The sequence below is a fragment of the Malaya genurostris genome, chromosome 2 (genome assembly GCF_030247185.1).
Source record: "Malaya genurostris strain Urasoe2022 chromosome 2, Malgen_1.1, whole genome shotgun sequence".
Lineage (NCBI taxonomy): Eukaryota > Metazoa > Arthropoda > Insecta > Diptera > Culicidae > Malaya > Malaya genurostris.
In genome coordinates, this window is record NC_080571.1 from 326420771 (window position 1) to 326492859 (window position 72089).

The 72089-nt window shown below is 36.7% G+C and overlaps 5 protein-coding genes across 5 annotated transcripts; 4 read left to right on the forward strand and 1 right to left on the reverse strand.

Moving 5' to 3' along the window:
- The first annotated feature begins 5948 nt into the window (after positions 1-5948).
- On the forward strand, positions 5949-27129 carry LOC131429332 (uncharacterized). The gene is made up of 6 exons (XM_058593400.1): positions 5949-7069; positions 7130-7542; positions 17198-18143; positions 18214-18625; positions 25408-26486; positions 26547-27129. The coding sequence occupies exons 1-6, from the start codon at positions 5989-5991 to the stop codon at positions 26960-26962; spliced, it is 4347 nt and encodes a 1448-aa protein (XP_058449383.1). The 5' UTR covers positions 5949-5988; the 3' UTR covers positions 26963-27129.
- Positions 16997-18841, forward strand: LOC131431433 (cytochrome P450 6a8-like). Its single transcript, XM_058597144.1, has 2 exons — positions 16997-18143; positions 18214-18841. Exons 1-2 carry the CDS (start codon positions 17048-17050, stop codon positions 18627-18629), a joined length of 1512 nt encoding a protein of 503 aa, XP_058453127.1. The 5' UTR covers positions 16997-17047; the 3' UTR covers positions 18630-18841.
- Positions 27130-34925: 7796 nt separating the features above from the next.
- LOC131431438 (probable cytochrome P450 6a14) lies at positions 34926-37506 on the forward strand. The gene is made up of 2 exons (XM_058597150.1): positions 34926-36299; positions 36363-37506. The coding sequence occupies exons 1-2, from the start codon at positions 35006-35008 to the stop codon at positions 36776-36778; spliced, it is 1710 nt and encodes a 569-aa protein (XP_058453133.1). The 5' UTR covers positions 34926-35005; the 3' UTR covers positions 36779-37506.
- A 7562-nt stretch (positions 37507-45068) lies between these two features.
- Positions 45069-46885, forward strand: LOC131431440 (probable cytochrome P450 6a14). The gene is made up of 2 exons (XM_058597152.1): positions 45069-46319; positions 46384-46885. Exons 1-2 carry the CDS (start codon positions 45239-45241, stop codon positions 46797-46799), a joined length of 1497 nt encoding a protein of 498 aa, XP_058453135.1. The 5' UTR covers positions 45069-45238; the 3' UTR covers positions 46800-46885.
- A 15172-nt stretch (positions 46886-62057) lies between these two features.
- LOC131431441 (probable cytochrome P450 6a23) lies at positions 62058-64060 on the reverse strand. Its single transcript, XM_058597153.1, has 2 exons — positions 62868-64060; positions 62058-62812 (listed from the first exon to the last, which is right to left on the reverse strand). Exons 1-2 carry the CDS (start codon positions 63946-63948, stop codon positions 62397-62399), a joined length of 1497 nt encoding a protein of 498 aa, XP_058453136.1. The 5' UTR covers positions 63949-64060; the 3' UTR covers positions 62058-62396.
- Positions 64061-72089: the final 8029 nt, after the last annotated feature.

Consider the following 72089-nt stretch of genomic DNA (forward strand, 5'->3'; position numbering starts at 1 on the left):
TTGGTTCTCGAACCAAATATTGCTAGTACCACGGGACTAGATCGGACTCCTTATGGGGCAAAACCGGGCTATAAAAAGTTGCACACAAAAACGAAGAACGAATACAATGGGGTGCTAAATCTCGAGGTACCTCAATGAGCGGAAAGAGAATGAAGCCATGTTCGAATGGATTTTGTGTTGATTTCAACCTTTCGTGTGACATAATCCTGCTCGCCGAAAACGTAGGTACTGTCTCAAAACTTGACGCTCTGCTGAACCGAATAATTTATGCTGAAACTGACTTTACAGTTGTTTTTTTTTTTTGTTTCAAATATAGAGGCTTTAACATCATAGGTCATTCGCCTCTTCGGACCAGAAAATCTTTCTGACCCTATGTGCGGGGTTGGGAATCGAACCCAGGCGGGCTGCGTGAAAGGCATCGACTATCCCATCACGCTACAACCGTCCCCTGTTTACAGTTGTTATTGAAGGCTATTTGATTGTTTTGCTATAATTAATGAGGGTTTTGCTTGCATTTACAATTAATTTTGTTTGATTAGGTGATATGAAATAATATAGAAATATAAATATTATTACTGCTTGTTTACGTATCGGCTACAGTGTTGCCATATTTACAGATTTTTTAATAACTTTCTTTGCTGAGAAAAAGATATTAATTTAATTTACATTTTTAGGGTCGGACTTAGATTTGGAATAAACGTGAAAAATGTTTTGATTTGTATCCTCTTTTGTCTTCAAACGAAAAGGTACAAATCGCTTTATTAAAGAATGTTTAAATTGTAAATATGTCTCTGGCATAGGAGATAGTAATACATTTTTGTCAACCTTTTCCACCTCAAAGTATTCGTAGCCATATAACACTTTTATCGATGGATCAATAGTAAAATCATCAGACTTTTTTTTCATTTGGAAAATATAACTTAATAAATCTAGTTATTGTATTTCAATAACATTCCTACAGTCAGTGTTGGTGATTGCCGAAAATTTTACAGAAGCTGCTCGAATCCGGTAGAAGATGCTACAAGAACTCGAGTCTCTCAATGCATGAACCGCGAGAGAATTTTTCTACATTTCTTCGCTCCACTTCATACTCTGAGTATTCACGGCCCTTGACAAAAATTGCAGTCTGATAATGATTGGTGCTGTGTGAAATTTACTAAGAGAGAAGTCGGCAATTATCGCAGAAAATCGAATCGATGATTCGACTTGATGATTCTCGTACTAGGTTGCAATATTTCAGAACCCATTGTGAAGCATTCACGTACATTGTCATAGACACAACATATACAAAGGTTATATGCACATAGTTAGAATAAGCGGCAATAGTAAAATGATTCTATCGCAATTATCCACTGCCCATACAGAATTGGATCAGAGAGAATCCCCACAGCAGCGAGCTAACCTTTGATTCTCAGACAGGTCATCGAGAGAAATTCGCTCTCGCACTGGTGTCTATTCTATGTTAAATGAACCAATTGGGTTTTTTGTTGCTGCGATGATATCCGTCTCTCTTTGATGGCACTGATTGAATCGTGTGAAGAGTTGGTAGTGAGCGTTCTTTGATACGATAAAAGCCATCCCTGCCTACAGTTTTATTCTCATTCCTGATTTGATGACAAAACACGAAATATCTCTTTCATATTGAACGCAAAGTCGAGCCCATTGTTGACATATTACAGGATAGCAACACTTCGTCCTCCTCGTAAAAGTAAACACACTTTCGAATTAACGCTAATTTAACATATCCTTTTTGGTTACACAGCTGCCAATATCAATATTTATTACAAATGAGGTTGAAAACAGTTAAACATTTTCTGAAAATTTTCATTTTCGTTGGTGAGTTGCCAATGTTCAAGATTTATCTGTCATATGCCAGATTCTGCTCATTTCAGCACACGCTCTAACAACCCAGATCTTTTGTCAGATTTTGTAGATTTCACCTTATTTTCAAATTTCCTGCTCTATTTCGAATAAATCGTTTCAGAATGTTCCATAAGCAGGAAAACAGAAATATATGTATCCGAAAAGACCAATGTGTAATTACAAAGTTTCGCCCAAGTAAAGCTCTACGTCTTTGTAGGGTTTCAAGTTGCCATGCACGAGATCTTAATTTACTGACGAGTCAAATACGAAATCTAAAGAAATAAATGTAACTTTTTTGTTAACAGAGATAATGTCAGATTTTGTTCAACTTTTTCTTCTAGAAAGACCAGATTTTCTAACTTAGCACTTGCCATCACCGTAGATAACTGACGTCTGTCTGTCACATGAAAGCGCGTTTACAAAACCAACCCTGGGATCCACTTCTTTCCAAAGAAATGCGGAAGAACGTTTCACTAGGATTGAATCAAGCTTATAGGCGAATTGACATTGAAACAATCTGAAAATGGCTGCGGTAAAGTAGGAAATAGAAATTCGTCGCATCGTGTTTACAAATAATTCACTCATTTAGGGGTTAGCCAAATTTTGTGCTAGGGCACATAACCGTTTTTATTATTTTTACGTTTCGTCTTTGACTCATCAGTGCAGAGCAGTTCAAATTGAACTGCTTAGTGCTAAACTCGGCAGTTCAATTTGAACCGCTAAGCAGACGTAAAGTTTTTGCTACTTACAGAACACTTTTGGTTTTGCAACGGAGTGCAATGTCTTTTCTGACGTGCCGAACGAAAACGTGTTTTCGACACTGCCGAGTTTAGCACTAAGCAGTTCAATTTGAACTGCTCTGCACTGATGAGTCATGTGTCCTAGCACAAAATTTGGCTAACCCCTAAATGACCAAACCTGCATCGGCCAGAAATAGTCGAAAACACGTTTTCGTTCGGCACGTCAGAAAAGACATTGCACTCCGTTGCAAAACCAAAAGTGTTCTGTAAGTAGCAGAAACTTTACGTCTGCTTAGCGGTTCAAATTGAACTGCCGAGTTTAGCACTAAGCAGTTCAATTTGAACTGCTCTGCACTGATGAGTCAAAGACGAAACGTAAGAATAATAAATAATTCACGTTTTCCACCAATTCCTGAGTATTAAGCTTAAGCGAAAAGTATGAATGATTGAATGTAAATTTTTACAATCGCTCACTCAATTGAGTGCAAAGAATGTCTAAACATCTGAGGAAGAATTGGACTTCATATCTTCATTCAGCATTTGTCGATCTTTCATCTTCACACAATTCATCGAAGTGTATTCTCATTTTCTTCAAGTGTTCATTTCGGAAATTCATTGTAACGCACCAGTAGGCATTGAGTTGTATCGTAGATTCGTTTGCAGTTCAATTTTACAAAGTTTCCACCTGTAAGAGCATATGCAATATCATAATAAACAATTGTGTTTTGGCAGTAATTATCATGAACTAAGTTTTACGCCACATTTTTCTTTACTTATGCCTAACCCTCGTATATGTTTTTTGACAAAAAAAAAAACAGTACATTTGACGTCAAAATCAAGGAAATACAGTACATAGACTTTGAAAAAGCAGTACTTTTTACAGTACCCATTTTTCTTAAAATAGAGAATAAAAAATAAATTTGATCAGCATCTTACGAGGAAAACAGATTGAAAACATGACGTGCGAATACAACTATGTAATAGGGATGTCCGATACCGAGTCGATACTTTGAGCTATCGATACTTTCTTTCAATAATCGGGTATTTTTGGTATCGATATCGCATCAGAGCGATACTGTTAGTATCGATACTTTTAATCTCGATACTTACAGTATCGCAACGGATTGAAGTCAACTCCCATTACGAAGGAACATTCGGGTCAGAAAAACTATCTAACCCTAGGTACGGGGTTGGGAATCGAACCCAGGAGGGCTGCGTGAAAGGCATCACGCTATATCCGTTCCCAATGGAACATTTTTATTTCTTCGGTTTCGACGAAGCACCAAGCTAGCGCATGCATTGGTATGATGTGGACTAGCCGTCGTCGAAATTCGTTCTCGACAATCTCACTTCGTCCCACAAGTGCGCTAAAAGAGAGTACAATGTAAGAAAACCATCATACCCTCAGATAATTCAATCATTTCTATTTTTCACACTCATTGAACTCTGTTTCAGTGCGCCTAATAGCGATGGAATAATAGCAATAGGAATTGGCCTTTAGTGTAGTATTTGTGTATCGACATATAGGCATGTTTCTACACAGCAAAAAAGAATTGTAACAATCTCGGTGTGATTATCAATTGATGTGAAAAAAATTTAGACGTACTGAACATCAAACGCAATAATTTTCTGTTTTCAAGAAATATTGCAGAGAAATCTCACGTTATTACATCGAAACAACGTATTGAGTACATTACATCACCTTAACTGAAGACTGTATATGATTCTGATATAAAATTATGCATCTTTTCATGTAATATTACAACCTTTAGAACGACACCAAGATTGTTGTGATATTATATCGCAGCAATTTTGATGTAATATCACAAATGTCTTGGTGTCGTTCTGAAGGTTGTAATATTACACGAAAAGTGGCACAATTTCCTATCAGAATGGTCTAAATATCCAGTCAAGCTGATGTATACTACATAATACGTTGTTTTGATGTAATAACGTGTGATTTATCTGCAATATTTCTTGAAAACAAAACATTATTGCATTTGCTGTTCAGTACGTTTAATTCTTTTTCACATCGATTGATTGTTACAATTTTTTTTCTGGTGTAGAAACACCTTTTTGTACATCATAAAATAACGCCACAGTCGAAAATTTTATTTTATTTTGAAATGATTGCTGCTCAAGTATCAATTGATACTTACAGGTATCATTACTTTGCCTTCCGAGCACCATCCCTACTATGTAATGAAAACCGTGAAAAAGCCACCGCAGAGACGGGACTCGAACCCGCAAGTTAGTTCCTATCCGTGTAAATCATTTTGCCAATTAAACTATCCTGCATGTGAAATACTCGAAAGAACAGCCTGATTGAACAAAAGAGCCGTGCATAAATCAGTGTGCTCGGACGTTCATTTGTAGTCATTTCTCTATAGCAAACCCTCCACCCGTTGTTTCAGCCTGTCGTGTTTTTTCGTGTGTTCCACATGCAGAGTAGCTTAATTGACAAAACGATTTCCCCGGATAGAAGCTAGCTACAGGTTCGGAACCCGTCTCTGAGGTAACGTTTTCACGGTTTTCATCACACAGTTGTATTCGCATATCAGTTTTTATTTTGTTTTCCTCGTCAAATACTGAACAAAATGTAAAACTAGCTCAATACGGATCTAGGACTAAACAAATCGGTTAAAGCCAATAATTATCAAATGAGACGTGGATATTTTTGATGATGATTTTGATTTAGTGTATATTTTCTTTTTGGTTGAGAAATTTTCCTTTTTTATCATCAACATGTCGCCAAATTGTTATGACGCGCCCTGAACAAGAATGATTAATGAACAAATTGTTGTTTACATGTACTTACGTTCACATTCATATTTGCTACGTGTTTGCACTGTTCTTTCTGACGTTTTGTACTGTCACAAATTGAAATTTGATTCGTTAACGATTTAAAATTCTGTATAAATTTTTAGTGTGACAAATACAGTACATTTCAGTGTGAAAAGTACAAATTAAAATACAGTACACTTGAGCGTAAAAAAACAGTTCGCAGTATTTGGGTCCAAAACACAGTACAATACCGTAAAATACAGTACGGATACATCAAGAGTTACTTATGCCACAAACTTAACTTATTTGTGCTTCCAGTTAATCATATCTCAGATTTCGTCTTTTAAAAATAGCAGCGATTCGCTACTTGCATATGCTCGCGAATCAATGGAAATTAATATAAATTTATGACTCTCTTTTAAAAATGCAAAAACAAACACATACTTGTTGACCCGGATAAGCACAGAGAACGTAGGCAGTATTCATCAAGTGACCAAAAAACACCGGCATCTTGCCCCATGGCTAAAGGCAATTTTTGATTAGATTAGTCGGTCTGTTCGCTTCTTCGAAAACGCAAACAAACGGCAAGAAAGTAACGAAAATGTGGATTTATTTGGCACTGGTTGTCATTTTGTTAACCGTATACCGGATACGGGATCGATATAGTTACTGGAAGAAACGCGGTGTGCCCTTTCTCAAGGGAAGTTTTCCCCTTGGTAACCTTCAAGGAATATTTGGACAGCACTGGAGTCTTCTTACTAAGGATTGCTATGATAAGCTCAAACACTCTTCCAGAAAACTAGGCGGAATCTATTTCTTCTTTAAACCCGTTGCGTTGGCGCTGGATCTTGATTTCGTGAAGGATGTTCTTATAAAGGACTTTCAACACTTCCATGATCGCGGATTGTATAACAACGAAAAGGATGATCCTCTGATGGCACATCTGGTGACGCTGGAAGGAAATAAATGGAAAACTCTGCGGCACAAACTCACTCCGACTTTCACATCGGGAAAGATGAAAATGATGTTTCCAGTTGTCACCTCGGTGGCCGAACATTTCCAGCAATCGTTGGAAGCTGCGGTAGCTACGGGACAGGAAATCGAAGTGAAAGATTTTCTGGCTCGCTATACGACGGATGTCATTGGAACCTGCGCATTCGGATTGGAATGCAACAGTTTAGCCGATCCGAAGGCGAAATTTCGTGAGATGGGGCGTTCTATATTTCAGCCAAACCCAGTACTTTTGATGAAATTGTTATTCGGCTTAATGTTCGGTGAGTTAGCTAAAAGAATGCATATGCGGCTCATCGAGAATGACGTCAGTGATTTCTTCATGAATGCCGTGAAGGAGACTGTTCAGCACAGAGAGGAAAATAAAATAGTGCGTAATGACTTTATGGATTTGTTGATAAAGCTTAAAAATGCCGAACCAATTGAAGATGAAAATAATACTCAGCTGGGTCAACTAACGTTTAACGAAGTAGCGGCACAAGCATTTGTATTTTTCGTGGCTGGATTTGAAACTTCGTCTACCGCAATGACTTTCTGCTTGTACGAGTTAGCGCGAAATCAGGAGCTTCAAGAGAGGGCCCGGCAGAGCGTGTTGGATTCACTCGAATCGCATGGTTCCATGACGTATGAAGCCATTTACGACATGAAATACGTTGAAAACTGTATCAACGGTAAGTAATGTCATGTTTCTCAACAGCTGTTTTTTACTTTTGTTGTTGCTTCATTTGCAGAATCACTGCGCAAATATCCTCCACTCTCTAATATTTTCCGCAGTGTGAGTAACAATTATAAGGTGGAAGGAACCGACATAGTGCTGGAAAAGGGTTGTCGTCTATTAGTACCCGTATTCGCGATCCATCATGATCCTGAACTGTATCCAGACCCGGATAAGTATGACCCGGACCGATTCCATCCGGATCAGGTTTCCCGGCGACATCCGATGGCATTTCTTCCTTTCGGAGATGGACCACGTAGCTGCATTGGGCTGCGTTTTGGTATGATGCAGGCCCTGGTAGGCATGGCTTGTGTACTGCAGAGATTCCGATTTAAGATTGCTCACTCGAAGGGTGATCCGTTGGTTCTCGACCCGTCCAATTTTATAACGACTCCGAGGGGTGGAGTGTGGTTACAGTTTGAGAAGATATAACGACTGTTTACAGTACCAAAATAAATTGTAAAACGATAATTTTATATCTTGCAAAAGAAATATAAGATAAGGACGAAAAAAATGCAAATCACTCAATGGCTGAAGTTGATAATCTCAATATCAAATGCATGTCCGGTGCCTCGGTCAAATGAGGTTTACCCGTAGATATGAATAAATAATAAAAAAAAGATCTATGTTATACAATTCACTCTATTGTGTGTGTGTGCTTAACCTATTCCAAGACGCACTGTCTGACAGCGATTAACATAAACATGACGTTTCCATGTGTTTTGTTTTTATATTCAAATAACTAAGGTCCGGAACTCAGGGAGATGTTAACTCAATCGAATGCCGATGACGCATGTCGTATACAGAGCAAATTGAGTGCACAGAGATCTCCGTTTCAACTTCCAGTCCCGTCTCAATGCAATATTTGCACCAAATGGATTGAAACATTATAGAACGACTTTCTATCCAAGCATTCGACGCGTATTTAGTTTACGTTCTCAGTTTTGTATAAACAATCAACATTTTCCGACCACATTAATATTACAATTTGCTTCCAATGTCCTATTTCTTTCCAATCGTATCCATACTTTTCATCACCGGAACTATCCAATTGCACTGTTGGGACATAATATAATATTACCCACATGTACATACTTTTCTTTAAGACGATCTTACATCAAACACAAATAATAAGAATAGAAAGATTATTTATAAGCATTAAGTTACTTCTACTCATAAGACGTGTTTTGCTGTATGCGTCGAGTTATTTAAAGATGGGATGAAAAATGATGATTTGTAAATAAAACAAGGAACATTTTCATGAAAAACAAGTAGGCAAAAAGTTTGTGTAAATTGAAACCAATTTAATACCATTACTTGAAGCGTTTTTAATAATTTTCTCGTTTCAAACGAGTTATTGCATACAAACCCATTCGCATCATCACATTCGGCTACTGATGCAGGAGTCGATAGCATCCAGTCGACGCTGTTCATTTTATCAAATGTCCTTCACGGAGAGGCATAAAATAGAAATTTATGAGTACTTAGTTATCTCACATTTTGATGACCTTAGACCTAGAGACTGACTTTTTTCCTTTACCTCCAATTTCAAGAGTGTGTTTCTATAAGTGACGATATGAACAGGAGAAAACACTTTGAAACTATTCAGTAAGCTCTTCTAGTTTGCAGAATTCAATTCCAAGAGAGAGTGGTCAACTTTTTGACATAGAACATCACATCGACTTTTTAGAGATGGGAAAACTGATTTAAGGAAACTTTAATTTAAATGAAGTGTCTTACAATCCTATATGAATCCTGACTTCATCGAGAGTCATCTTCCGACTTTACAAATATATAGTGATACGTGTTGAACATTCCGATTCGTTTTTAGGTGTGACGAAATATCATCTCAGTTGCGGTCAAAAACGTGAAAACGAAGCTAACAATGATTTTCCAAAGATAACCAGGACGATTCTAACAAATGTAAGAATGGTTTAAAATGAGAGGTCTTATGGGTAACATTTAAAGTGCTCCAACATTTAAAGTGTCATATATGTTTTGTTTTCTTATAGTCTTCGATTAGAATTAGCCTATCACTACACACTTATGCAAGGATGGCTTTTACCGTATCAAAGAATGCTCACTAGCAACTCTTCACACGATTCAATCAGTCCCATCAAAGAGAGACGGATATCATCGCAGCAACAAAAAACCGGCATGGTTTATTTAACATAGAATAGACACCAGTGCGAGAGCGAATTTCTCTCGATGACCTGTCTGAGAATCAAAGGTTAGCTCGCTGCTGTGGGGATTCTCTATGAAGCAACAAACGGTCGCTTATTCTCGTTTCGCGATCCGATTCTGTATGGGCAGTGAATAATTGCGATAGAATTATTTTACTATGGCCGCTTATTCTAACTATGTGCATATTAACCTTTGTACAATAAGTTGTGTCTATGGAAATGTATGTGAATGCTTCACACAAGGGTTCTGAAATATTGCAACCTTGTATGAGAATTGTTGAATCATCGATTCGATTTTCTGCGATAATTGTCAACTTGTGATTCTCAATTTCACACAGCACCAATCATTATCAGACTGCAAGTTTTTTTTAGGGCCGTGAAATACTCAGAGTATGTAAGTGGAGCGAAGAAATGTAAAAAAAATTCTCTCGCGGTTCATGCATTGAGAGACTCGAATTCTTGTAGCATCTTCTACCGGATTGAAAATGTGGTGGAAATATCGAGCAGCTTCTGTCAAATTTTCGCAATCACCAACACTGCACTTATGTCAACTTAATTATATTTTCAATTCAATCGATGATGTACACTTTTGAAACGGTAATAACGAACGTCCATGGTATTGTTGTGACCATTCCCAAGTAGCAATTAAAACTTGTTATAATTTTCATGTTTCACAATTGCTTCAGATCGGATCTTTTTGTTAGATATGTTAGACAGTTGATTCAACACGTTTAAGTAAGGGATGTAAAATTCATTCATATTACTGCTTGTGAAAAAAACTCAAAAATCTGAATGGATTAAGTTCCATATCCGGTTTTTCAACTGACTGCACGACAAGATCATTTGAGGAGTTTCAATTCCGGTTTCCAATTAGCAAATAGTTTACTATTACTGCTATGAAACATATGATACAATAAACTTGTTGCACATCATACAAGAAAAGTGCGCTTTTCCAATTGCATAATCGTTGCGAGACGCGGTTATAAATTCAATACCAGAACAATGTTTGCTGCTTGGGTTGTTATATCATAGGGCTTTCGATGTTATTACGTAGTAAATCAAAAACAAAGAGCCGTTGAAGAAATACTCGTCCATATTACAGAGTATGTTGATAGATGAGAGTAATTTTAACTCCGTATTCCTGAACACTGCTTAATAGTGTAATGTGGACATTCTAAAGATAATGCACATCGTTAAAATCTCTAGTGTTGCGTATGATTACTCCCAAAACTGTATAAGCATTCGCAGTAACAAAAAAATTGAAAGCAGTTCCGATCACATATGTTTAAGACTCTCTCAATAACCATTTGTAGATTAAATAACCACTACAATCCATGAGGCTGGTGAGGATATGATATATTTTGAGATCAGCATACATTACTTCAAATAACAAGAATTTACTGCATAGATCATCCACGAATAGCATGACAGAAAGTGGCCTTAAGTGGCACCCTTGTATCGACTTCATAAGAACAGAAAGAGTCTTCTTAACTTGATGCAAGGTAATACTATTCCATTTTGATGTTCATATTATTTACTTTGGTAATTCCTGGTTTCAGGTACCAGAAATAGCGGTAATAAACTACAAAATGAAACTTTCGTCGTGATGCTCTTGTGTAGCGGTGCATTGTGTCGAAAAAACGATTTTTCGGTCTGCAACTGCTTCAAGAGTGTACACTAATACTTGCATTTTTTCTTTCCTTTTTCGAGGTATACCATCTCAATCCCAGAGAACCGACTTCATACCCTAGGCCGCTTCGGATCACTCGTGCCAACTAAAGTGAACAGTTACTAACCGAACCAAACGTCCAACCGAATCGGCATCTGCCCAGTCAAACATGCTTCCGAAGATCGCTCACGTTTGGCGTTTTGCACAATCGATGAACTTGTACGATTTCGGTGACAGAGATTATAAATGTCATTTTCATTGATTAAAAATAAACGAAAATGACGAGAAATAAATGTCACAGTCAACGATACAAGCGGAACAGTAGTTACAAAATTGTGATCTTTCTTCCAATTTGCCCTGCAAATCGTATACTGTGCAGTGTCAATATTCCACCGAAACTTTGAGAATCGATAATGACAGAAAGCGATTCACAATGATTTTTAACTGTTGGCGCTAGAATCTATACTAGTTTTGGTTTCCAAAATAGTTCTGGAGTGTAATTACTTCGATTCATCATATTTTAGACACTTTTTATAGCCAAACGTCACAGATTTTCACTATATCGATGAAATAATGAGAATTGAAATTATACTGATTCTCCCTGCAGACGAAAGTTTCGTGTCGTCTTGTCAAAGAGAAAAGAGTGATGATGGCTTTGATACTCTCTTTGTTTTGCAATGAGACACGAAAATGCTGCCTCATTCTTCGTTTATTTTGGGCGCGATCATCTACGAATGAGAGAGCGAAAAAACTAATATGAGGTTGTTAGATTCAGGGCCGGTGAAAGAGGTGGGTACGGTGAGTAGTACTACCCACCCGAATATTCCAAAGGTGGGTAATTACCCACCTGAAATTTCTAACGAAAAATAATAGTAATATTAGTATCATTTATAACAATAAAAATATTTTTATTGTAACTGAAAATAATAAATAAAATCAAAATTATAAAATACTAGTACTCAAGGTAGAGCAAGGATGTGAAGACATACAACAATAAGGTGAGGCGTGACAATGATCATTTGAGCAAGCAGAAATCTTTTAGTGATTTAACTTTTACCTTCAACCAAATGGGTCGAGTTTAAGCATCTCATTCATGGAAATCACTCGAGTCTCTGGTATGCCGGAAAGTACCGAAAAAGGTCTTTTACCATTTACTTTACGAACCGGTAAAAGAAAAGTCACCAGAAGTTGTCAGTTTCTACTTGCGACAGCATTCTTATACACATTGAGTTTTTCACTGTATAGATATTTTTCTCAATCTCTATACAGCTAGTTGAACGTCAGAATGGAAGATTTGTTCGAACTATTGCTTATGTCCCCAGAGTCACAGCGTGCTAGCTGTTTAGCCTAGGTTGTAAGCAATATTCAGTAGCGCTGCACTCACCGCTACCTGATGAAAACCCATCATGCTATTTTTACTTTTTCACTATTAGAGATAGTGAAGAATTAATTGTGTACGAGAATGCAGCCGCAAGTAGAAAGTAACAGCTTCTGATAACTATTCTTTTGTCGATTCGGATAGTAAGTGGCAAAAGACCTTTATCGGTATTTTCCGGCATACCAGAGACTCGAGTGATTTGCATTGATGAGATGCTTAAGATCAACTCCTCTTGCAAAAGTTAAGTTAGTAAAAGATTTCTGCTCGCTAAAATCAACCTTGTCACGTCTTACCTTTCCATTCTTTATCTTCACATAAATAAAATCACTCAAAATCTTTTGACGTAGGATTGCGACTTTGTTTTCTATACAGAGGTACAAATTCAAAATATAGAAGTAAAAGTGGTTAGGTTTGGAACATCTACAACTCAACCACGAACAATGTCTAATTCTCCTGTTTTTCAAACCATTGTCATTCCTCTAATTGATATAACGGTTTCGTATACATAAGTTCACGGTTTCCATAAGATTTCTGCTCTTCAATGAGTGCGTTCGCATTTGAGAAAATTACTCACAGTAACTTCAGTGTCGAATCGACTTGCACTCTGTGCGGTTCGTTACTGCCGTAGATAAGGTTGCTTCCACATCGTCCAAAAAGTTCAGGAACTAACTAGGAAAACGAAATTTCTTGAGCAGAGTTTCTTTATTTATTATCTAAATTTTTTATATCATACTTATAGAATGATTTATCCATGGCCTTAAAATAGGCTTCAGTTGCGGCGATGACTCTCTCAGATCATCAAGTGACAAGTAGTCGCTGTGGGCTAGATTATTGAGAATAAGAAGAACAGGAGGGGGGGGGGGGGTGAAGAAACAGATCGGTGCCCAATACGTTCAATTTGACCATTATTTTCATTGACTTGTGGCACGGTGCATTGTCTTGGTTAAAGATGATTTTTTCTGCTTCATATGAGACCGTTTTTTACGATTCCATACTTCAAACGCATTAATAACTAAAAACTTTTGTTGGTACTTCCTTTTCAAGATTGTCGACGTTAATTATACCTCGAGCATCTTAAAACTGACGTCATACGTGTTGCAGCCACCTGTTGCGTTTTCCCCGTCTAAATGTTGAAACAACTCCGGAGAAAAAAGATAGATCCATGTTTCGTCCACTGTTTCATATCAACGCAAGAAATCCTTTTTATTGCGACTAAAAAGTGCCGACCAGCTTCCGGATTGTTGATGCGTTGTTGCTTTTGATAGGTTGAGAGCGAACGAGGCATCTATTTGTAAAAGACTTTTTTCATGCCCAGATTTTTGCATACGATCATAAAAGCACTTCCAGTTCAGTCGAACTTTGATTTTGTGTTCATCCATCACGATTATCAGCACTTGCTCACATTTTTTCCGGATGACTGCTCAATTTGGTCACATTAAAATCAGAATACCACAAATCTTCGTTTTTAATCTAAGTGCGGGCAACACTTCTTAAACCATTGCTGGACTTGCCCGGTTTTTCCTTATAGGAAGCAATGTTTTATCAATGAACAGAATTCGTTATTTTTTAGTTTCAAAAAGTAACATCACTTATATATCGGTAAGTTTAGTGTTTGTGGTGCTATTGACGTGAAAACACTTGTCTTCTGAACGATGATGATAGTTTGACATTACAAACGTCATCTCAGTCGGTCCCGGGACTTTTTTAACAATGTGCTATGCACATCAGCGGCTGGATTCGTTTTATGCGCCGTTCGATTCGCCCGGGTTTGCGGTTTAATGCATACGGCGCTGGTCTTATAAACCAGTTGTCATATGTTCGAGCCCCGACCTGGAATGATTCATAGTGTCATTAGGATCGTAGTACTAGCCATGAAATGATTCTGTATGCTAAGAATCGGCTGCGAAGTCTGTTGAAACAGAAAAGCCAAATTCCACAGAAGGAATGTAATGCCAAGACCTTGCTTTCGATTCATGCGAGACATCTTTCAACATCAACCCCAACCAACTAAACGATCAGGGTAACCAAAATTCTCAAAGAAATAATTTAGAACATTTGCAAACACAAATAAGTTTATACGGAACCTAGAAGACTGCTGACTTAATATTCCAAACAAATATTGGCAGATATTTTGTAGTTTGATATTGTATTTAACCCTTAAATGCGCAATTTTGTTTTACAACAAAATATCGAAAACGCTTCAAGCTTCGAATTTACGCGTCTCATGCAAAGTTTTATCGAAACAAAATATTATTTAGAAATCTACTAAATAATACTTGAAAATAGTGGGTTGTTCTCCCTGGTACGAAAAATTACCCACCTGGGCTTAGCATGTTTCACCGGCTCTGGTTGGATTGGATTCCTTCATTGAGAATACGTGACCATTTTAAGCTCTGATCGATGACTTTACATACGTATAAGGAAGTGTATATGCAAAATAGAATAGAAGGAAGTGTATATGAAAAATAGAAATTGTTCGCTGTGACAAAACCTGTGACAAACAATAGGGCCGGAGATATGTCATTCCAAATTATGAGGCGCTCGATTCGAGACCGGAAATGTTGTTTGGTTGAACAAAAACCACCAACTTTGCACCTATGCTTCGGAGAATAATATACTCTATGACACTTTAATATTCGGTTAAAATTGACTTCAAGACTTCACTCGTTTCATTGAATATCTTGTAACATACATGCTAATGACTGTCCCTGTATGGCTGATAATCGTGAGAGTGATGATTTATTATCATGTGTGAGTTTAATTAACACATTGTTATTGTGATTTTGAACGGGATGAAATTTTCTTTATATTTTGCGGTGATATTTAATAGTATGAAAATATCGTAAAACCGATCAGAAGAGATTATGCTGTCCCAATATCACCATCAGGAAATTGAACGATATTCGTAATCATTTTTCACGTTTTTCAATGTGAACGATAATTACTGACGATTATTATCGATGATGGAGCTGAATTTTTGCCCATATCTTTAGAAAGGCAAAAGAATTTAGAAAAGCGAAACCGACTTTCGAACAGAGCCTCGGAGCCCCCTAGTGTTACAGAGCATTCGACTCTGCCCGACGAGATCGAAAAATGTGTATATCTGTATGTCCACTTTTCGGAGATAACTGAACCGATTTCAACAAGCTTAGGTTCGTTTGAAAGCTACTTTTGGGTTGTGAATCAAGTTCGAAGCTATGGCTGTCACTTCCGCTTCCGGGGATATATAAGAGTATAAGTGACGTAACCGACAAAACGCGTTGTTTATTAGTTTGGTTACGCTGATTTACACTTCTCGTGCATTTTTAATAAGGATTATATGTTTCCATTTGACCTCAATAAAAGATACGATGCATATGATTCATATGATAAATTTAGAGAATATAAATAAGATCAATTTAAGTATAGTTGACAGTTTTCGAGCTACACAGATAAAAATATTTTGTGAATTTACATTTATTTTCATGCACATATTTGGAGCAGGCAATTGAATGGAAATTTACATTACAAAACGAAGCGGTTTGTAAATATACAGTCTTGTTCAATGAAAAACTAAATGAATTTTAATGTAATTTTACATCAAACACAGTTTTAAATCAGATTTTCGTTTCAATTGATGTCTATTTCATAGTACTATCGGTTTACATATCGTGTAAGTTTCATCTTTTCTTTCTGTGTACAATGATTTGGAAGAAATGCATGCAGAAATACATTCGTTTTTTAAATCAGTATGGAGACGAATTTGTCTCTCCATCTTCCAAAACTTGTGATTTTACATCTTATAAGATGCACATAAATGAAGCGTAGTATTTTACACAAATTTTTATTCAAGAACATGTAAAATTGTGTGATTTGAAAATTACATGACTTGAATTCGAACAAAATAAGAAACAAAAGATCGATAGCGCGACTTGAACCGAGAAACATTATATCACAAGCAAATCGGTTACTCGACTGAACCACAAAGTTCATATCTATTCATTGAATAATTGATACAGTGGCACTTGGTAGCCGAGTGCAAATTACACTCGGAGCGTGTAAAATTCTGTGCGAGTGTAATGTTGCGTCATTTGAAAAATTAAGTAGTTGTGAATTGTATCGTTTGTAGAAGTCTGTCACTTGTAAAATTCATAATTTTTTTCTGCGATATGATTTTTTCGAAACGGGTGTAAACGAAGTAAGCTAGTATGGACATCAACTATCAAAACCAATTTTTTTTCAGATTTCAGACACGATCGTCATGTTTCGATCCATTGGATATCGAAATAATTCTTTGCCTCCAAAAACTATGTTTTGAGAAATATAGTATTAAGAACTCGGTTAAAAATAAGCGGTCATTAAATCAACATTACAAAAGTTTTCCGGTAAAATTTATTAATTATAAAATATATGCAAATTCATTAATTACAAAATATATAAGAGTTAAAATTATCGCATCATTAGTTGAACCCGAGTCACAATCGTAAATTATTACAACTCGCACCTCGCTAACGCCCAGCATCTTATCGCTGAAGCGAAGTAACCACCACTTTATAGCATCACGCTTGTTATAGAAACTGTCCTGTGTTTATAATCGTTCATGTCTGGAGAGAAATGTGTTGGTACAATCGACTACTGGCAATTGAATTCAGCGAAGTAAGATCGAACCGGTCTTGGCGCATCATTAGTGTGCACAAATCTACCGAAGTGTAAAGTTTAATTGCCATGGCGTTGCTGGAGCTCGTGTGGATCGTGGTCGCGATACTGCTGGTGTCGTATCTATGGATCAAAAAGAGGTTCGGATTTTGGAAAGAGCGGAACATCGAATATATCGAGCCGGAATTCCCGTACGGTAATTTCAAGACTCTCGGAAAGGTGGAACACCTTGCGCCGATCACCAGACGACATTACGACTACTTCAAGCAGAAGGGAGTACCGTATGGAGGCGTTTTCATGTTGACCTCGCCCTTGTTGTACATTATGGATCTAAAACTTATCAAAACAATACTGGTAAAGGACTTCAATTACTTTCCCAATCGCGGTGTTTACTTCAACGAAAAGGACGATCCACTATCGGCACATATATTTGCGATCGAAGGGCAAAAGTGGAAAACTTTGCGGAATAAATTATCTCCTACGTTTACGAGTGGAAAAATCAAATTGACCTTCCCGTTAGTGGTGGAAGTGTGCCAACGATTCTGCGAACACCTTAGCGAAGTCGTTCAAACATCGAACGACGTTGAAATGCACGATTTGCTCTCCCGGTACACGATTGATGTGATTGGAACGTGCGCTTTCGGGATCGAGTGCAACAGTTTCCGGGATCCGGATAACGAATTCCGAAAATATGGAAAGTTGGCATTCGACAAGTTGCCCCATTCACCGTTGGTTGTGTATTTGATGAAAGCTTTCCGAAAATATGCAAATGCCCTCGGGATGAAGCAACTCCACGAGGATGTTACTTTGTTTTTCTCCAAAGTGGTGAGGGATACAATTGATTATCGTGAAAAAAATCACGTCGTTAGAAATGATTTCATGGATCTCTTGTTGAAACTGAAGAATACTGGACGACTGGAGGAAGCTGGAGAAGAAATCGGGAAGCTTTCGTTTGCCGAAATAGCAGCTCAAGCTTTTATATTCTTCACAGCCGGGTACGACACCTCATCAACGGCCATGACATACACTCTGTACGAATTGGCACTCAATCAGAAGGCTCAAGAGAAGGCTCGCAAATGCGTATTAGATATTTTTACTACGAACAATGGCAATCTCTCGTACGAATCTGTCTCCAATATGGGTTATCTAGATCAGTGTATCAATGGTACTGTTCTATCTCCTGATGTGTCTATCTTTTCAGACATTTATTCGCTTATCTCTATTTGTTTCTCTAGAAACTCTTCGTAAACATCCCCCGGTGGCCATACTGGAACGCAACGCAGATAAGGATTATCGCATTCCCAACAGTGACCTGGTCATCCAGAAGGGTCGCAAGATTATGATTCCAACGTACGCAATGCACCACGATCCCGAGCATTTCCCTGATCCGGAAGCATACAACCCAGACCGTTTCTCACCGGAAGAGGTTGCCAAACGCGATCCCTACTGCTTCTTGCCCTTTGGCGAAGGTCCACGAATCTGCATTGGGATGCGTTTCGGACAGATACAGGCCCGCGTTGGATTGGCCACTCTTCTGAGAAGCTTCCGGTTTTCTGTTTGTGATAAAACACAAATTCCAGTTCGGTATTCGAGAACCAACTTCATTCTGGGTCCAGCCAATGGCGTCTGGTTGAAGGTAGAGAGACTGTAAATATTTTGGACTAGACAGATTATTGATTGCTTGGCTAGACGAGTTCATTTATTGTTATTCTTAAGTCAATATAGTTCACACTAAAAACATGTATTCTGTTGACCATGTCGATCCAAGTCAATCAATACTAGTATATCAAATGCATAAACCAATAATTAAACCAATGATATTATTACTGTACAATAAAGAGCATTCAGTAGACTAATTGAAAATAGCTGTTGGAATATTAGTGAAGATTATTGCTGTATTGAAACTGGGAAAATCATTCTACGAACAAAACGCATTTCGGCCGGTTGCCATTTTATACATACGGAAATTACTGAACATGACACTTCATTTAAATTTATAAACATAAAGCGTAGTTCATTTAATCATTTATTTGAGGAGTTTTAAATCAGTACCGATAAAAAAGAGGGTTGTGTGGAGGTATTGAATAAAATATCTTTTGGAAAAGTATGGTCCGGAGTCCGGACTCGAAATTTGAGCATCTTCCCAAAATCGTGGAATAGCTTTACAACTTGGGTGTGATGAACACAACTAACCAATTGCGCAGTATAGTTTAATTGTATTCTTACCACGTGTTCTCATATCACAAGCAAGCACTAAAATGCAATATACAATATATTATCTTATCAACCATCAATTTATAATATTTTCTGTCATTATCATATAATTTCAACGGACAAACAATACATACCAGGCGTGCCAGTTAATAATGCGGAATTTTATCAAGAGATGTCTTTGCAAACAGGGATTACCGTCATAATTATTGGAGACAGAATTGCAGGGATTGCTGAACGAAAACAATAACCGAATTCAAAAATAGACGGTTTAACGTTAGTTGCCTAGACATTCAGGATCGTCTTTTTCTTGAGACAGATTCAGAAGGTGAGCAAATGGGTTCCTCGTGAGTTTGAGAGGGGAAGTTTACTGAGAGCACAGAGGGGAAGTTTACTGTTAAAACGAACCGTATCAGTATCTTATAAACCGAAGCAATTTTTTCACTCGTGAATGATCAAAAAGCTTTTCATAAGTAAAATTTTATCTCTTATGTTTCATTTTCTTGGGGTTTCTCAACAATCCAAGCGTAAGTATTGATAACTGCATAACGTTACATAACACGTTTCCTTTACAAAAACCTGTTTGATATGGGATATCTCGATCTTGACTGGGTTGGAAGGAAACAAACCGAATGAATGGATACTATAAAAGTAATATACCAGAGCTTGATTGTGGTATGTAAATAATTGGAATTTTTTAACCTTAAATAATTGGAATTGTTAAAAAAAATGAAACGAAGAAAAATTGTAGCAAATACATCAAAACCATTTTAAAAGAAATCATTCTACGCTTCAAACCGAAATAAAGTGTAAGATTTTAGTAAACAAAAGCGAAAATTCAAATACTTATCATTCTTAGTTATTATGCTAATACTACAAATATGACCTACATCTAAAGTTAATTAATTTTAAACTGATTTTGCAAGTTAAATTTACTCTGAAATTGTTTGTCAATATATTGACCACAACGGTTAGGTAAAGTATTTGTTATTTCTAACAAAATATTAAAAAAAAATTAACGATAAAAAACAAATATTTTGTTTTTTTTTTTATTTTCAAGCAACAATATTCGCTCTATAAGGTCCACTAGAAGATTGATAGTACCTATTAGCTCTCTCCGGACAGTACCAGCCTGGATGCCGTGTGGAATCCGGCGGAAAATAATGAACCAAGAATAGCTCCACTGAGTTACTGCTTCCATGTCGTAAAAGGCGACAATTGCAGGAGTTTCTTTTTCCTTTCAGTTATTAGATATTCTCAATGTTTCACTTCTGATTACTCTATTTTACTGAAATTTTTCATTCAACCTATCAATTTCCGTCTAGATTCGGGGAAAAGTTTTATTTGGAATGTTTTCTTCTTCCATGTTATTGATTGTCCTTCAGGATTGTAAATTGAATGATAAAAATCAACTAATGCGCAAATCCGTTTATATTACAAAGTTAATAACAGACATAACATATATCGGTAAAATGAATACATATTAAAAATACACTTGATATTAATATTTCAATATTCAACAATAAATTAATATTGCAAATTTTTCTTCAGTTTCCTCGAATAAGAGCTGTGAATCAAGACTTCCCAGGACTTCAATATAGGATATTGTTGAAACGTTCACTCGGGAAGTCAATGCATCCGTGCATCTTGAAACCGGAACATACTGAGTCGCGCTCGAATCCTATCAATACTGAAATTTTTACTAACAAATATCCTCCTCCCGTGACACTTGTGGAGTGCGCAGTAGTATATACGACCTCTAGTAACAACAAATGTTGGACTAACATCCCTTCCCATTCCTTAGACGATCTACGTTTGTGTCTGCCCGGCGCCGGTACTGATCAATGAATTCTGGGATTACCAGAAGATGTACATTGAAGGATGATTCACCAGTCCCAGGTCGAATCATCTAGGAACTTCCTGAACAATTTCAGCTAATCCCGATCAGTAACGGAGTAGCAACCAGGGGTGGTCGCTCAAGCTCAAGCTCAAGCGACAATATTCGCTCTATACTACAGGGTGATTTTTTAAGAGCTTGAGAACTTTTTTAAACAATAAAACGCATAAAATTTGCAAAATCTCATCGGTTCTTTATTTTAAACGTTAGATTGGTACATGACATTTACTTTTTGAAGATAATTTCATTTAAATGTTGACCGCGGCTGCGTCTTAGGTGGTCCATTCGGAAAGTCCAATTTTGGGCAACTTTTTCGAGCATTTCGGCCGGAATAGCCCGAATTTCTTCGGAAATGTTGTCTTCCAAAGCTGGAATAGTTACTGGCTTATTTCTGTAGACTTTAGACTTGACGTAGCCCCACAAAAAATAGTCTAAAGGCGTCAAATCGCATGATCTTGGTGGCCAACTTACCGGTCCATTTCTTGAGATGAATTGTTCTCCGAAGTTTTCCCTCAAAATGGCCATAGAATCGCGAGCTGTGTGGCATGTAGCGCCATCTTGTTGGAACCACATGTCAACCAAGTTCAGTTCTTCCATTTTTGGCAACAAAAAGTTTGTTAGCATCGAACGATAGCGATCGCCATTCACTGTAACGTTGCGTCCAACAGCATCTTTGAAAAAATACGGTCCAATGATTCCACCAGCGTACAAACCACACCAAACAGTGCATTTTTCGGGATGCATGGGCAGTTCTTGAACGGCTTCTGGTTGCTCTTCACTCCAAATGCGGCAATTTTGCTTATTTACGTAGCCATTCAACCAGAAATGAGCCTCATCGCTGAACAAAATTTGTCGATAAAAAAGCGGATTTTCTGCCAACTTTTCTAGGGCCCATTCACTGATTTGCAAGCGTTGCTCGTTAGTAAGTCTATTCATGATGAAATGTCAGAGCATACTGAGCAAATAATAATGCATGAAAATCATAACCTCAAAAAATCTGAGCAAATACTAATGCATGAAAATCCTAACCTCAAAAAAATCACCTTTTATATATACGCTATTTTCAGGGTGACGAGTGAATTGCCGATTTAAATTTTCCCTTTTTTCATTGCCTTGGCTTCGCCCAATTTCTAACAATGTTATATCAGACAAAAAAATTCAAATTCTCATGCAACGAAATTCAATTAAAAACATTAGTTGTGCATATATCTAAAATTTAGCAAAACCTTTCGGCCAGTACAACTGGCTCTTCTACAACAATTAGTCTATAAACATTGGATACATCCGTCATGTCATTCCATTTTTGAAGTTCAGCATGTTCACGATTTCAATGCGTTGATGAGCAAATGAAATGAAGCAAAAACGCAACAAGATATCGAACTATTTTTTTTCCTAATATGATTCTAAATGCTAAGCATCTCTCGTGGAGTTATCAGAAAGTACGAGTTCTTCATGATGAACGCTGGTTTTTAACCAATTTATTTCTAAATTGCCCAACTAATTTATTTTCTATGAGAAATCCTTCTACAATTGATCAAGTTGTAGAAGATCTATTTCACATTTGCATTGAACTGATTTTGATTCAGATCATCTAAAAAAAATCCTTGGTATTACATTCCTGTAGTGGAATTTGACCTTCTGTTTCAACAGACTTCGCAGCCGATTCAGAGTGTACAGAACCAGTGCATGGCTGGTGCTACGATTCTACTGACACTACGAATCCTTCCAGGTCGGGGCTCGAACATACGACAACTGGTTTGTAAGACCAGCGCCCTATGCATTGAACCGCCATCCCGGGTTCAGATCATCTACCATTCATTCTAACATTCAGGATTAAGCAATGTGTAATTCACTTAGTTATATATTCCAAAGCTCAAACTAAATTCTATTCTACTTAATCTGCTTCAATATCTACGTTCTTGTGATCCTACTATTGAATAGTTGAGGACCTTTAAAAGAGAATTAAACATAGATTCACTGAACAAATCAATCCATCATATTCATAATCTTTCTATGATTCTATACCCTGCAAACGGTGGATAAGATCAAAGTTGACAACTTTTCCAATTTTGTGAGTCCTATTGACATCTCGCAGAAATACAGGGAGCTCCATCTTTTATGTCGGTATGTAAACATTGAATAACATGGAGAAAAAACAACCGATTTATATAAGTGATGTGTTTTCATTCAGTTTGGTTCCTTACAATTTTTTGGACTAGTTTCTGAATGCAATATCACTTAGTCCATCTTTATTAGCAATTACAAAATGACTATCTCGGATGTTATAGCGTCGATTTCCGCACGAATGCTTGCCTTGAGTTCGTCAATACCTTGAGGCTGGTTGGTGTGAACCTTGTTTTTCACGTTCACCGATATGTACGTTGAGTTAACACAATGGAACGACTGTTTTTGATGTGAAGTGTCACTATTTCATCGCATTGTTTCGGTATGTAGCGATCCATGGTAAAAATTGTACAAAAATTGACGTCTCTAAACATATCTGATATAATTGTGAAAGTTATTCAGCGTTTACATACCGACATAAAAGATGGAGTACCCTGTATGAGCATAAAACAAGTATTGTCTCAAGATGATCGTCATTAGCAAGCTTAAAAACATGAAGGCTTGAATTTTGTTAAAAAAATTTTCGATGTTATCAACCTTGATACTTTGCCAAGTGTGTTGAATATTTATTCTAAAACCTAATAAATTCAATCAGGCGCGTACCCAGATAAAAATTTCGGGAGGTGTTTTCATAATATACCGAAAATCAGACACTTTTGAAAATTGAAAAAAAAACATAAAAACTGAGTTTTTACCCAAGTCATCTCTACCGCGTCATTTCCAAGCGGGTTTACAAAGTCAATCCATGAATCGAAATAATAGCAGGTTTATAATATATTTTAGCTGTCCGGTTTAATCACGTGTCCGGTCTAGGCTCCCTTCATAATTTCATGAGTTTCGGGGGAGTGGAAGGGGGGTGGTTGAGCCCCTAAACATCTCTTCCCTGTATACGCGCCTGAATCCAACAGAATAATCCAAAATATGTTTATTTTTAAGATGAGCTTTCATTATGCTGTTCTTGATAACAGCTAAGAAAGTTCTGAAGCTTTCTGATAGATTTAAAACTGCTGTCAAACTCTAAAAAATCCAGTTTCCAATGTATTTTCAACATAGAACCTGTATGTATTAATAAGTTGATTCAACACTTTGACTGATGATTCGGTATTGTCTTTTACTTTTCTCTTGTTGAATAAAAAATCATGATGCTAACTATTGTGACTCATATTTTGGCGAGCAATATTTTTCCCGGTTTTTCACTAGAATTGCCGGCTTTTTCCCAGTTTTTCCCGGTAAAACTTCCCGATTTTTTCCGCATTTACCGCCCACTTGCCACCCTGATTATATTTCTTTTGTAACTATTTCAATTAAATAAATCGTTGTGTGAGATTCAGTAAGCCAAGGGAATGTCCTTATCGACTGTTACCAACTTACCGGAAAATTATAAACAATATGAGAACAGTTTTAAAAAATAGAATGAAAATTACATGTAATTCTAAAGCAATCACCTCTCTTCTACAACGATGCAGGAAAGCGTGATCGTTCATACGCATAAGCATATCGATAGTACGATATTTAAACATTCATGTACTAAAATTAATAATCAAATAGTCACCCACACTTACGTGTCAGCTGTCAAAATATGTTAGAAGTTCTAGCTAGAAATGGTCAATAAGATAGTAAGCCCTAACAACGCAATCGCATGAAAATGCTATTGAAAATTGTAGGAACATAGGATTATGTTCCGCATCGCAAAACAGCACCAAGGTTTGCCTGTTTTGCTGCGCATACACACCAATCTGTATTCGGATGTTTTCGTGCTCGCGCGAATACAGGAATATTTAATGAATGGTGTGAGTGCAGTGACGATTGAAGATAGCATTGCCGTTCGACATTGTTTACATGGTGGTGCCTAGGCACAAACTCTTTGACTTTGCGGTTCATTGTACACAACCACATCCAAAATCTAATCTTCCCTATTCACGCTATTCACATACTTGTGCACCACTAGATTTCCGTTCAGTTCGGTATGTTTACAAACAGTAGTAGTAATCTGTCATTGCAAGCGGCGTTACACGCAGTTTTTGATTGCCCAATGATAGGGGAGCCACACTGAGTTTGACTGACAGAATTCAATCGCCGAATCCAAAAAAGTGCTTCATAAGCAGGTATGACTCAATTCGAATATCTTATCTCTAGTGGGCAATCGCTGCCTGAGATGTATATGACTTACAATATAAAAGCAAATGTCATTTTACAGTGTTCATCTCGTCGCGATGGATCTCTTCCTGTTGTTCGCCGCTGTCGCGTTGTTGGTAGCTTACGGCTACTACCGTCTAAGAAAACTACTCACATTCTGGGCCGATCGAAATGTGCCACACAATCCTGTAAACTTCAAACGAAATCTGGATCCAACGATTCACATGGGTCGAAAACTGCAGCAGTATTATCACCAGTTTAAGGGGCAGTATCCCTTTGCCGGTCACTATTTCTTCATCAAACCGGTTGCTCTCGCCATCGACCTGGAACTGCTCAAGTGTATTTTCGTAAAGGATTTCCAATATTTTCACGATCGGGGCACGTACTACAACGAAAAGGATGATCCGCTGTCGGCTCATCTGTTCAACCTGCAGGGCACAAAGTGGCGCAATCTTCGAATGAAGATATCGCCCACATTCACTTCGGGTAAGATGAAAATGATGTACCCTGCGATGATTAAAGCCGGCAAACAGTTCAGTGATTACATGCAAGAGAAAGTTTTAGTGGAAAGTGAATTTGAACTGAAAGATTTGCTTGCTCGATTTACGACGGATGTTATCGGAATTTGTGCCTTCGGGATCGAATGCAACTCGATGAAGGATCCAAACGCACAGTTCAGACAGATGGGACGGCGGCACTTTGAAGATCCTCGGAGCCGCTTAAAGGATATCATGTGTATGGTTGCTCCGGGACTTTCACGATTCCTGGGCTTGAAGCAAATTATTCCGGAACTTTCAGACTTTTTCATGAATGTTGTTAGAGAGACTGTCGATTACCGGGTGAAGAACAATGTCAACCGAAATGATTTCATGGACATGTTGATCGCTATGATGAAGAGCGAAAGTTCGGATCTAGGCCCACTAACGTTCAATGAAATAGCAGCACAAGCGTTTGTATTTTTTGTCGCCGGGTTCGAAACATCGTCTACCACCATGACCTGGGCACTGTACGAGCTCTCGATTAATCCGGATATTCAAAAGAAAGGCAGACAGTGCGTTCAGGAGATACTCAGCAAGTATAACGGAGAACTGACGTACGAAGCAATCATGGAGATGTCTTATATTGATCAAATAATACAGGGTAATTATTTATTGTTGTTTTAATTAAACATTCCTAAACAAGAGTTTGATACACTTTCAGAAACCTTGCGTAAATATCCACCAGTTCCGGTACACTTCCGTGTCGTCTCCAAGGACTACTTGGTACCGGGTACCGACACTACCTTACCGGCTGGTACCAGCGTCATGATTCCGGTGTATGCCGTTCATCACGATCCGGAGATATTTCCAGATCCACAGAAATTCGATCCGGATCGTTTTACGGCTGATGCGATTGCTCAGCGCCACCCGTACGCATGGACACCGTTCGGAGAGGGACCTCGAATTTGTGTCGGTATGCGTTTCGGTTTGATGCAAGCCCGAATCGGACTGGCTCTACTGCTGAAAAGTTTCCGCTTTAGCAGCGGAGAGAAATCAACCGTTCCGCTGGATATTACCCCGAAAAGTTTCATTCTGGCACCTGCGGAAGGTCTTTGGCTAAAAGTGGAGAAGATTTAAGTATGTTGAAACTTTTACTAGTGGTGCAACGAAAAAACTCGCTGGTTCAAAGTTATTCTAGCCATATAGTCATACCATCAACGTTCCTTATTTTAAGACTAATTCATTTTTACCAATACTACTATACGAATGTTCTTCTAAATAAGTAATAAATGATGCCATATGAAGTTTGTGATTGTTGGTATTGCATGATGCGCACGAATATTTCCAGGATTACACGAAGGTTTTAAAGGAAAGGGGGCATAATAATAAAATAAAAATAGTCTATCTAGTTGGTAAAAGTGCAATGAACACTTACTACATTTGATCAACGGAACTCATAACTCTTATTATGTCTCACATTCTATATCAATAAGTCACTCTTGCGATTCACATATGACCAGGCCCGTGCGCAGGGAGGGGGAGGGGGGGGGGTATTTGGGGATTTTAACCCCCCCCCCCTCTCCTTGGAAGATTTTTCAACATCAAGTTCCATGAACAATAGAGTACTAATTATATAAAAGTGCAAATAACTTGACTTTTCTTTCAAATTTTTGCGCCTTCCACATCTTTTGAAACCCCCTCCCTCCTTTAAATCTACAATACTTTGTTATATCAAAAATCTCTATTGATATACTTGTATGTGAAATTTATTTTCCACTCTAAATGTAAACGCAGAACTAGACGATTTAATTTTTATGCTTATTCCAGAATTCAGCCAACATTCCCGAATTAAGTATTAGAATATCTTAATTTTAAAAGTTAATCCACTTGTATTCAGGATTACTATGATGATGATTTCCACTTCCATTAGTATACATTTTAACCCTCCGTCTGACAGATATTTTTATACCTTCAGTCTGACTGATGGGTCTGACCAGACCCCTATGCATTTACGTGTATTTTTACGCATTTTCGTGTGAATTAGAACTGTATTCAGGTTCATTTCTATACAAACCAGTTATATTTAATTTCTTACATTTCTTACTTGTCATGGCATATGATTTTCTGAAATCTTGTAAAAGTAAAGATATTACACGGAAAAAATGGGAATAAAAAAAAACCAATAAGGTTTTTGTGCGTTTTTTTAATTTTATTTTATAGAAACGTATACTAATTTACGAAAAGAGATTTTTCATGAAATATGATCTGAACATTTTTATGAGATTGTCGTTGTAATGTTTATGCTAGCAAAACACATGTATTGAACCTTTGAATGCTTTTGGCAAACTATAAATATGCAAAACTGATGGTAAAAACCATAAAAGGTCTGGCGGGATCCATCAGTCAGACGGAGGGTTAATTCCAACAAAGTTGAACATCACTTCATTACTCTGTGAAGACGATAAGTTGACTCTACACAGAACTTTTACGGTTTGTTGTTTAGATTGTCGTATAGTTTATAGGCGATTTAGACGGCGATTACACTCATCAAGCCATTTTTTGGTATCGGCAGCACTTTTTTCATCAAAAATTAGTGTTTCATCAACACACGAAATTCATTTTTTTCCATTTTTTTCACAATAACAAAAGTAGCTTCACTCAAAATGCAATATCTCACAAACTAATAATCAGACAGCTGTCAAATTTATACACGTATCTTTTGAAGGTTGGTACTAACTGAAAATGGTATGGATTTAATTCTAGTGGCGCCCTCTCATAGAAACGATACGAACTTTTCAGCCGATCTGTTGTTAGCGTGCATTAATGGAGCGATTAAAGATCGAAATCGCTGTGAAAGGGCCTTACATGGAGTACATCAACTACGGTTATAATTAACGGTTTAGGGCTCAAGTTACTTGCCCATCCACCTTTTTCATCTAATTTGGTCTCTACGAACTATTATCTGTTCCCAAACCTCAAGTCATTTATGAGAAATCGTTGTGAGTTTCGTTTTGGAATTTCAGACCACTACTTCCGGGACCTGATATCGACACCTGTATAGTCAGAGTAAGTTTGTATGGCCATGAACTGATATGACCTATAAATTTAGAACATGTTTTCCGTTCTCCACGAATCGGAGTAAGGGAGCTGTTTCGAACCACTTCTCGAAACCTTTCACAAGTCTTGTGGATTTTTGTGCTCTAGAAATGGACATTTAGAAGATCTTAGATGTGTGCGACTAAAACGGCATGACAGTAAACGTTACGAAATGTAACACAATAACCTTCTCTCTCGGTCGCAGTACTTTTTTTTCAGAATTGGCTGCGTTTTGCTTGCTAGAGCCCTATATCCTTGTCACCAAGCTGGTAGATAAAGGTTCTAAAATGTGTCGTTTCAGTATTTTAGGAGAGTTCAATACAATGAAATCGAAACTGACAACAATCACTACCATCACAACATTGCACCGTCACCGATGGGTTTTGTTTGTTTGTTTGTATTGATCAACGATGAGTTTCATCTTTATATTCTTTTTATGGATTCAATCATGAGGTTGAATTTCTCTTATCGATCTGCTAGATAAGAGAAATTGAACCTCGTGATTAAGGTATTTCCCTTTTGCTGAGCAGCAGGTGACAAAGCATTAGCATTTGTTATCATTAGCATTAGAGATCGAGATTATTGGAACAGGTGGCGAAGCGGTGCTAAAATAAGTGAGCTTTTTTTCAATAATCATTATAAAATTTGGTTCGATTATAACCGATCTTAAGAAAAGTAAGTCCAAAATTGATTGATTTCAGATACTAAATCGATCTTGGAAATGAGAACTGGATGAAATTATCGACCAATTAGTTTACTTTCTGCTATCAGTAAACATGTTGAAAAAAAAAATACTTTGTTGAGAATGATGTCTCATATTAATAAGAATTTAATTTTTTTACCAGAGCAGTTTGGGTTTCGTCATGAAAATTGTACTGATCCACTTGTAAGAGTAACGAACATGATAAAAGCAAATAAATCTTTTGGGTTATCCCCTGGAGTTGCTCTTCTAGACATAGAAAAAGCATTCGACAATGTTTGGAACAAAGGTTTAATAGCAAAAATGTATGATTTCCAATTTCTATTTATTTGATCAAAATGATTAAAAATTATTTAACTGATCGTACTCTTCAGGTTAGTTATTAAAATTGTAAATATGAATTGTTACCCGTACGAGCAGGTGTTCCGCAGGGTTCGAGCGTAGCTCCATTCTTGTATAATATTTTCACTTCTGATCTTCCAAATCTACTCGTTGGTTGTCAGAAATCGCTGTTCTTTGACGACACAAGTCTGTTAGCCACAGGTAGAAATCTAAGAGTGATCTGCAGTCGCCTACAAAGAAGTTTAAATATTTTCAGTGATTATCTGTCAAAATGGAAAATTAAACCAAATGCAGCAAAAACGCAATAGTTATCTTTCCTCATAAGTCAGGAGCTTCTTTTCTTAAACCAAACAATAATCACATTATCAAATTGAATGGCTTGGAATTGACATGGTCTGATCAAGCTAAATACTTAGGTTTAACGTATGACAAAAAACTCACTTTCAAGGATCACATTGAAGGAATCCAGGCAAAGTGTAATAAATATATTAAATGTTTATATCCTCTTATAAACAGACATTCTAAGCTCTGTCTAAAAAACAAATTGTTAATTTATAAACAAATTTTCAGACCAGCCATGCTTTATGCAGTACCAATTTGGTCAAGTTGTTGTTCCACCAGGAAGAAAACGCTTCAAAGGATTCAGAATAAAATTCTGAAAATGATTTTGAAGCGTCCTCCCTGGTTTAGTACAAATGAGTTACACAGACTCACAAATATAGAACCATTAGCGGCCCTTACACGATCATTAAAAGTGTCATTACTAAAAAGTAATGACACTTTTAATGATCGTGTAAGGTCCACGAGATCAGTAATGACACGAGTAATGATGGAATTCCGGATTTTCCATCATTACCAACATTATTTCTTCTTCTTATTTTTTTTGTGGAAGTGCTAAATATCTTTAGAACAATACGCGAAAAAATGACAAAGTATAGATTTAAATTATTTACATTTCATTAACCTTAACGTTTCAATGCAAATCAAATTTATTTTCAGTTAAACGAAAATAAAAATATTGCTATTTCTATTGCTGGATAGAGATGGTCGGGTATAGAAATTCTTATACCCGAACCCGACCCGTACCCGAGTGATCAGCAAAAAAATTTACCCGTACCCGACCCGTACCCGATCAAAAATTAAAAAAAAATACCCGTACCCGACCCGTACCCGATCAATAATTTAAAAAAATTACCCGAACCCGACCCGTACCCGATAAAAAATAAAAAATTTTACTCGTACCCGGTTAAAAATTACCTGTACCCGTACCCGACCCGAATGAGTAGTAAAAAGTTTACCAAAATTCAGGATGGAAGTGTTTTAGATATCGAGCCGTATCAGGCTCTAGTTGGTTAGTAAAATACATTAAAATGCTTGTTTACATTTAAAAATATAAATACACTGTGAAGCATGAATACAGGGTCCGCCATGTAACTTTTTTTTAAACATGCAATAAAACACATTCGGTTCATTCGATTTCAAGATTTATTTTTTTCATATTAAAGTACAATCCTTCCGGTTAATTGTGGAATATAATTTCATTCAAATGGCTGCCTCGGCTGGCCTTGCAGTACGCCATACGGTCGGTCCAGTTTTTTAGTACATTTTCGATTGTATGCAGCTTTATTTCAGCTATGGATGGACGAATGTTATCCTTCAAGGCTTGAATTTTCTCTGGCTTGTCCACATAACACTTATCTTTGAAAGCTCCCCAAAGATAATAGTCTAACGGCGTCAAATCACAGCTCCGAGGCGGCCAAACAACATTCGAATTTCGACTGATAATTGGATCTTCGAGGACTGTGCTCGGAGCGCCGTCTTGTTGGAACCAAATGGTGTTCAAGTCTTCCTCTTCAAGTAACAGGATCGCTAATCATGGTGCGGTAGCTCTCGCCATTGACCGTGGCGACGGCTCCTGCCTCATTTACGAAGATAAATGGGCCAATGATGCACCAAACCGTCACTCTCTGAAGATGCATCGGCTTCTCCACGATAACGTGCGGGTTTTCCGTCCCCCAGATGCGACAATTTTGCTTATTAACAGACCCGCCGAGATGAAAATGTGCCTCATCCGAGAAGATGATTTTTTTGCACACATTCCGCAACATTACTATGATTTTCAAAGTAAAACTGCACTATTTTCACGCGTTTCTCAAGCGTATACACAACCATTTTCGTTCAGCGGAAAGATACAACTAAGTTTCTGTCAAATCAAAAGTGACATTGAGGTTACTAATGTCGAAATAACCGCTAGTTCAAAAATAAATGTTAGATGGCGGGCCCTGTAGATTTCCAATGTCTTTGGTACTTTATACTAATTTACAAATGTCAACAAAAGGGAGTAATATCTACTCGAATTTTTCGAGAAGCATATTTACCCAATATGTCGTAATACCCGTTGTATTCAATTTTGGGTAGGTATGGTTTTTACGGAACAGTGTAACTTTTGATTCGATTCTTTAGAGCCACAGGTAAGCGTGCTCATTATCTTGACATACAAATAAAAATTCACATTCAAATCACTTGAAAAATCACGTAAAATGGTTCCTAATGTCAAATTGAATATTATACGTGACGAAAATTAATGTTATGCGAGCATCCCCTAAAATGAATAGAGTATCATCAGTTCGTTTACGTGTACTGACCAAACATCAAACAATGTACGTGTATTCCCGGTGTGAAAAAATCAATTTTGAAAATGGTGAACAGTGAGTACTTCAAGTAGTAGTTTGAACATTCGCAGGAATTTTTTTTTGGTTACAATTTGTTACTACAAAGCAAAATGAATTATGATTTTGATTTAAATTTATCTGTCAACTGTGCCCGTTTTGTAAGCCTCACAAACCCACACCCACTATGTTAATTGAACTTCTTTGCCACCTCCGGTGGAACCCTCAACGAGTGAGCAGGGTGAAAATTTGAGTATTTCGCGAGAAAAGATTTTCACCCGTACTTTTGCGACTCCACGTTGTCACGTATCGAGATTTTCACTTGTAGTCCAATGAAAAGAAACGAAAATTAACTGGCAATATAGCCCAACTTGCTGTGCCATTAATCGGAGTCATTTCAAGTGAAGTGACACCACCCAGAAGTGAAGAATAAGAAGAACTTCTATGCAGATTTTCTGAAATAAATGTTCATGTTTTTATGGTAAAAATCCTAATGTCTTATATGAAAATTTTGAAAATCTCCAACCAATATTTAAAATAACAGTTTTCTTGTATCTGAATGTGATACTACACTACATTTTATATATAAATCACATAATTTTTACTGGATTGTGCATTAAACAGCTTTAATATGGCAGTCCATTAAAACCTACGTGAAAAGTAGATTCCTTCCGCAACATCTTAGAGCTAAGGCAATGTGTCTTATTAAATATGTTATAAACAAAGTAGGGCGGGAAATATTCACATAACTTTTCACGTAACTATGATTGATCGCTTTTTTTAATGAAGAAAAGAAATGTTTTTTTTCTGGAAATGTCAAAACCCCTTGAATCAAATTGTTTATTTTTCGGAAGAACTGTTTTTCAATAAAAAATTCTCGTCAACGTGTAAACATATTTATGTGAAGTACAAATGGTCGGGTAATCGATCAGAAAAAAAAATTTACCCGTACCCGAGTGATCAGTAAATTTTTTTACCCGTACCCGACCCGTACCCGAGTGAGCAGTGAAATTTTTTACCCGTACCCGACCCGTACCCGATTGAAAATAAAAACCCGATACCCGACCATCTCTATTGCTGGAGTAGTTACAAATACTCATCATCAATAATGAACGTGTAATGCTAAAAAGTAATGATGTACAGTAATGCAGTAATGACGAGCGTTTGAGCAGAAGTGTCATTACTTAGTAATGACACTTTTAATGATCGTGTAAGGGCCGCTATTAGATGAAATGTCACATAATATTATAAGCAAATTCCGACAAAAATCGATGCAATCTTCAATTGAATCGATTCGCTCTCTGTATTAGTAAATAAGTTAGTATATAAGTTCCTTTTCCATATTACACAATACAAGTAGGTTTAGAATTTTCCCTACACAAAAATCTCAGAATTGCGGAAGCAAATGATGTCCTCATGGTAATAACCAAATCATGTATATAATAGGGCTGAAAGGTCACCACTTTTGGCTGAACACCCAATTTTAATAATAAGATTTAATAATTTATGTTTAACTCATATTCCAATAAATATTCATTTAAAAAAATAAAAATTCGAAAAAATGGATGAAAGAAACATTGTAAGTTCTTTGATGTGAATATGTCTTACCTTATTTTGTAGCACCTTATCAAAATTCGCTTTGCGGAAAAATGGGTAGAATTTAATCGTGAATATCTCCAGTTATACTATACGCAACAGCATAATTCTTTCTCCATGCTATCAGCAATGTGATTAGCTATTTGTGATTATATTTTCAACATCACTGTCTATTTTTTTCTCGCATTTGGACGGTTTTGGGGTTCAACTGGACGAGTATAAAAAGTAAACCATAGTCTAAAATTGATCATTTCTTCTAATGTGTTGGCCGGAACTGGATGTCGTGGTGAGGGCCGTCAACAAGACCTTCTGTTTGGTGCAGAGAAACGTTTAGATTGGATTCTGGACACTTATTATAGAACTGAATTATAAATTCGTATTCCCGTCCTTCAGTTATGTCTGTGGCATAACCTACCCGTTTTTTTAGTAGCTGTTGTCGAGTACCAAACTGGCAGACGCATTTGAACTAAAAGTATCGTAGCACTAGCTAACTTTGTAATTGTTTTATGTTTACGAAAGTAGTACTAAAATTGGGTAACTTATTATGTAAATGAATAAGCAAAGTAATACACTCATATTTGGTTAAGAGAAAAAGTCATTATTTGTAAGATTAGCTTTTTTCAAAGTGACTGCTAATAGCACGAAGACTTTTGTCCTTCGCAGCCATGCGTGTATTGAAGCATTAAACTCCGCGTCTCCCCAGAACCCAACTGGATTACAACCGGTTACACGCGATATTTATACCAGCCTTCAAATCAACGCGATTTCTTCAAATTCATGCAGCAGATAAACACGGTGCTGAACCTAAATAATCACCAGAAACTGCCTCGTCATGCTGGTCTAATCTTCAACGTTCCAAAAAGAGAATCTATAAATATGCGAATCTCTCATTTGAAATGGCTAGTACAGTTACTGCTTTCGAAAAATTCACTTCTGATACAGAGCACCACGCGGATTCTTGTTTTCAACAAGAAAACCAAACTATACGTTATGGAAGTCCTGGATGTGATTACGGGTCTGGCCATAGTAGCTTCTCTCATTTATCTGTACGTGGCGAGATTGCAAACATACTGGGCCCGGAGAAATGTTCCGCACTTGAAGCCGGAATTTTTCTACGGAAACACCAAAACCCTGGACCGCACGGAACAGATTGGATTGTTATTTGCGCGTTTCTACAAAGAGCTGAAAGGTTTGGGCCCAATCGCAGGAGTGTACATGTACGCCAAACCGGTTGCGGTAGTGACCGATTTGGACCTGGTTCGCAACATAATGGTGAAAGATTTCCAGTACTTCACGGATCGAGGGATGTACTTCAATGAAATACCAGATCCACTGTCAGCTCACATGTTCAGTTTACCCGGAGCCAAGTGGAAGGAGCTGAGACAGAAACTGACGCCCACGTTCACTTCCGGGAAGATGAAAATGATGTTTGGAACAATTATGGCAGCGGCAAAACAGTTTAACGATTTTCTAGGTGAAAAAGTCGAACAAGAAGCTGAGATTGAGTTGAAGGATCTGCTGGCTCGTTTCACAACGGATGTGATTGGAATGTGTGCGTTCGGAATCGAGTGCAACACAATGAAGGATCCTGAAGCTCTGTTCCGTACAATGGGAAAAAAGTTTTTTGATGATCAGCGAGGTCAAATAAAAAATGTGCTTCATAATTTTGCACCGAAGCTAGCGAAAAAACTGGGTGTAAGAGTAGTTGATAAAGATGTGGCAGACTTTTTCCTCGGTGCGGTTCGCGAAACCATCGACTTCAGACTAAAGAACAATATTAAGAGGAATGATTTTATGGATTTACTAATTCAGATGAGAAATCCCGATGAGAAGAAAAGCGGCGAAGGACTGTTGTCGTTCAATGAAATTGCTGCACAGGCGTGGGTTTTCTACATCGCTGGATTTGAAACCAGTTCGACATTGCTAACTTGGACACTGTACGAACTGTCGTTGAATCAGGACGTTCAAGAAAAGGGTCGCCAACATGTTTTGGATGTTTTGTCCAAACATGATGACCAAATAACGTACGAATCTGTGAACGATATGACATATTTGGAAAACATTTTGAATGGTGAGATCAGTGCATTTTGAAATTATTAGAAATTATTTTAAATATTAAAAAATATATTTTCAGAGGGTCTTCGCAAATATCCCCCGGTACCGGTTCACTTCCGCGAAGCTGTCAAAGACTACCAGGTACCAAACACAAAAATCGTCATCGAAGCCGGCACTCGAGTCATTATTCCCGTGTTCGGAATCCAAAACGACCCAGAAGTGTTTCCAGATCCAGAACGGTTTGATCCGGATCGATACAATCCTGCACAGGTAAAGGAAAGACATCCATTTGCGTGGACCCCATTCGGGGAGGGTCCCCGCGTTTGCATCGGTCTTCGGTTTGGAATGCTGCAGGCTAAAATAGGTTTGATCCATCTGCTGAAGAACTATAGATTTTCCATCGGTGAAAAGTGCAAAGTTCCAATTGGTTATCATGTAGAGAGCATCACTCTGGGACCGAAAGAAGGGCTATGGTTGAATGTGCAAAAAGTTTGAGAAAGAGGACACCGTTTTTCAAATGAAACATATAAATTAACAATATCTTTCTCTAGTGGTTGATATATTAACGGTATTTCAACATAATCAAACATGATTAATTTATGTTGTGATTTAATATAAATATGGACAATAAGTTTTAATTCAAAAATTAACCGATTGTAAACGATAGGAACCAATAGAAATAGTGACAACCAGGACAAAATAAACCACTTATAATATTAAAAAGGGTAATATCTAGCATAGGTACATTGAAATTGAAAACATAATCAGCAGTATTAATGGTACTGTTTGGTTTGATAGTTTTTCGTGCTAAGTTCTATTAGTAATCAAATAAAAAAAAACCAATGAGCGAATATTTTCAGTTAGTTTTATTTGTTTCGGTTATAATTGTAAATAATTCTTTTTCTTATTATAATGAAAACAATACCGTGAAAAAAGGTAAAAAAGGCAAAAAAGGTTTTAGGGAAAATAAAACTACAACAATATGACAAATAGTTTGAGAAAGAAGTAGGGTAACAGAGATATTTTGGCCCACTTTAGGATTAATTTTATGTTGACCCACTTTGTAAAAATATCCACCAAATGATGTAATATCTTTGAAAACCCCTTCCGCAATAGGTAATTAAATGTGATTAGCTTCAAATTGATGCAACCTGGGTTACTTAACACCGGTTAAATCCATCTAAAGTTTGTAAGGTGGTCCAAAATATATGAAGTAGCTAAAATACCTCTGTTACCCTATGCAGTCAAACACACACACACACACTTCATTGAATGTACTTGTATATAAATACTCACACATACACGCACTCATATACACGGAGAACCCTCCGATCATAAAATTGCGATATCGCAGTTTTTGATTTTTGCGATAGTTGATTCTACTAATTTCTTTTTGATTCAACCAATATGGTTTTTGGTTTGCATATATTCAAGTGGTTAAAAAATGTGTTGTTTTGAATGCAGTAAAATGCCGGAGACAGCTGAAAGCAAAACTATAATCGTAACGGAAAATCGACAATTTTTTTAGTTAAAATCTGTTCGCGTCGCTTCAAAATGTCAATGAAAAGCAACATCGATGGTTAAAGCGTTTGGGAAAACTGTGTTCATTCGATTTGAAGAAATTTATTCTATAACAATTGTTTAATGAACAGCGGTGTTGTGATAAAGATAACCTTGTTTAAGATGAAAAAGATTTGGTGACACATTAGAAAACTTTTACGGATTTGTTGTTACAAAAATCAAACAATTAACACACATTTGTACTCCTGTACAGAGATATTGAAATTAAAAAGGCGGGTGAGTAATGTCAGAGACATAACTGGATGTCGTGAATACGAAAAAACTGACACGCTCCCATCACTTTTCCGAATATCAGTTAGTTAATTGATTGTATGAATTGTGCAAGCTTTCCTCTTTTTCACTAATAGAATTTGAAGCGATACACCTACATTAAAGTACAGATTAGTTACATTAAACAGCTACTATTCTACAACTATATATTCAAAACTTGAAACAATTCCTTTTTAATTTGCTAATATAGGAAGCTAGGTACGACAAATTTGTAGTTTATTTTTATTGAAGCTATGAAGTTCGAAGATATCTGATTCTTCTCGAAATTTCAGTACGAGACAATTGCAATGGCCTGGTCTGAAATGTATCTACGATCTTCGGTATGCAAGAGTGATTCTAATAATAATAATGATAGTAATAATAATAATACAGATTAACCTGTATATATGGCAACCCTGTTTCGCATGGCATATTTTCACACGACCCCATACTAGTATAAAGATGTGTTCAACATCATCACTTTCGCTTTCGCATTGCCGTTCGTAATTGAATGTGTTAGTGACGGTACAAATCTGTTTTTCTACCTGTTTTCGGAGCCATTGTTCTGACGGTGTCTCGTACGTACAGAGTAGCTGCTTTAACTTAAATGACGCTATTTCTCACATCACATTTCCTTTTATACGTGCTAGTGGTAGCACGGTAGGACGTCCCCTTTGTTAGAATTCCTTTCCTATACGCAGAACGGGAAACAGTGAAACGATATAAAAGAGAGAGTTAGCAGAGCGGCAGCCAGTAATACTGAATGGGTCGTCGAGCTGCTAACAGAATGTTGTGGAGGAACAATTAAGGGCAAGGTAAAGTCCCGCTCAAACCGTGCTGGTCTGAAGTGCCCAGTTGGCGGCAGAATCCATCGTTTGCCTCGGAAGGGGAACTACGCCGAGCGTGTCAGTGCTGGTGCATCGGTCTATCTGGCGGCAGTGATGGAGTACTTGGTTGCCGAAGTGTTGGAGTTGACCGGTAACGCTGCCCATGACAACGAAAACGAAAATCATCCCTCGCCATCTGCAGCTGGCCATCCGTTGAAAACCCCGTCCTTTTCAGGATGACCACATCACTGTGATAAAGAAATATTTAGAATTGCTTTAAGTTTAGCCAGTTCTGATACGCCTGGAAAGTAGAATGCGCAAATCAAGTGGAAACATTTGTTCTAACAATTTTTGTTTTCGGCCGCATACTAAAGTAATCGCGACAAAAATACATATTGATCTGTAGCAAATCTGTTTCGCACGGCATATTTGTAAACTAGTATAAAGATGTGTTCAAAATCATCACTTTCGCTTTCGCATTGCCGTTCGTAATTGAATGTGTTAGTGACGGTGCAAATTAATGTAGCTTCCATCTTGATGAATCTTTTGGTAGGAAATATTGAGATCTGAGATGGTTCTCGTGTGTGTCTTGTTTCGGCATTGGGCCTTGCTGGACTTTTTGGCTGCCTTTTTCGGTGTCATTGTGCTGACGGTGTCTCGTGCATTCATATCAGGAAACAATGAGACGACAGGTCCTCGATGTTGCTGTCGTGTGTCTTGTTTCGGGAAGAGTTGCTCAGCAAATGATAGGAAAAGTGAACCATTCAACTTTTATATGGATGCTCTTGTATAGATACAGACATCTCGCGTTCTGATTGGCTGGTGCTGTCATGGGTTAAATCAAACAGGTTTTTCAATAGTGTACTATTGAAAAACTTCAATATTGTTGTGATACACGTTCAAGTTGAAGATTTTCGATACTATTGGTAGTTAGATTATATAAATCCTTCTACAGATCACTGAGCTATGAGCTTTCAAAATACGAGAAAGGCAAACGCGCCATATGAATTATCCTCTTTGATACTCGTTTATACCAAACATTTCAGAAAAGTTTCATTGTGAACTATTTAAGAATATGTCACACAACTGAAAGTTTTATCATAAAATTGTGATCATATTTTCGATGGCATGTAGCAAGAATTATGTTGATTCGTTAGATATAACAGGAGATATTCACGATCAAAAACTTATCACTCTCTCAGAGGGTAAATTTTGAAAAGGCGCCCCATAGTAAAGTAAGTCGTATTCACGACAAAAGATTGCTACTATTGAAATGTCCTCAATCAAATGTATATGCGTTCGTCTATACTTAATCGTTTTTGTTAAATCCATGTTAATGAATGATCAGCTCGTGATCTTTCAGGCATGCGCAAAAATTTTATGCTTCAAGCAATTGGTTCAATGGTTTCGTTACGGCACGGTTTATGTAGTTTCAATATATGTTCTCGTTTGATGCACCCCGTGTTCGAATTCACAACCGATTGTTTGATTCACAATAAAAAGAATGCTAGATTAAGAGAAATGATTACTAGATGAAGGTTTCATGGAAATAATAATCACATTGATATTGTTAATTCGACAGCATTCACTTCTCAATAGCAATACCCAATGCGAAATTATTAAAAAAATATTTTACACCACGTATAGCGATTACAGCGACAAAAGACTGTTTTACTTCCAGCTGTTTGATGATGATGATTTTTGGCATGAATTTAATTTATAGAAGTAACAGGAGCGCAGGGTTTCAAACACACAGAACGCGCTGCGTTCGAACGGCGCGTTTGAATTGCCGTAGTAAAACCAGTGTTATCAGTTATCAGTGCATAATTTTAGTTCAACGTTTTGAAGGCATAATCTTTCAATACTCATATTAGGCAAATTTATTAATTTCGCTAATTTACTCGCCCCTCCGTGCACTTTTGCTGATTAAAAACGTTTTTCTACATCAATCATTTCCGAGCGAATCAGTAGTGTTGTTTTTAGAATTTCGAGATTTAGATCATACAAAAATCAAAATCACTCAGAGATCAGATCAGTTGAGTTTTTTAACGATGATTTATTCCTTGGTTAAGATCACTTGTGAAATCAGTAGTGATTTTTTTATGTACGAGCAGTTATCGGTGGTTTTCCCAGCCCTGTTAATAACTAATGATATTACATGTCAATATAAAATACTGTTTATATTGGAACAACGATATTTATTTCATGTATCACAACATACCGAATTATTTGCAAATAGATCATGACGTATATCAGTAAGTATATTTTGATTATTATCGCAAATCAATAACATTGTTCGAGCTGATTCAACTAATTGCAATGTCTAAAACAACTAGAGCCGATTTATTTTTCAACTAGCAGAATTTTGTTTCAAGAACAACACCAGTAATTTCAATTAAAATATTTGTTGAAATTGAAAGGTATGTGTCCTCTCTGATTGACAGCTTTTTTTTTCAACCAATTAAATTAGTTGTGTCAACCATCGTTTCTGCTAATCGAAAAACAAAAATGACAGTTTAGTTAAAACAACAATCGATTAGTTGTACCAAATTTTAACCAATCGAATTCAGAAAATCAACTGATATTCTGGTAGAAATGGGATCGCGGGTGGTTCCGTGTAGCAAACGGACAATACCCATTTAGTGCGAGTAAAATCAAACATTTAAATGACTGTGTAATTTTGCGCGGCGTAATTTTATAGTTGCTCGACATTCACTAATACTGTCCTGGTTCCGAATTTCGCACCTGGAGCTAGCATTCAATTTAGCTATATTTGAGTACTTTGTAGTCAGTGTAGAGTAGTTTAAGTTATATACTTTCGAGAATATCTTCAGTAATTTATATTACAATTAGAGTTGCATGTGGTACGTCACTTTTTGAAATAATGATTGACGAGAGCCAATTCGAAACGCCACTCCCGTGAGCTTGTAGTTTTCAAGTACGGTTGGTTAAGTTGGTAAAGTCAATTTTTCTCAAAAATTTCAGATAGATATCATTGAGTTTGACTTCACTTCTTCATTCGTGGCATTGTCAATTGACACTCAGTTAAACCGTCGTCAGCTTCTCCCTTGGAATAAAAAAAAAACCTATTTCAATTGACTGAGAGAGCGCTGCCAAATGAGTTCCTGGTGAACAATTCAGTTGGCTCTAGAATATAGATGAACGGCAAACCAGTCTTGAAAGCTGAAAATTAATGTCAATCATCGAATGTACTTAAATTTTTTACTTATTATAATTTCATTTGAAAATTAAATTTCTTTATATCACACTAATAAAGTCTACATTAGAGCGCCTATTACACAGAGTGACGACAGCTGTTTATTTGGACGACACATTTTTGACAGCAATGTTCCAAATGAATCTACGACCTGTCAAATACCTTATAAAGCTAACGAAATGGCCAACATTTAAGATTAAATGTTTTGAGTTGTTGCTTACATTACAAATGAGATCTAATCAACTACACTGAGGTAATTTTTTACGCGTTTTTATGCGGTTTTTGTAACAGAGATTTCCGAAGTTACCCGATTTTTTACGCGGAAAAAGAGATCTCAGTGTACTCATATTCAATGAATACGCTCACTGAAAGAAAAAACAATCTGTCAGCTCCGTTGTTCATTGAAACTATATTTCTTATGGATCAAGAGTAAACCAAGTTAACTTGTGTTGGTAATTCGTGTATTACGTACATTTTATTTGGTACGTATGTCATAGATCTATGTATTCATATATGCAGTGCAACGAGTTTATCAAAGTGGCTTGCACGATTGAATTTCAAACAATCTTTTTTAACAATAATTTATTCTCAAATGAATGTTAAGCCGGACATTTTGGATGAAATATAAGTTTTGATCAATTTTTCACCAACGTTTGATGGAAAATTGCTTACACTTTATGAGTGTAGATTTTAATTCCCCAATAAAAATGTTAGCAACACTGATTCAATGCATTCGTATTACATTGCGCTACACAAAATAAACAAAACTAAATATTTTCTGTTACAAAAGCAGTTTTCCGGAAAAATGAATAGTTTTACGACATAATTCCATATACATTGCCTTTCGCGTGTTAAATTAAAGGTTCCTATTTTGCGGGTTTACTTATAGAAGGTACGTAAGTCTCTATATCACAATAATTTATGCAAGAGGAAATCAATATAGGAATGTGTTTGTTGCTGTTGTATCAGTGGAGGTAAGTTGAAACTGAAATATTTGTTCTTGAAAAGTTTTAAGGAGAACGAAAGAGTTTTAGACTAAGATTTTCGCCGGAATTTGTTTTAACGCACACATTGGTGACATTACTCATACGCTTGCAAAGAGTCTTGCTCCTTAAGCTGTGTGCCCTTTGTCCTTTTTTTAACCCAAGATACCATGAGTTAAGAACATCCCGATCAACAAGGGATAACAAAATTGTATCTGGGGTTGTTTCGTTTTTTCTATCTAAATTAGTCATAACCTTGGCCTCGTTAATAGTTAAAATAAAAAAAATTATAACTCAATTTAACCTAGGTGATAACAAAATTGTTACAAACCTTGATATGTAAATATCAATATTATATCTAAATTTGTTACAAATTTAGTACGACTTTTCAGCTGTTATTACCCATTTTTTGGGGGAAAGGCTTTATCGTGCAAATCTAAAAATAGATTTCGCCAAGTAAGATTAAATTGCATACCTAATTATGCTGCGTTCATTTGTTCACTTCTGATTAGTCTGCGCTGAGATTCAGTGGACAGCGCAAATCATGATTATTAATAAGCGTTGTCAAAAATACCTCTTCACCGACTTATTTCTCAATATTTTTCCAGGAAAAATTACAAAATGTTCTTCGAATGATGTGCAAAACATTTGAATTTATTTTGTTGAACGATAATTCTAGTAAAAATTCGCAAAAATGATGATTTTTTTCATCGTTTAGACCCGAGTTTTGAAGCTTTTACCCTTACCATTCTTTGATCATAGAAGAAAAAGCGCAAAATAATCTTGAAAAATATTTATTTTCAATTTAAAGTTAATATTTGAATAAAAACTTTACACAATTTGAGTAGGAATTTCTTATGAACGTTCTCAAATTTAAAATTTAGGCTGTCATTTCAAAATGAAATATCAAATTATTGTTTTCAAAAGCATCTCCAGGTATGTGAAATAGGAAAAAATGTTTGTTACAGCTCTTTATTGAAGCATAGCATTTTTCGGATTGAAAGTCAAAAACATGATCGACAAAAGTGTTTGAACTCTTAATATAATATCTAGACTTGCTATAATCTTAATAAAATCTGAATGTTCGCTTCTGATTTGAAATCATATTTATAACATATTGAGATATAAATATTAAGATCACATATAATTTTGATAGAATCCTGTTATGTTCTGTTGATCGGGATGCCGTAAACTCACGTTATACATGTTTATCCCGCCTACTGAGCTTCTATCTGGTAGAAGCGTGACCGCTTACAGTATTATATACGATTAAAGTCTTACACACTAAGATAAAATCGAGAAATTTTCAGTCTTTGGACCAGATTGGATATAATAGTCCTATGACATACACACATATATTCTCAAAAATTGTAATTTTATTAGCACAAATTGACGCACGTTTGGTAGGTTTTCCTGATTATTAGGAGATTGATGACCTTCAGAAACGTTCATTTTTCGCTACTGATTTTGATTAGTCTAGTGGAATTGAGCAAAAAAAAACAAATATTTCATAAAATTATGAACCATTCACAGAGATAGCCTCCACCGGTTAGTTAGTCCTATAGATTATTTAGCAAAACGTGTAGTGACAAACTCATATGCGGCACACAACTAAAAACGGTAGAACAGTTTAACGATATGTATCGTGATTAGTGTTTGGTCTCGCGTGACCCGGAATTTTTGCGGGAACGTGTTTGGACAAAACTTCAATAAAAACTTTTGATCAGCTGTGGAACCATTATGCTAATTTATGTCTTGCAGTCCATTAATACTAGGCAGTGGCAACTAGTGTAACATCCATCCACACGTAATACCAATACCAATCTCCGAATCTATAGCGTTGTTTCAAAATTGCGAATAATCATCGTGAAGCAAGCAGAAATAAAAAGCGTGGAATAACTGGTCTCCAGAAATAGACACAGTCATGTTGGTGTAATCTCTATATAGCGTTCCAACCCGAATTCTTGGAGATAAACTTTTGACAGCCTATAAATATGGGGTTCTTCCACTAAAAACCGCAAGTCATTCTTCAGCCTTTGAAGTAGGCATATCGAAAGTGTTTATAGTCTTGAAAAAAACAACGACCGGGCATCGCGGAATGGATGTCCTGAATGTGATTACGGGTTTGGCTATAGTGGCCTCACTCATTTATTTGTACGTTGCGAGATTGCAAACATACTGGACCCGAAGGAATGTACCACACTTGAAACCGGAATTTTTCTACGGAAACACCAAAACCCTGGACCGCACGGAACAGATTGGATTGTTATTTGCGCGTTTCTACAAAGAGCTGAAAGGTTTGGGCCCAATCGCAGGAGTGTACATGTACGCCAAACCGGTTGCGGTAGTGACCGATTTGGACCTGGTTCGCAACATAATGGTGAAAGATTTCCAGTACTTCACGGATCGAGGGATGTATTTAAATGAAAAATCAGATCCACTGTCAGCTCACATGTTCAGTTTACCCGGTGCCAAATGGAAGGAACTAAGACAGAAACTGACGCCCACGTTCACTTCCGGAAAGATGAAAATGATGTTCGGCACAATTATGGTGGCGGCAAAACAGTTTAACGATTTTTTAGGTGAAAAGGTCGGACAGGAAGCTGAGATTGAGTTGAAGGATCTGCTGGCCCGTTTCACAACGGATGTGATTGGAATGTGTGCATTTGGAATCGAATGCAACACAATGAAGGATCCTGAAGCTCAGTTCCGTACGATGGGGAGAAAGTTTTTCAATGACCAACGAGGTTTTGTCAAAAATGTGTTTCACAATTTTGCTCCGGAGTTAGCCAAAAAAATGGGAGTTAGAGTGACTGATAAAGAAGTGTCCGACTTTTTCCTTGGAACCGTACACGAAACCATTGACTTCAGAGTGAAGAACAATATTAAGAGGAATGATTTTATGGATTTACTAATTCAGATGAGAAATCCCGATGAGAAGAAAAGCGGTGAAGGGTTGTTGTCCTTTAACGAAATTGCTGCTCAAGCATTTTTGTTCTATGCAGCTGGATTTGAAACTAGTTCGACATTGCTAACTTGGACACTGTACGAACTGTCGTTGAATCAGGACGTTCAAGAAAAGGGTCGCCAACATGTTTTGGATGTTTTGTCCAAACATGATGACCAAATAACGTACAATTCTGTGAACGATATGACATATTTGGAAAACATTTTGAATGGTGAGATCAGTGCATTTTGAAATCATTAGAAAATGATGTAAATATTTCAAAAATTCATTTTTAGAGGGTCTTCGCAAATATCCCCCGGTTCCGGTTCACTTCCGCGAAGCTATCAAAGACTACCAAGTGCCAAACACGAAAATCGTCATCGAAGCAGGCACTCGAGTCATTATTCCCGTGTTCGGAATCCAAAACGACCCGGAAGTATTTCCAGAGCCAGAGCGGTTCGACCCTGATCGATTTGATCCTGGACAGATAAAGGAAAGACACTCGTTTGCGTGGACACCATTTGGGGAGGGTCCCCGCATTTGCATCGGACTTCGATTTGGGATGTTGCAGGCTAAAATAGGTTTAATCCACCTACTGAAGAGCTATAGATTTTCCATTGGTGAGAAGTGCAAAGTTCCTATTGGTTATCATCCTCAGAGCATCATTCTCTGTCCTGTAGGAGGACTTTGGTTGAAAGTGCAAAAAGTTTGAGATGGAGAAACGACGAATCAATTAGTTTACATTAGTGGGTCATAACTGATTGGGTTGCAGTAATAAACAACCGATTATTACGATGAGCGTTGGTAATAAACAAACGTTCATTAATCAAAGCAATGGCCTTCATCGAAGTTTAGCTTTTATCAAATTTAACAAATTTTTAAATTTGAAAAGTCGTTAAAAGTGCACTTTCAATTTTTTTTATTTCCTCATTCATGACCGTATACTATAAATTTATAAATTGAAAATAGTATACTGCTCCAATTCCACTGCTAACAGTAATTGACTTATTTACGCTTTATGAGCAATTATTCATCGAATGACATAATCGTTACGAGGATTGACCACTGAGCTGATCATGTCTCTGAACTATACGAAGAAACCCGTGTCCGTATGTGGTAGGAACAATGTTTGAGTGATAAAGTCGTTTGCAATTTCAACAGGCTTTGGTTTGGGTAAGAAAATTAATCTACACAACTAGAAAGTTTTACGGAATATGGTATTTTTTTCCAAATTTTAAACAGATGAGGTAATCAGTTCGTCTACTGAATAGTTCTATAAATCAAAAAGAATCATCTAGCGAATGATTCGTTTTTGTTGTTTCTTTTGGTTTAATTCTGTATTTCAAAGTATTGTGGGATTTCAAAACACGGCACAAATTTTAAACTCACTATTAGGTTTTTGGATTTGGATATTTTCTACAGAAACGTTGGAAGAAATTAAAACCAATCGTGGTTAGGGTTTTATTGCCCTATATATGCACGAAAAAAATGTTTACCAGTTGCAGCCGCTAAAATTGAGAATAAAATTTGACATCATGTTCCGGCTAACCGGAATTATGAGCGTCTCCCAGAACAATTCACAGTCCATCGAGTCCACCAGAAATTACCTTGAACGATATGTGTTGGCAGCAAGTGGTCATAGTGATATACAATTATTTTCTGTGTAAATAAAAATACGCTGAATGAAATTTTAAATAACTGTTGGACCGTTAGTTTTCACAACATTCACCAAAGTTCGGTAATTGGAAGATAATTTCACCATACGAACGGTATGCTTTTTACAGCACTCGGCAACAATTTAGATTTACTGTATGAATTGTATGATTGTTTACAGAATTACGATATGTAATAAAAACTTGCGTAAAACAGATCATCCGGTAAAAATTTGCATATTTTTTGTGAAATAAAATTCATGTGAAACTTCGGTTGTTTGTAGTGATTACCGTCAGAAAAATTCAGTTATTAAGATTAAGACACTCAAATTGATTTGCGTTTTACAACTGTGTAAAACGTCACACATATTGCGTCACGCTTTAAGGAAAGGGAGTTTCAAATGTTGGGACAAATTGTGACACGGAGAAGATTAGGGACTGCACAAGACGTTACGTCACGGAAGTTTTATTTTGACCACTAAAGTATGTATGTTTTATTGAAAATTTTCAGCTTTTATATGTGTGATACACACACTTAGAAAAAATCATGTAAATTTACGTCTTCTGAGACTCATATTTACAGTTGGTCGAATATGCATCCTGAAATTAATTCAAACTGTCATACTTGTAAGTTTACACGTCTGCTTGAAAGGTGAAGTATGTTCGACATACATTTTTGGAAAAAAAATTCGCTTGATGTTAATTCAAGCATACCGTAATTTCTTCGGTGATGATACAATATTAGATTTATTAGCTCGTAAAATTATTTTTTGAGTATGTATCGATGTAATTTCTAGCTAAATTAACTGTGAATTTAAAGATATGATTTAACTTTACGTGCTTGAAGCTATAAATTTAAGTGAATTATGACGCTCCTTTTATGTGCATCTAAAAAGAACGTGAATTTACACTGTGTATCAGAGCTAAAAATTGTCACGCATTTTCAATGAAAGAAACCATTCAAGCAGTCTCATTTTCAATGTTTTACTGTCTCATTTCTCTGTCATTTTAGATTCTCACAGCTTCGGTTGAATACCGACACTGCATGCTATGGGATTTTCACTGAAAACTGCAAATGACTGAAAGAGCAAATGAAAGAAAAAAACACAATTTTACAACTACTGTCCCGCTTATGACATTAACTGAACATGGATTTCGTTCTCATAGTTTGCGAGCGAAGCTGAGAGTGACAGTGATTTCTTGTCATTTTCGTCTATTTTTCAGTCAATAGAAATGACTTTTATCAGCTCTGCTGTGTATATTCATACCATTCTTGTGAAATTCAGTTCTTTCACAAATCACAATCTTACGAATTGTGTCATATGTGTCACTTTTCGAAAATTGTGCTTACGCGTGTAACGAAAAAATGATAATTTTTTCCTTTTACAACAATTATCCAATAAAAGGTCTGATCAAAGTATGTCTATTACTGTCATAGCGGAAATTATCGAGAATTTTGAATTTTTACCATTTTACCATTCATTTACGTTTTCTGCACAATAAAAAGGTAGTAGGTGGAGTAGTATGATAACTTCACGTGTCATTTTTTCGTTTGTTCATAAAATATTGGAAAGTCTTGTGCAATTACCCATCGTTGTTGACGGCGTGGCAAGTGCCGTAGGCTAGTGCTGCTTGGACGTTTGGATCAGACATTTAAAGTGAAACAGTGGACCGGTGCTTTTTCCTCTCAGAGGTTTTTTGCACACGGAGGCACAACTAATCAACTTGTGGCCCCAGCGGCCGAGTTTTGCCACAAATTATCCGTTGAGTATAGTGTTTTTTTTCCCTTCATTACTTTTTATCGTATATCTCTACTCTGATTACCCCCTATAATTCGCGCGGAGAATCAGCCGCGCTATGACAAGTCCTTCTGATAGTACCCTTCCCCCCGCTGATACAATGGAGACAGATTCAAAATCTGCTCCAAACAATAAGACTACCCGAGTTAAACAGTATCCCGATGAACCCTCGATCCCGGCTGGCCTTTATGTGGTTTATTTCCGGACCATAGAAAAACCACTTAATTTATTGCAAATTTCTAAAGACCTGACGTCACAATATACAACCGTGCAAAATATATTGAAAGTTCGCTCGGATAAGCTCAGGGTCTCGTTAACCAGTTTGAAGCAGGCTAATGAGATCGCTCGAAACAAGCACTTTACGCGGGACTACCGTGTTTACATACCAGCTCGCGAAGTCGAGATAGACGGAGTGATCACAGATCCAAGTCTGACATGCGAGGACATTCTCAAACATGGGGTTGGATGTTTTAAAGATCCCTTGCTTAAGAATGTCAAGATACTGGACTGCAAACGTTTGCATTCAGTATCGATCGCCGCGGATGGGACAAAGTCTTATCCCCACTCGGACTCGTATCGGGTGACCTTCTCCGGCTCGGCTTTGCCGAAATTCGTTCTCCTGGACAGGGTTCGTCTGCCTGTACGACTTTTCGTACCACGGGTAATGAATTGCACTAGTTGTCAACAGCTAGGACACACAGCTTCCCATTGTGGAAATCGGCCCCGCTGTTCGAAGTGCGGAGGGAGTCATGCGAGTGGCACTTGTGAAAAAAACATTGAAAAGTGTCTTTACTGTAACACAGGTCCGCATGATCTCCCAGCATGTCCAACGTATAAATTACGAGGAGATCACTTGAAGCAATCCCTCAAGCAACGCTCACAGCGCTCTTTCGCAGAAATACTGAAAAATGTTACACCACCGAGACAATCAACAAATCTCTACACTTGCTTGTCAACGGACGAGTGCGACTCTGATGATCCTCTCGAAGGTACATCTTCAACTGTCCCTCAAAGTTCTAGGAAAAGGAGAAACATATCATCTCCTAAGCTTCCTAGCAAGGGTTCGAAGGTATCTCTTAAGGGCCCTCCAAAAATAACATCAACAGGGAGTGCTGGTGGAAAAAACAAAAATACAAAGCCAAAAGCTCCTAGTTCCGGAGACCTACAATGCGAAAAAGAATACCCAGCACTTCCGGGGACACCAAAAACTCCCAAGGAGCCAAAGAACATACCATGTGCTGGACTTGTAAAATTCACTGACATTGTGGACTTCATATTCTCTACCTTCAACATATCTGACCCCCTTAAGAGTCTTTTGATGACTTTTATTCCAGTAGTTAAAACGTTTTTGATGCAGTTGACTGCAAAATGGCCCCTTCTTTCAGCAATCGTATCCTTCGATGGCTAATTTTTCGAACGAGGTCATGGATTCGATTACTGTTTTACAGTGGAACAGTAGAAGTATTATCTCTAAAATAGATTCCTTCAAAATGCTAATAAGAAACCTACAATGTGATGCATTTGCATTATGCGAAACTTGGTTAACTTCTCAGGTACCCCTTACCTTCCACGATTTTAATATAATACGCTTGGATCGAGAAAACCCCTACGGAGGAGTACTTTTAGGGATCAGAAAGTGCTATTCGTTCTATAGAATTAACCTCCCTCTGACTCCAGGCATTGAAGTAGTCGCATGTCAAGCTAGAATCAAAGGTAAAGATCTTTGCATTGCTTCTATATATATTCCTCCTAGAACCTCGGTCGGGCACCGACGGCTTTGTGATATCATAGAACTCTTTCCTGCACCTACGTTAGTTTTAGGAGACTTTAACTCACATGGTGTGGGATGGGGTTGTCTTCTTGATGACAATAGATCAACTATGATCCATGATATCTGCGACAACTTCAATATGACAATTTTGAATACGGGAGAAATGACACGGATTCCTGCACCACCAGCAAGGCCAAGTGCGCTGGATTTATCCCTTTGCTCGACTTCGCTACGATTAGATTGCAAGTGGAATGTGATCAATGATCCTCACGGTAGCGATCACCTGCCTGTCGTAATTTCAATCAACAGCGGTTTAAGACCATCGGAGACAATCAATGTTTCGTATGACCTCACACGAAACATTGATTGGAAAAGCTACGCGTCCTCGATATCCGAGAAGATCGAATTTACTCAAGAGCTTCCTCCGAACGATGAATACACGTTTTTGGCTGGCCTAATACTCGAAACCGCGATTCAAGCTCAGACGAAACGTGTACCTGGCACAAAAACTAACATTCGTACTCCAAACCCATGGTGGGACAAAGAGTGCTCAGAACTTAACGCAGAAAAGTTTTCAGCGTATAAAAATTTTAGGAAATATGGAACACCGGATAATTATCGCGAATACGCGGCGCTAGAAATTAAAATGAAAAGTTTGATTAAAGCTAAAAAACGTGGTTACTGGCGTCGATTCGTGGATGGACTAACAAAAGAAACATCAATGAGCACTCTTTGGAACACCGCCCGACGAATGCGCAATCGAAATAATACGAATGAATGTAAGGAATATTCAAATCGCTGGATATTCGACTTCGCGAAAAAGGTATGCCCCGACTCTGTTCCGGAAGAGAAGATCACCCGCGTCGCGACATCGAACATAAACGAAACACCGTTTACGATGATGGAGTTCTCACTTGCGCTCTTGTCGTGTAACAATAAAGCCCCAGGGCTAGACAGAATTAAATTCAACTTGTTGAAAAATTTGCCTGTCTCTGCCAAAAGGCGCTTATTGAATTTATTCAACAAGTTGCTAGAGGGTAATATTGTGCCACATGACTGGAGACAAGTGAGAGTTATCGCTATCCAAAAACCAGGGAAACCAGTCTCTAACCACAATTCGTATCGGCCGATTGCTATGCTTTCCTGTATCCGGAAATTGTTCGAAAAAATGATTCTCTTTCGTTTAGATACTTGGGTCGAGACTAATGGCTTACTTTCAGATACACAATTCGGTTTCCGCAGGGGCAAAGGAACGAACGATTGTCTTGCGTTACTCTCAACCGAAATTCAAATGGCATTTGCTCGTAAAGAACAAATGGCATCTGTTTTCCTTGACATCAAGGGGGCTTTCGATTCAGTTTCTATAAAAATTCTATCTGAGAAGTTGCATCAGCATGGTCTTTCACCAGTTTTGAATAACTTTTTATATAATCTATTGTTCGAGAAACACATGCATTTTGAACAGGGTGATTTGTCGACAATACGATTCAGTTACATGGGTCTTCCTCAGGGCTCATGTTTAAGCCCCCTTTTATACAATTTTTACGTAAACGACATCGACAAATGTATAAACACATCTTGCACGCTAAGACAACTTGCCGACGACAGCGTTGTGTCCATTATAGGACCCAAAGCTGGCAATCTGCAAGGACCGTTACAAGATACTCTTGCCAACTTATCCGCATGGGCTATTCAAATGGGTATTGAATTCTCTACGGAGAAAACTGAGCTGGTTGTATTTTCAAGGAAGCAAGAGCCAGCCCAATTACAGCTTCAACTCAGGGGTGAAACCATAGCTCAGGTCTTCACATTTAAATATCTCGGGGTCTGGTTCGACTCCAAAGGCACCTGGGGATGTCACATTAGGTATCTGAAACAAAAATGCCAACAGAGAATCAATTTTCTTCGTACAATAACCGGAACTTGGTGGGGTGCCCACCCAGGAGACCTGATCAGGCTGTACCAAACAACGATATTGTCCGTAATGGAATATGGATGCTTCTGTTTCCGATCCGCCGCGAACACCCATTTCATTAAACTGGAAAGAATTCAGTATCGTTGTTTGCGTATTGCCTTAGGTTGCATGCAGTCGACTCATACGATGAGTCTCGAAGTGCTTGCGGGCGTCTTACCGTTGAAAAATCGATTCTGGGATCTCTCATATCGTTTGCTAATCCGATGCGACATCTTGAATCCGATGGTGATTGAAAACTTCGAAAGGCTTGTCGAGCTCAATTCTCAGACCCGTTTTATGTCCTTGTATTTTGATTACATGGCTCAGAATATTAATCCTTCTTCGTTTGTTTCCAACCGTGCTCATTTCTTGGATACTTCTGATCCTACTGTGTTTTTCGACACATCCATGAAAGAAGAGATTCGTGGAATTCCGGATCACATACGCCCTCAAGTAGCCCCTAATATTTTTTATAACAAACTTAGAACAGTCAACTGTGAAAAATTGTTTTACACTGACGGATCAAACATCAACGAGTCCACAGGCTTCGGTATCTTCAATCAGAACATCACCGCTTCGTACAAACTCAGTGATCCGGCTTCAGTTTACGTCGCAGAATTAGCTGCCATTCAGTACACCCTCGAGATCATTGAAACCTTGCCCAAAGACCATTACTTCATCGTCACGGACAGTCTAAGCTCAATAGAAGCTCTCCGGGCAATGAAGCCAGGAAAGTATCCCCCATATTTTCTGGGGAAAATACGGGAACACTTGAGAACTTTAGCTGGACGGTCTTATTCAATATCGTTAGTCTGGGTCCCTTCGCATTGTTCCATTCCGGGCAATGAAAAGGCAGACTCATTGGCTAAACTGGGCGCATTGGAAGGTGATATTTATGAAAGACCAATCTGCTTCAATGAATTTTTCAGTATTTCTCGTCAGAAAACTCTCGAAAGTTGGCAAACTTCATGGAGCAATGGCGAACTGGGACGATGGCTGCATTCCATTATCCCTAGGGTATCGACGAAACCTTGGTTCAGGGGGATGAACGTGAGTCGCGATTTCATTCGCGTGATGTCTCGGCTCATGTCAAATCACTACACATTCAACGCGCATCTCCGGCGTATTGGGCTCGCAGAGAGCGGTCTCTGCGCTTGTGGTAACGGTTATCAGGACATCGAGCATATCGTGTGGACGTGCGTGGAGTATACTGACGCCAGGTTTTTATTGAAGGACTCCCTCAGGGCCCGAGGTAGACCACCTGATGTACCTGTTCGAGATGTGTTGGCAAATCGGGATATTTCATATATGATGCTCATATACAAGTACCTTAAACACATAAATATACAAGTGTGATCCGTTGCATCTGGCATAGAAAGTTCTCCTTTCCTTGGCGAGGTTAAGAATAATCTTCACCTACAGGTTCGGCACTAACATCCGCTCGATTCTCCCGATCCCCTGCCTGTCTACCATCTCTATCGAAACTAACAAGATCTTCTTGCTGTCACTAACTTTTTCGCATATCCCTTCCCCCGTCTCTTCACCATCTCGATGTAAACTAATTAGATCTTTGTCGTTTTTAGTCATTCGTTCCCATACCCTTTTTTCCACTCCGTTTTCCACAACATTTACTTCCCCATGTTTTTGTTTTTTTTTTCATTCTCTTCGGCAACATCATTATAAACGCACACGGAAAGCCGCCCCAGTCAACATGCGGGCCACCCGCCGGATTCTCGTAACCCGGGGGTGTTTACCGCGGACCCACAAAAGAATACGGCAACCTTTGAAATGTTTCCATGTCACGAGAATTATTCCCATGTTTCCATCATCACCGCCACGAAGAACCACTCCCATCGATGAGGGACACACACCGGATCTTCAAGAGTGTTTCCTGAGGACCCACAGGGACAAGCCCTTGGCATCATAAACTTTAACAGATTGTGCCTTAATAAAATATATCTGAAAAAAAAAAAAAAAAATAGTATGATAACTGCTATTGTGTTTTATTAAAATCCAACGGATTCAATTCAATCAACACAAAAGGAGAAAAATCTAAGAAAAATAAGCGCCAAATTGCTTCGATTCGTAGATCTTGAAGAAAAGTGAATGACTGAAGCTTTGTTGACCCCATTGGTTTTCAGAAGCTGTAGAAGTTGACCTACTACGTATCATATCGACATTTTGACTATAAACGATAGACTTCATTTAGTTTCACATTGTAGAACTTGTTTGATGCTTTATGTTTTTGTTAATGTAACACAACAAAATTTTCACTTTTTCTTGAAAATAATCTTTACCAAAGGCCAAATCGTTGGAAAGTAAACAACATTTTTTGCATTATATGACTGAGACAGCCGCATTTTCGGAAAAGTTTCCTAAAACCGGGATTAAATAACACGAAATTAATCATAAATGCTAATGAGTTTTGTTTGGATGCAACATCCAATTTTGAAATTGAAAATCGTTACATAAATTATTCTTCTGGGGGGTTTCAAACTTTGTGACTAATTTTAACAAAGAGTGAGGGGGTTAAGTTTATTGAAATTTGGCGTGACGTAATAGTGAATGGCACCTAAGCCGTTCACGTTCAACTGCTAAGTCGTACTAGCAGTTCAATATCAATATGCTCTGATGAGTGGAAAACGTAAAAAAATAAAATTTAGAATATAGGAAGTTGAGTCTCTCAATTTGAATTTTCAACAATTCTATGACTAATTAACACAGATACAATGAATGTTAGTAGAACTAAGTTTAGTGTGTATCATACATTTGTTTGTAAATTGTCAAGTTATACAAAACGAATTTCTTGTATTCAAGAATTTTAAGTTCTTCGAGCACTCAGGTAATAAAAAACTGACAGATTCGATTTGTTGATATCACATTTTTCTCAACAGGCTACTCCGCAATGATTTGCATATCAATCGTAAAAATCGTAAGTAGTATTAGTATCGCGCTTGGCCTCATTGCTTTTATGTGGTGGGCCTTGTGTGAGCAAATACAAAAATTAAATGAGCACCAACATTTACGAAAACAAAAATCTTGTTTTGATGAGTTTGCATTTTTTGATGACATGTGCCAGTTGTTCTGCTGATGGAGCATGTCTGGGGCGTATTTTACAGTCTGAACATTATGATTGATACAATCCGACATTCAAGGCGCGCAAATCGAAGGCTGTATAACCAGTTTAGAGCTCTCTCGACAATCGGTCAGTAAGCAAATCTGGTAATGTTGATGACCCGGGCCCCTTAGTTCGCATGTATTAGTTTTTTTCGCTTTTATACGAAAGGGAATGTAATGTTTATATTTTTATTTGCATTTTTCTCCCATTTTCTTGAAATGCGTGCTATGTTTTCAAAACCAGCGAAAAATCTACTTTTTTTTCTTGCACGAAGAGATTTCGGAATTAGCATTAAGGTGAATTCGTCTAGTTCTGCATTTACATTTCGAGTTTTACGTAGTTTAAAAGTACCTTTCATTTTTGATATAGCAATGTGTTCTCTTCCGAATTAGTAAAATACTGTATTTTAAATCGTATTTACAGCATATTTTTTCGTATAGTGCGTAAGGAGAAAAGTAGTCTAAAAAAATTCTAGTGTATTAGTACCTTTTTTACCACCGCAATGTTACTGTGATGTCCCTCGTGAATCGTAAAAGTATTGGTGTAACCAATACTGTAAAAATTATGATTTGTGAACTCATCCATGGAAATTTGCGCATTGTGTTTCTCGACGATAATTTCGTACTGATATCAAACTACCTCTTCGCAGAGCCTACTTTGTTAGTGTCGACATCGGAATTTGTCTCCTAAGTACGATTCAGACTGTTAATTCTCTTCCGTCACAGTCAACCTCCGTCACCGTCATCGTCGAAATTAGTTGAATACTTTCTGATGGAGACATTCACACACAACGTCACCGTCACGGAAGGAAACGGACCGTCTGAATCGTACTTTGATCAGAAACAATAGCACCGTCAGGAACTAAGTGATCGATAATTGAAACGAAGATTAGCAGATAATGTATGTTAGACTACTGTTTATGCTGTAAAGTGTTGGCATTTCAGTATTCAATATCATAAGATGGTAATATTAATTCGAGATATATTTAAGTTGCTGAAATAATTGATAACGCTAGTACCAGTACATACAATCAAGAATCATCTATGAAAAGTTAATAAACGCTGCTACGACTTAGAAAATTTAGGGCGACGCACAGTGGTTCGAATCAATAAAAACGTGGACATAAATCAGTAGCTGCCAAACCGTTCTTTTAATGCATATAGTTGCTTTGAAGAAATTATTTACAAATATATACCGCGTAATTTGATCCTATCATTAATTGTTCATGGCCTACTTTAACAAAAAATGTAACCATAACTTTTTTTTCTGAAGAGATAGAAATTTTTTTTCTTCTACAAAGTTTTAGAACTATTAAAAATAATTTACTTTGTCAAATATACCAAAAGTCTAGGTCGCACCGTTTCGGATACACAAAGCGTTTTTATGGCAACCCCTTTAAAATCCGTTTTTTATTCATAAATTGTTTCGAGTTATTTTGTTATGCATACTTTGTTTGGAATAATTGTAGAGTTTATAAAATCGCATATTTTTGTTGAAGATAGTGCATAGGTTTGTTCTTTCCTGGCAAAGTTATGCAACATTTTACCTTTTTTTACCTAGGATAAAACCTTGCACCGAAGCGAAATATGCAACTTTATGCAGCTGATTTTTACAAAATTTGTAGGAAAAGATGTGCCCAATATCATAAAAAAAATCTAAGTGGAACTCGGTGGAACTTTTTTTTTTAGGTCTTTTCGAAGTTAGTTTTAATTACTGAATTATGGCAACCTCTTTAAAACTAGTTTTTTAGTCATCACTTGCTTCGAGTTATTTTTTATGCATACTTTGTTTGAAATAATTGTAGAAAATATAAAATTTCATAATTTTGTAGAAGCTAATGCATAAGTTTATTCTTTTCTGGAAAATTTTTGCCTTGTGCCGAAGCGAAATATGCAACTTAGTGCAGCAAACTTTAATAATACTTATAGGAGTACATGTACCTTATCAGATTGATTTTCCAATGATAATATCTTGAGTAATATTCGTGTGACTCATTTTCACTATGGCCATGCTGAAACCATGAATGGTTAAGAAACAGAGGACGCACAGTGGTCCAAAAATTGGAAAAAGACTGTCACAAGTCTGTACAGACTTTCACTGATTTTTAAGAGCTAACGTGTCTTCGAAGAAGTTTTACAAAATTATATAACGCTTCTTTTGAAAATAGCACCTTAATTTTTGTTAAGGGAGTAGTACCAATTTCGAAAAAAAATAATTTTGTTTTTGACGAAAAATTTTTTTTTCTATCTCATTTCAAAGAAAAAACATTTCAAGTATTTTTGCTGAAGATATGAATCATGTAAAAAAAAATATTTTTTGAGATATTCGCTTCATTCTAAAAACAGTTTTTTTGGATTTACCTACGTAGAATTTATCTCTATTACCTAAGTATCTACTACAAAGTTAGCATTTAAATGAGTAACTTTTCCCAATACTTTTCACAACCTAATCAATCAACTAGGTAGTTAATGTTACCTAATAAATCATTACAATATGTCACTTAGTCGCATTACATTCGATCAATCAGTATCAGTCACGCTATCGTCCGAGTTTTCCGTATCGCTAATTTCTTGTTCTGTTGTAAGTTCTAGCATATCAATTGCTTCCAGTGACAATTTCTTTCCACTTTTGATACGTTTGTAATAAATATTCGAAATCAGTGGGTCAGACGCTACTAGGAGTCTACAAAAACATCTGTCATCGTTTTTTCAGGGCTGTTTTTCCTCGTGCCCAAGTTTTTATTTGTTTATTAATTTTTAACATTTTTCATTCAATAAACTATAAAGGTTGTTTTATGGAATCGTTTATTTGAAACCTAAGAAAAAACCGTACATTTCATGCCTTGGACGAATTTTTGTATCTTTGTTATATTTTACAGGCTGTTGAAAAAAAGCTTTGTGTGAAATACCCAATGGATTAATACTATACATGCTATGCACGCATGCAAATATATGAAAGATATTTCTATCCTATTTCCGACTACCAGTCTGGACGCGCGTAAACACGCATAAACAAGTTCATGCTTGCACGCGCAACTTAAGCAAATTGTTGCGATTTTTATTTTGTTACTTTTTACAATTGACAATATTAGAATAAATCTAAGTGGAACTAGATGCAATTTTATGCCTTTTCAAATTTAGTTTTAATTATTGAAAATCCGAAAAATTATCAAAACTTCAACACATATTTAAAATATGGAAAAATGTTTTCTAGACAAAATATGATAAAGTATTGTTAAAGTACAAACCTTTACAAAGAGATTCCATGTTTAAACGTGTAAATAAATTGAGTTATCGCGAAGCAACACGATTTTTAAGACGAGATGTTGATCGTGCGACGCTCACTGCAAAAGTGAGTTAAAGAAATAGCAGACGCGTGGCGCCCTCTGTTTCTTAACCATTCATGGTTTCAGCATGGCCATAGTGAAAATGAGTCACACGAAGAGTACTCAAGATATTCTCATTGGAAAATAAATTGGATTAGGAATATATTTTCCTATAAGTATTGTAAAAGTTTGCTGCATTAAGTTGCATATTTCGCATATTTCAGTACAAGGTTTCTTAGGTAAAAAAAGGTAAAATTATGCATAAATTTTCCAGAAAAGAATAAACTTATGCATTAGCTTCTACAAAATTATGAAATTCTATATTTTCTATAATTATTTCGAACGAAGTATGCATAAAAAAATAACACGAAACAAGTTTTGACTAGAAAACTAGTTTTAAGGGGGTTGCCATAATTTAGTAATTAAAATTAACTTTGAAAAGACCTAAAAAAAGTTCCACCGAGTTCCACTTAGATTTTTTTTTTATGATATTGGGCACATCTTTTCCTACAAATTTTGTAAAAATCAGCTGCATAAAGTTGCATATTTCGCTTCGGTGCAAGGTTTTATCCTAGGTAAAAAAGGTAAAATGTTGCATAACTTTGCCAGGAAAGAACAAACCTATGCACTATCTTCAACAAAAATATGCGATTTTATAAATTCTACAATTATTCCAAACAAAGTATGCATAACAAAATAACTCGAAACAATTTATGAATAAAAAACTGATTTTAAGGGGGTTGCCATAAAAACGCTTTGTATATCCGAAACGGTGCGACCTAGACTTTTGGTATATTTGACAAAGTAAATTATTTTTAATAGTTCTAAAACTTTGTAGAAGAAAAAAAATTTCTATCTCTTCAGAAAAAAAAGTTATGGTTACATTTTTTGTCAAAGTAGGCCATGAGCAATTAATGATAGGATCAAATTACGCGGTATATATTTGTAAATAATTTCTTCAAAGCAACTATATGCATTAAACAAACGGTTTGGCAGCTACTGATTTATGTCCACGTTTTTATTGATTCGAACCACTGTGCGACGCCTGAAGAACGCGAAGAAGAATTGGAATGATTTAAACAGATCACTATTGAAGAGACGCAATTCTCAAGTTTACGGTAGATATAAATAAAACAAGCAAACTCGAGCTTTTAGATATGAAATCTGATAAAGAACATGTCCTGTTAGAGGAAGAATGGTCAGACGCTGAATTCTGCTCAAAACTTTTCAGATACTGTGAATCTTTGAATAAGAAAAGCAAAAAAAAATCTATTTTTAAAAGAAAACAGCTCTTCCGAATATTGTATAATTATATTATTGTAAACGACAAACGAAACTAAAATAGAAATTGAAAATAATAATAAAATCAATGAAACGTTCAAAACTGTTTGGACATAATTAACACAACTGGTATGCAAATTTATCAGATTAGCAGACTATCTATCTGGAATCTATTCGGTCGTTCTCCGAGTGCCTGCTTAGAAAAATATAGATCTCAAAAATACGGCAGTGTACCTCAAGGAGATGCTACAATCAACAATATTTTCGAACATAAATAACATAATTACTGTTCATAACGAACAATGTAACACACAGAAAATGTTTGTGTTCATCGCTTTTTTTCACTCAAGATCAATTTATGAAAATGGTGTTTTTAGCCACATTATTTTCAAACAAATATAATTAGAAATTTACAGCTTCCTAAAAAAATATGTCTAAAAAGAATTTGTAGGTAATCATTTGAACTTTTAAAAAATATACAATGAAAAATAAATGAAATAATAAGGATTAAAAAGCAATAAATTTACCGAAGGAGAACCCAGTCTAATTTAAAAAAAAATGGACGTATTTTCATGAAATATCAATTTTCTCGATTTAGTTCCAAATATATCTCGAAAATGACTGCATTTAGGATGTAGCTTCCTATAAACTTTTTCATTGAACGTTGTTTGGAGAAAAATATTTCATTGCTCAGATACATTGTTTTTCGAAAATTGTTAAAAAGTTGTGGAAATTTTTTTGTTTATTATCTCTCCAACTTCCTAAAACATTAATTAGTTTGTTTTTGTAACTTGACGTTTTTTGTGATATAAAATTAAAAAAATCGCAACGTTAAAAAAACTGAAAATTTTGAAACATAAATTTTGTTTTTGATTCTGGAAGATTTTTTTTTAGTGTGTATTTTTTTTTCAGAATGTTAGATTTCTAGTTATAATTGTTTGAAAATAGTGTGACTAAAACGCATACGCCCTATTTAGAAATTAGTCTTGAGTGAAAAAAATCTCTAGACCAATGATAAATACTTCATGAGCCCTTCCCAGTACCTGGTATTAGTAAAAATTATACATTCATTCCTTGTAACCTTAGTTTTATTTACTTTAAAGGTTGTTTAAGATTAGTACAGTTCATTAAAATTTTTGCATGAAATTTACTGGATAGTGTCGTTAGCAAAAAATAAATGACTCAGTCACAAAACTCGCATGGTTATCAGATACTTGTCAGTACTGATTGAAACAAAAACAAAAACATGCGTCGCTCACATTCAAACTAGAACGATTAGTTACGGAACTTTTACAGTAGAAAATTTTAAAATACAGCCCCTAACAGCATCTTTTTTGCGATTCGCTGAAATCGACATTCCCAATGAACATACAGATTGGATGAATCCTTTTACTCATCATTCAACAACATTAAATTTTCTCCACCTTCAACCACAAACCTCCTTTCGGTGCAAGAACGAAACCTTTTAAATCGAGCTCCAACGGAACTTTGCACTTTTCTCCAATAGAAAATCTAAAATTTTTCAACAAATACGCCAGTCCAATCCGAGCTTGCATCATTCCAAACCGCAGTCCGACGCAGATTCGCGGTCCTTCACCAAACGGCGTCCAGGCGTACGGGTGTCGATTCTGTTCACTGTTTGCACTGAACCGTTCCGGATCGAATCGTTCAGGATCGGGATATATTTCCGGATCGCGATGAATTCCATAAACAGGTATAAATATGCGTGTTCCTGCTTCAATTATGGTTTCCGTGTTGGGAACCTGATAGTCCTTAGTCGCCACTCGGAAATGAACGGGGACGGGTGGATGTTTGCGAAGGGACTCTAGAATAGAATTGAAATCAAATAGGATTTGATAGACATTATTATCTCAACCTACCGTTCAGAATTTGATCTAAATATTTCATGTCCATGAGAGACTCATATGTCATTTCGTTATTATGCTTATTTAAAATGTCCAGCACATGTTGCCGTCCTTTTTGCTGAATATCCTGATTCAATGCAAGCTCATACAGTGTCCAAGTCAGCAATGTAGAGCTAGTTTCAAATCCAGCGGCATAGAATACAAACGCCTGAGCTGCAATTTCGTAGAAGGAAAGCAGACCATCACCACTTTTAGTGTCATCTGCGGAATTCATCCGTATCAGTAAATCCATAAAATCATTTCTCTGTATGTTATTCTTAATTCGATAATCGATCGTTTCGCGAACCACATTTAAAAAGAATTCGGACACATCCGGATCAATATTACTGATTCCTAGTTTTTGCGCTAAATTCGGAGCGATGGTAATCAGAAGCCCACTGATTCTACTACGGGATCGCGAAAATATTTTCTTCCCCATCACTCGAAACTGTGCGTTTGGATCCTTCATCGAATTGCATTCGATGCCGAATGCACACATTCCAATAACGTCCGTCGTATACCGAGCCAGCAAATCTTTCAGTTCCAGTTCACTTTGCTGTTTGGCTTTAGTCTGCAGAAAATCATTAAACTGCTCACCGGCTGCCACAATCGTGGGAAACATCATTTTCATCTTTCCGGAAGTGAACGTCGGCGATAGTTTGTGCCTTAGTGACTTCCATTTGCTGCCTGCAATGTTGAACATGTGAGCCGACAGAGGATCGTATTTTTCATTATAGTAAACTCCACGATCATGAAAATCGTGGAAATCCTTCACAAAAATATTCTGAACTAGATCCAAATCCGTAACCACGGCAATCGGCCTAGTGAACAGATAAATTCCTCCGAATGGTCCCAATTCCTTCAATTCAATGTAAAATCGTCGGAATAGATCGGCAAATGATTCAGTTCGTCCCATGGTTTTTGCATTGCCGTAGAAAAATTGTGGCTTCAGGAATGGCACTTTACGATCCGCCCAATAGTTATGCTTCCGATCGAAATAAAGATAAATGGCCAGGCACAACATCACCACGGTGATGATCGCGTCCAAATATTCCATCACTCACTATTTTCTAGTTAAATTACCGGAAACGTTTAATTCAAGCCGATCCAACAACGAACGGTGTTTTAGTGAATAACGAAGCTACTGACTCATGACTAACTGTCCAATGGTTACCACTTCTAGTTTTATAGTGAGATATGTTATCTCCATTCGTCACTGTTACAACTACTAAGAGCTAACTGCACACGGAAGAGAGAAAGTGATGGACAACAATGACAATGCACATTGCATTTGATCTCACACTAAGCGTTGCTCCAGCCAAGAGCTGCGATATATTGAGTGAATTTCCAACGTTGATTGCACGTGACTCCAAAGTTCAATTTTACTACCGAAATTTGATCATCACGATCGACGGTGAACTCGAACTGGTTTGATAAATAAATAGAAGTTTCTGCCAAAAAGTTTTATTTATTAAGACAATGAAGATGAGTTTTTCTTGGCCATGGCGTCAATGTTTCTCGCGTCTAACATGTAGTGAAAAGATTATTCTAACAGTATTTTGCTTATGTCTTATAATGTTTATAATAAGGAGTGTTTCGAAAATAAGTTATCCACACACTTTTCGTTCTAATTATGATAAAAAACTATATTTTATTCAAACTAAAAATTGATCCTTTATTGTACGAGGTTAAACTTGAGCATAATGAAAACCGGATGAAATTTAAGTTATTCCTTCACGAATTTTCGAACTTTTGATCGAACGCTCTTCATCAAGTTCCGGACAAGTGTTGCATCGCATATTTTGGACGCTTGAGCCCCAATTTTCTTGAGCTTCTGTATGTTCCCAGCTGCCTTACCAGTCTTCTTGAAGACCCTCTTCACGATTGCCCAGTAACGTTCGATGGGTCGAAGCTGAAGGCAATTTGGTGGATTGATATTTTTCTCAACGAAATTTATACCCTTTTCCGCAAGACAATTGACAGTGGTTTTTGCATAGTGAGCCGACGCTAAATCCGGCCAAAACAGTGGAGGTGTACTATGCTTTGTAAATAGAGGGAGCAATCTCTTCTGCAGACACTCAGATCGATAGATTTCTGCATTTATAGTTCCGGTAGTGTAAAAAATGGTTGACTTCAAACCACTGGAACATATTGCTTGCCATATCAGTACCTTTTGACCGAATTTCTCCACTTGAATCGAACTGTCTGCATCGCTCACATCCTCCCCAACGACGACAGTAAAGTATTGTGGACGTGGAAGGGTTTTAGAGTCCTTCTTTACATAAGTCTCATCGTTCATCAGAGAGCATGCATCCGGACGCTGCAAAAGATGCGAATACAATTTCCGGGCCCTTGTTGCTGCTCGCTGCTTCTGTTCTACACTTTGTTTCGAAATTTGCATGCTTCTTGTAGGTCTTCAGATGATTTCGCCTCTTGATACGTCGGATCATTCCGACACTTGTTCCTGCTTTTACTGGCCAAATCACGTATTGACATTGATTTGCTCTTCATGATTAGAGATACCGCTTTCCGGTCCAGTTTAGGGTTGGAAGAACCGGGTTTTCTGCCTCTTTCTGGTAGCTCATCCAAAGAATAGTGTTTCCCAAACTTATTAATGATGGATTTAACACTGGCATGATGAATTCCAAACCACTCCGCCAAGTTTCACATAGTAATACCTTTCTCACTTAGCCATGTGTCCAGAACCTTAATTTTCACTTCCATTTCAATACGCGACGTTTTGAAAACGTAGAATTTCATTCGTACAAACAAGTAAACAAACGAAAGCTGACAGCCAAACGCACAGCATGCTGTGATCTGAGCATAAAAAACCATCACAAATACATGCGTACAACACAAATGTATGTGAATAGCTTATTTTCGATACACTCTTTAAGGTGAAATGTAGCGGAATGCGAAAATCGCGTTTTTGATCAATTATTCAAAAACTAGACCGATTTTCGAAAAACCAAAAACACTTAACTTTTCGAAATCAAATTTATCATAACTAAGTATTCTTAGAATTTTGAAATTTTGCTTTGCCGAGCCGTAATTGGTTTTTGAAATGTATAAACGGTAACTGTTCCGTTCCACGGGGATGATTTTAGAACTGAAAAGTAGTGTTTGTAGCAGAATTTCACAAAGAATCTGAAAATGCAACTCAAAATTATAAAATTTTAGCTAAAACAACCGAAATTTGAAAAAGTTTACATAAACTTTTCCGCATTTTTTTTATTGCTTGCGCGCTGCTGTTTCGTATTGAGGTGGTGTGAGAAATGCACGGTGGGCACGGTGGCATTATACCGTGAGCAAAAATGACATATCAAATAATGACGCGAATTTATGCAGTATTAGGTTTTGTGTTGAAATAAAAACGAGTTGAATACAATAAAATGGGTATTGGAAGAAATCGTTTATTTTCTATGTAACTGTCATTTATAATGCTAATAATGTCCAATTCTGTTGAGTTCAATGCATTGATGTTGCTGAAGCAATAAAACTTGGCTGTGTGTTATCGTATAACAGGTATTATTTTAGATTGTAGCAATTTTTATAGCAAAACTATAACTTCATCATTGACAAGCTACTGAATGAAATACAAACCAAGTATTATCGTGATATAAACAATGTGATAAACATTGATAAACAACAGGCATATACATGGTTATCAAGTTGGTTAATACATATACATATAACCTCATGTTAGTCATTCATAATTTCTCATGATTTATAGCTCTAGTGTAAGAGTAATCACTAACAATAACGATTGTATTAGCATATATTCAAAGTGTGAAGGATTCAAAATCCATTACGTTCAGTCTTTTTTACAAGCCAATACACCCAAACCTCCATTTACGTAATAATCGGGACTACGTAAATCGAGTTATGACGTAAAAAAAGTTTACGTTATTTGGAATTTTCGAGTTAAAAGAAGTTTACGTTATTTGGAATTTTCAACGTAAAAAAAGTTTTCCCTATTTATATGAATTATTAGATATGTATAATATATTGGATAGTTATGGAACGAAAATTATTAGTAGTCAGATCCAAACAAAATTCAGGAATTTGTATAAGACCTGAAGAGCTTTCCTAACTGATCCAAGTGTGTTAAAATCGGTTAATTCAACTCCGGAAAAAATTGGTGTACTTATTATCACATTTTGTATGAGACCTCAAGACCTTTCATTTTAATCTAAGAGTGTGAAAATCTGTGCAGCCTATGTACTATAAAATTTAGTGTAATAAAACGTTACATACACATGCGCACATACACACATACATTTTGCGTACTCGACGAACTGAGTCGAATGGAATATGACACTTGGTTAGAAAGTCGGTTTTCACAGTGATTGCATAACCTTTTTATACGAGAAAGGCAAAACACATTTAACAAAACTGTTTTCAATTCTAAAGTTTTCTAATTTTTTAATCTAATTTAATCAACCGGCAGGTTTTTTGCATATGTTTCAATATTTTTTACGGATTTAATAGTACACAAAAAGCGATTTGTTTCAAAATCCTCGAATTCCTGTTATAAAGGCGGTGATGCATAAAACAATCTCACAAGTACATTTCCTACACTTAAACAATAAAGTTCCGATTTAGACTGACCGATTTAAGAAAACGTACATCATATGGTTTGGTTCTGTTTTGCCACGCGCTTAGTTTTATCTCAAGATAGTTGAGATCACTTTTCCTATATTCCGTGATACAAATATGTTTGGAAGCAAAATCTCCACGTCACTTATGAATGCATATAGTCTTATTTAATTCATTGAATGCAATTCAATTCAACATTAAATTTTGATCACTGTTGAGTCGTGTAAATTCCATTATTTTTGCATTTCTCTATAGAAAGTATATAGATTTGAATGAAAATAAAAAATTTTTTAAAGCTCGGAGACACTTATCGTTATATATCATTCAACTTAGCTCTATGAATGATGAACTAAGACATTTTAGTTCTATTTTTAAATAACCACAGTTTTCTATCCAAAAGCGTTCAGTATATGTTTGAAAAGTCGACAACCGTATTAGAGAGTAAACACAATAATCAAATTGATTTTGGCAAAAACTCATTGAGGATGATTTTCGGATCTACCTTCCTGTTAAAATTTTGGCTATATAAAAGGTTTACTATCAACTCCTTTCGGGTGTAACACCTATTACCAGTCACCATGTGTTACATATATAGATAGTGGAAGGTATCAATGGAGGACTATGACTTAAACAATGAAAACCTTAGTTACTCAATAAATTAAAAATTAAATTAAATAATATTTGCAAAATATAGCCAATATAATTTTACATTACATAAAACATTGGAAGGATTACAATAAATTTTTTATTCATCAAGTGTGAAAGTACTGGAGTACAGAGTAAAACACTTGGACTCACAGTATAACACGTGATTTTTAGAGGCACAACATAGTTTGTTTTAAGCGACTCTTCCCATTTCGAAAATATTAATACAATATAGGATACGATCAGCAATCCACTAATATTCAAACATTATTTATTACGCAATATGCACTAAACCAGCTCCGAAAATACCCATATTGTAAGGGATTTCAAGGAATATCAATAATCCGGATGTCGCTATCTTGGTATTCAGAACCACCTCAAACATCGTTTTCCGACATCTACTCATCAAACCCGTTCCGAAAATATCCATATTGTACTAATTTACATGGAATATAAATGAGCCGGAAACGATTTTCATTGTAAGCAAAAACCTTTTTTTACGAAGTATTTTCAACGTAAAAAAAGATAACGTTATTTGGGATTTTTGTCGTAAAAAGAGTTACGTAAAAAGAGGTAACGTAAAAAAAGTTTACGTAAACGGAGGTTTGGGTGTATAACGAGAGGTAAACCCACTGCGCTCAATCATTGAAAAAAGTTCTTGTTTCTATGTGTCCGTTTTTCTTGGTATGCTTTGTGCGACGGTTCGTTCAACTGAAGCCTTAAGGTGAAATGTAGCGTCATAAAATGCGCGCAAAATTTTATCCGCTTCAGTTGAACGAACCGTCGCACAAAGCATACCAAGAAAAACGCACACATAGAAACAAGAACTTTTCTCAATGATTGAGCGCAGTGGGCTTACCTCTCGTTATATTGGCTTGTAAAAAAGACTGGACGTAATTGATTTTCGAATCCTTCACACTTTGAATATATGCTAATTCAATCGTTATTGTTAGTTATTACTCTTACACTAGAGCTATAAATCATGAGTAATTATGAATGACTAACATGATGTTATATGTATATGTATTGACCAACTTGCTAACCATGTATATGCCTGATGTTTTTCAATGTATATCACATTGTTTTTGTATCACGATAATACTTGATTTGTATTTCATTCAGTAGCTTGTCAATGATGAAGTTATAGTTTTGCTATAAAAATTGCTACAATCTAAAATACCTGTTATACGATATTACACAGCCAAGCTTTATTGCTTCAGCAACATCAATGCATTGAACTCAACAGAATTGGACATTATTAGCGTTATAAATGACAGTTACTTAGAAAATAAACGATTTCTCCCAATACCCATTTTATTGTATTCAACTCGTTTTTATTTCAACACAAAACCTAATACTGCATAAATTCGCGTCATTATTTGATATGTCATTTTTGCTCACGATATAATGCCACCGTGCCCACCGTGCATTTCTCACATCACCTCAATACGAAACAGCAGCGCGCAAGCAATAAAAAAAATGCGGAAAAGTTTATGTAATCCTTTTCAAATTTCGGTTGTTTTAGCTAATATTTTATAATTTTGAGTTGCATTTTCAGATTCTTTGTGAAATTCTGCTACAAACACTACTTTTCAGTTCTAAAATCATCCCCGTGGAACGGAACAGTAACCGTTTATACATTTCAAAAACCAATTACGGCTCGGCAAAGCAAAATTTCAAAATTCTAAGAATACTTAGTTGTGATAAATTTGATTTCAAAAACTTAAGTGTTTTTGGTTTTTCGAAAATCGATCTAGTTTTTGAATAATTGATCAAAAACGCGATTTTCGCATTCCGCTACATTTCACCTTAATGGCACTTCTAGAAAATATTTGGTTATCTTAAAATTTAAATACAAGTTAACTTTGTTGGTATTTTGCGTGTGTTTATCTACAATCTTCTAATTTAGCTTTAGACTGCATTAAGGGAATGAAGGAGAAAATGTTAAGAAATGATTGGTGTATTATTCGTATTCAAATTGGGGTTTCTGTCGTCTTTAGGAAAGAAGAGCACATCTTCCCCGGATTTGTACGGAGTCCACTGGGACCGGATGGCTCGATATTCAGTGTATTTCTGAACAACATGATCAACATCCATCAACCATTCAATGTGATATAGAACTACCAAATTAAGTTATCTTCCTTACCCATATCACAATAGATGATCCTATTTAGGTTCGTAACCGGAACCGTGTCTGTATTTTATTTGTACTGTCATTTTTTTTCATAAAAGGGTTTATTGTTGTTAGGGTAAGTAATACAAAAATGTATGTACAATTGTTATTTGAGGGGCTACCACGTTTGGCATAAAGCCGTTTGGTATAATATTGTTTGGCATAAAGACATTTGGCATAATGGTTTTTTGGCATAATGGTTATTTGGCATAACAGTCATTTGACATGAACATGCTGCTTAATATAAATTGTTCTAATTTACTGCAATTTCGAAAGGTCTAATGCGGCTACGCTAATTATATATAATATTAAAATATGTAATAATGCTATTTCACCTAATATTATCGAAATATTTGGACCGAATATAAAATTCACATATTTCGCTAGAGTTTTCCTTGCACAACATAACTCGATCGAAACGCAAACGAAAATTTACAAATCCAATTATTATTATGACAAATGGCATTATGCCAAATGATCATTATGCCAAAAGACCATTATGCCAAATAACCATTATGCCAAATAGCGTTATGCCAAATAGCGTTATGCCAAACGGTCTTATGCCAAATGATCTTATGCCAAACCGGCCGCCCCCGTTATTTGATATGTTAATTGTAGAACAAGGATTAGTAGAGTTAAATGTAATTGAATTTATTTATTCATTTAATCAATAGATAAACTTAAGTCGTAATGATTGTTTCTAAGAACATTTAAAAATTTTTTTTTAATTTAGCTACGGGAAAAATGAAAATTGAATCCCACAGAACCACCATCGAAGGTTTATTACAATCCAATAACGGAACCGTTGATTTCGTGGTTATTACGATGTAAAGACATACTGAGGAGGTTGTAGTTGCGAAGAGCTCTGGAACGAACGTTGATGTCGATTTTAGCATCCCTGCATGCTGTTCAATATCGACGCCGGCATCACAGAAATGGGTTGTTTGTTTGGAAATTTTCGAATAATATTATCATGTGTTTATTGCTTTGGATAGCCGACTACCGAGAATGCGTTGCAATTTTATCGCGTTTTGTATTAATATGTGCTTCCTACTAAAATATGAAATTCCTTCCGAAATTCGGTAAACTCTGGACAACCGGCTGTCGGGAGGTTCGCTATCAATTCATACATACAGCCGTAATACTAGCAAGATATCACTCGATCATAATCAATCGAACAACAACACCTTACACGATATTAAGTAATGGCCATATCTGCTCCCTAACCAAAACAATAAAGTACCAAATGGATCCTTCTCGCAGTATAAACTATATTTACATACAGGGTCCGGCACTCGAAGTGTAACCAATTAAAAAGGCCATAAATTCAGTTTGGAAAATTACTTTTACTTAATTCAAAGTACAAAATGTGTAAAAATAATACAAAATTCAGAATCAATTCACTTTTGTTTGATATGACCACCTTTTGCCTTGACTATGGCCTTGAGACGGTCAAAAAACGAATCGCAAGCTGCCCGAATGTGACTTGCAGGTATTTTGCCCCACTCGCGGACAATAACTTTTTTCAGCGCCTCGAGACTGGTGTATCTTTTAGTTCGGACTTTGCTCTCCAAAATGGCCCAAAGAGAATAATCCATTGGATTCGCATCTGGTGAATTCAAGAGCCATTGTGTGGACGTGATGAAGTTCGGAACGTTGTTTTTCAGCCATTCTTGGTTCACTCGAGCTTTGTGAGACGGTGCCGAGTCCTGCTGAAACGTCCATGGTCTGCCACCGAAATGTTTGTCTGCCCACGGCTTCAAATCTACCTCCAGAATACT

Bases quoted from the DNA above. Each gene is read 5' to 3' on its own strand.
- LOC131429332 (XM_058593400.1), top strand. From the start codon at position 5,989: ATGTGGATTTATTTGGCACTGGTTGTCATTTTGTTAACCGTATACCGG. The intron at 7,543-17,197 runs TAACGACTGTTT...ACTCTCGGAAAG, and splicing joins GGTTACAGTTTGAGAAGATA to GTGGAACACCTTGCGCCGAT. The intron at 18,144-18,213 runs GTACTGTTCTAT...TTGTTTCTCTAG, and splicing joins TCTAGATCAGTGTATCAATG to AAACTCTTCGTAAACATCCC.
- LOC131431433 (XM_058597144.1), top strand. From the start codon at position 17,048: ATGGCGTTGCTGGAGCTCGTGTGGATCGTGGTCGCGATACTGCTGGTG. The intron at 18,144-18,213 runs GTACTGTTCTAT...TTGTTTCTCTAG, and splicing joins TCTAGATCAGTGTATCAATG to AAACTCTTCGTAAACATCCC.
- LOC131431438 (XM_058597150.1), top strand. From the start codon at position 35,006: ATGCAGCAGATAAACACGGTGCTGAACCTAAATAATCACCAGAAACTG. The intron at 36,300-36,362 runs GTGAGATCAGTG...ATATATTTTCAG, and splicing joins TTTGGAAAACATTTTGAATG to AGGGTCTTCGCAAATATCCC.
- LOC131431440 (XM_058597152.1), top strand. From the start codon at position 45,239: ATGGATGTCCTGAATGTGATTACGGGTTTGGCTATAGTGGCCTCACTC. The intron at 46,320-46,383 runs GTGAGATCAGTG...ATTCATTTTTAG, and splicing joins TTTGGAAAACATTTTGAATG to AGGGTCTTCGCAAATATCCC.
- LOC131431441 (XM_058597153.1), bottom strand. From the start codon at position 63,948: ATGGAATATTTGGACGCGATCATCACCGTGGTGATGTTGTGCCTGGCC. The intron at 62,813-62,867 runs GTAGGTTGAGAT...ATTCTATTCTAG, and splicing joins TTTAGATCAAATTCTGAACG to AGTCCCTTCGCAAACATCCA.